The sequence below is a fragment of the Balaenoptera ricei genome, chromosome 2 (genome assembly GCF_028023285.1).
Source record: "Balaenoptera ricei isolate mBalRic1 chromosome 2, mBalRic1.hap2, whole genome shotgun sequence".
In the NCBI taxonomy this organism is placed as follows: Eukaryota; Metazoa; Chordata; class Mammalia; order Artiodactyla; family Balaenopteridae; genus Balaenoptera; species Balaenoptera ricei.
Genome location: NC_082640.1, coordinates 179,823,217 through 179,895,305, shown reverse-complemented (window position 1 = coordinate 179,895,305; position 72,089 = coordinate 179,823,217). Strand labels below are relative to the sequence as shown.

The 72,089-nt window shown below is 37.3% G+C and overlaps 1 protein-coding gene across 5 annotated transcripts; it reads right to left on the bottom strand.

The window, feature by feature from the left end:
• Positions 1–15,131: 15,131 nt before the first annotated feature.
• Positions 15,132–71,769, bottom strand: PAPOLA (poly(A) polymerase alpha). 5 transcript variants are annotated; one of them, XM_059914961.1, is made up of 22 exons: positions 71,545–71,769; positions 56,974–57,159; positions 56,379–56,445; positions 51,475–51,556; positions 49,738–49,847; positions 49,228–49,281; positions 45,485–45,596; positions 44,688–44,777; positions 44,459–44,597; positions 42,880–42,952; positions 41,434–41,554; positions 40,394–40,478; positions 35,751–35,804; positions 35,090–35,209; positions 33,698–33,807; positions 30,489–30,610; positions 25,673–25,815; positions 23,475–23,575; positions 23,045–23,265; positions 19,261–19,323; positions 17,344–17,418; positions 15,132–15,233 (listed from the first exon to the last, which is right to left on the bottom strand). In XM_059914961.1, the coding sequence occupies exons 1-22, from the start codon at positions 71,550–71,552 to the stop codon at positions 15,138–15,140; spliced, it is 2,232 nt and encodes a 743-aa protein (XP_059770944.1). In that variant the 5' UTR covers positions 71,553–71,769; the 3' UTR covers positions 15,132–15,137. The 5 variants fall into 5 exon arrangements, with proteins under 5 accessions (XP_059770944.1, XP_059770945.1, XP_059770946.1 ...); XM_059914962.1 differs by having other exon boundaries at positions 56,974–57,147; XM_059914963.1 differs by lacking the exon at positions 19,261–19,323.
• Between the last annotated feature and the right edge of the window lie 320 nt (positions 71,770–72,089).

Sequence of the window (72,089 nt, the reverse complement as noted above, 5' to 3'; positions counted from 1 at the left end):
ATGCAGGGGACACGGGTTCGAGCCCTGGTCTGGGAAGATCCCACATGCCGCGGAGCAGCTGGGCCCGTGAGCCAAAATTACTGAGCCTGCGTGTCTGGAGCCTGTGCTCCGCAACAAGAGAGGCCGTGATAGTGAGAGGCCCGCGCACAGCGATGAAGAGTGGCCCCCACTTGCCACAACTAGAGAAAGCCCTCGCACAGAAACAAAGACCCAACACAGCCATAAATTAAAATAAATAAATAAATAAAAATTAAAAAAAAAAAAAAAAAAGCCCAGCTCCTATGCAGAACACTTAGCAAACAAGAGAAAGCAAGCTGTAGTAAGAACTTAAAGTATGGGGCTGTCTGCGGCCCCGGAAAAAGTCGTACGAGGTACACGTAGGTACACATGAGGACGGTCTATGGACCACCCAGCCCGCTCGCAGGAGTCCCCTGGGTCGGCATCACATCAGAGGGTGCGGTTCGAACGTATCCTCCAACTTGTACGTTTTTTTCACTTCACTCTGAGCCCAGTCACTCTGACTCCCCTTCCCAAAACCCCTTCTTTAGGGTTTTCTGGGAGAAATGTAAAAACCTCACCAGTCTCTGTAGAGGGAGGGAGAGAATGCGTCTCAGTTTGGATTTCTTGATAAAATATTAATTCTCTGTGGTGTTAATCTTCAAAGTCAGATTCAAATTGCACACCTTCCAGGAATCCTTCCTTAACTCCACACCTCTCAGCATTTATATATGTATTTACAAGAAAGATTAAGTCAGGCACAGTCTCGTGACTTGACATTTTTCAGTGTATGTCGGGTTGATCCAGTAGAACTGAAATGTCTTCCAAGAGTAAAACCTTGTCTTTCATTGTCATACCTTCTTGATCTCAAGGAGTTGAATGGGAGAGGAATAAGGTAAGATAAACACTGAGAAAAGATGCAGCCCCAATGGTTCAAAGTGTGCATTTCTTAAAAAGTCAACTGAGGCTAAAAGGCAGGCTTCCTTCCCTCCCCCGGCACAATTAGCAAATCGATTAGCAAAACAGCTGTCTATGCCAGACTTAGGCATCTTACAAGCTGGACACCTCTTATCTGAACTAGTTTCCTAATCTGTAAAATGCAGTTAACAGGGCCTACTTCACCAGCTCTTTGTGAGGAGTACAGGGGATCAGGTAGGTGACATTTAACCAGGGATACATGAAGCCTGCTGAACTTAAAGGCATCTAGGATAATCTGGCTCGAGCTGTGAAAACAGATATACAAGCATATCCACGAATTCGCACCCACGAATGATCCGTGAGGTAGCCACGAAGAGCCTTGCTAGGCCCCTGAAGAGGCAGGGCGCAGCCTCGGTGATGGGTGTGTGACCTTCTTCCCAGAGCTCGGAAGCCTTTTCTGCTCACTGCTTGGTTCAGAGATTCAGGGCTGAGTTCCAGAGGAACAGAGTGTCAGCTAGCCAGACGACCAGATAAATAGGCTTTCACTTGTAGCCTAGATCGCCTGCCCTCCTTCCTGAGTCTTCCCTTTTTCATGCCAACTCCTTTTGTGATGATGGCAGGAATTCCTCTAAAATCAGCCCGTGCTCCTCGGAAGGACAGACAGTTAAGGCTGAATGTGAATCCGGCCTTGCTCTCTCTTGAATGCTCTTAGCATCCATTTAAAGCAATGGGAATTAGGGCAGTGATATCATATTCATTTTTTTATTACAATGACTCATAAGCCTAGATTGGGGTTTTTGGAAATCACTTAAGTTACAGCTTGGGTTCCTTTACCAGCACTGGTCCGAGCTATGCTACATTTTCTCTGGCCATCCTCAGGAATCTGCTTAGCCCCTGTCATTTTACTCTGCAAAATCTGCCCTAGCCAGGGAGGTGATGACCTGGAAGACTATGGGTAACCAGCAATTAGTCCTAATCCAAGGAAAGGGTTTGACAGTGACCCCTGAGATCTATAAGGACCTTCTAGTTCCAACCACATCCCCATTAGCTGGGCTCCCTGTCATGGTTTACTCAGTAAATGACAACAAGATTTGTCATGTCAGAGTCTCTTCCCAGTAAGGGGGAGAGACCCCAGGCAGAAACAGCTCCTGCCTTGAGGAACCCCCTTGGCCATCAGGGTCCTCTCTTCAGGGTCTGTCTGCTCAGGGCTGGACAGAGGGTTTGAATTTCCACATGACTGCTTTCTGGCTGGTGCCCTTGAACAAGTCACTGGACTTCTCTGAATTCTTAGGTCCCAGGCAACAACACTACTCCCACAGGGCTGTTTTGAGAACTGAGTGAGAGATGCCGAGAGCGCCAGACGGGACCTGGTACACAGTCAGGGGCCCCTGTCCTCCAATCCATCGCCCTAAACACTCCTGTCATAGCGATTGGCTCCATCATCTAGAAGCTGTGGGACCCTGGACAAGTAGGTAACTGCTCTGGGCCTCAGTTTCATCATCTATAAAATGGGAACCGTAACATTTCTCTGCTTAAAGGATCGTTGATTCAATGAGATAATCCATGTAGGGCATTTAGCATAGCATCTAGTACATCAAGTCTTAATAAATGTTAGCTGGTGTACGCTCCCTCACCCCACCCCCGGGACATCGGAGCTCCTCGGAGCAGGAATTGGTCAATCCTTCATTCCCTGAACTTATACTGGCAAGCATCTACCACACGTCGTGGGCTGTGGCTCTAGGCGTGTATCAAGACACGGCCCCAGCTTTCAAAGAGCTCGGTTCCCAGGTCGGGTGAAAAGGCAATAAGGCAGATGCTAAGAGATGCAGCCACAGAGTGCTTCAGGAGTGGAGGGGTCTAACCCAGCCTGAGGGATCCAAAGACTTCTCAGAGAAGACGGTATCTAAGCCACAACCTGCAGGAGTGAAAGCCAGCCAAGCCCAAAGGGGATGGAGAGTGGCCGGTCAGGAGGGGGCCTGCTCTACCGCCCTCACCTGACCCACCCAGAGCTCGCGCCAGCACCTGGGGCTTGGGAAGTGCTGACGGAGGGATGCCCCAGCCTGCTGCACAGGCGATGCCCTCCTCTCATGTGGCTCACGGCCTCTCTCCCCCCCGAGGAGGTGCTGCTCCAGGTCTCCAGGGAAGGGACGTCGCTCCCTCCCGCGCGGGAGCCAGCTGCAGAGCACCACCGCGTGAGGGAACGGCGGGGCGGCGCGAGGAGCAAGTGGTAGCTGTGGTCCCGCAACACTGGGTGTGCCAGGCCGGGCTGCTCCAGAAAAGCCCCCCAGACCCCTGGGGAGCTGCTCACACACCCAGGTCCTCAGGTCCCCAGTCAGACATGCGGGTCGGGGCCTCAAGCTGTGCTGCGGAGTGGCTTGGGTTTTGGAACCAAGGTTCAAGGGCGAGGCTGTCCAGGGGTCAAGGAGCAGGGGCCGTGAGGTGTGTGTCACGCCTCGGGCCACACGCCCCTGGCCTCTTTCTAGCAAAGGTTCCCAAAGATCTGTCCTCATTTCTCCTCTCCCTGCCTCCCCCTCAGCGCCCCCCACCCTCAGATCTCCCCTCCCAGCTGAGAGATGTTTATTGCTGGCTACGTACCCCCCCCTGCAGCCTTCAGTGGAGGCTGTAATTAGTAGCAGCAGACAACCAGCCACGTCAGGAGGACGGCACTGCCCCAAGTCCTGTTGGGCTGTCTTCTCCAGTGTCTCCCACTTGGGTCACAAGGTGCCTTGGGACTGGGGTGCCCTTTGGTCAAACTGTAGCATCTCCCGTCCGTGGTGAGAGCAATGCCTCCCACCTCCCCTCCACGACTTGGGGGCACTGACAGCGATCCAGCCTTGCCCTCTGACTGCTGGGCGGATGGGCGCTGGAGCCCTGAGGTCAGCCGGCAGCGCAGCAGGAAGAGGGAGGGAGCAGCGAGCCCGGGCCGCACGCCGCCGTGGGCTGTGGCCGGGAGGTGGCAGTGAGGCAAGTAGGGGTGGCTGCGTTATCAACGAACATACGCAGAGCTGTTTCTAGCCTTAATGAAGACTCACAGATATTCGGCTTAGCAGAGCTGAGCCCCCCCCCCAGTGACGGATGTCAGGGACTACAAGGCCTTCTGGGGGAGGACCCTGCAGAGACGTGGGCCCCTGTCTTACTAGGTCCCGTCACGGCACCCGCACAAGTGTCGGAAGGGAAAGGGCACACCGCTCACGGCCTCGGCTGGCCTCGGTGACGCACCTCAAGCCCCGTGAACTTGCTTCAGGGACCACAGCAGCCATGAGAGACGTGCTGGGTCACAGCACGACACAGACCTGGGTGTCGTAGCCAAGCGGCCAAGGCAAGGGGCAGGGTGGCCGCGCTGGAGGGGGTGACCCAGCGCACGGAACCGACCAGTGTCCAGCCGCAGGTGCCGTGCCTCCGTGCTGAGCCCCAGCGCACGGAACAAACCACGCTCTCAGTCAGGACCACGGGATTCGGAAGATCTCCTTCATGGGGTTGGGAGGATCGTATGAGGTGGGGTCCACATAGCACCTACTGCAAGCCTGGCACTCAGAAAGGTTGATGTCATTCCATCTTACAGGGCAGGGTGGTCTGTCCCCAAACCCCCAGATCAGGGAGGAAGAGAGGGCAGGGGAAACCTGAGAGTACTAAGTAGTTTTCACAGACTATGGGTGAACAAGAGCAAGATGAAGGGCTCCCACCTGGATCTGGAATGAAACGAGGAGCAAGGACAAGGGCACGGCAGTGAGAGGGTCCGAGACGCCCCAGTGTGGGCTGGGCACTGGCACAGGACGGCTTCTCCTGGCCTCCCGCTGACCCTAAGCGCAACGCGAGCACCGAGCGAGTGGTCTGGAAGCAGGGTCTGGGGCAAAGCTGAGGGGGACTGAACCCCCCGCCTTTTTCACTCGGTTTGTGCTCCACGCACCCCCCGCCCCACCCATCCCCGCTGTAACCCACGAAGAGCTTGGACCACGTCACGGTCCCGTTCACAATAGAGGTGCGACATCTCTTTCTGGTTACCCTACCACGACTGCTTCCCAGCCACGCCACACCCTAACCCTGCCGTGCCTTCCCCTCTGTGCCTCCGCCTGGAATGCTGTCCCCTGCCCCTGCCAACTCCTTCGGGTCCTGTTATCACACCGTGACACATCTGGGCACTTCTCTCTCTCCGCCCCAGCTCCTGTGCATCCAACTTCACAAACTCTGGCACCTTCCTGTTCCACTGACGTCACCAAACTCCTTGTTGCTTCAGGCAAGTGCTGCCCCCTCTCACTGTGCACCTGGCTGCTGCCGCCTCGCTGGAAGCCTGTCTGCTATAGAAGAGAGCTCCTGCCCTTTTGGAGGCACGGGGTTCTTTTTCTTCAGAGCCTTCTAGTGATCTGCAATTCATTTGTTTTGTGGGCCATCCTTACTCCCTGTGAACTATAAGCTTTCCTAAGGACAGCGGCTACTGCCAGTTGCATTGACCGTGGACACCCAGGGCCTCTACACAACTGCTGAATGAATGAGCCAGTGTCTCAAAACAGAAAGGGACTGGGCTTTGGAAACAGACAGGTTCAACCCATTACTGACTCCATTGCCTGTTAACTACCACACAGAGTTGTCACTGCGGCTGAGGGTGGTGACACCGAGTGCCCAGCACAATGCTAACACTCAGTCTCAGCTCCCGTGCCCTGCTTGCCTGATTCGCTCTCACTGCGACAGCACCTGGCCGGGAGGATCAGAGACCATTTGCGAAGTGAATGAACACTCTGAGGCAGAACTGTAACCGTGAGAATTACACTACTGCGCCATAAAAGCAAGAGCGGGGTGGGATCGGGGGAAAAGACCCGGCTAAATTAAGACTTTCTGAACTTGTTTGTTCTAACCATCTGATGGTGTGTTCATTTCAACATAAAGCCAATCATCACAGCGAACCACCAGAATTCTACCCTCTCCCTAAGAATTCCAGGGAGGACTTCCCTGGTGGCGCAGTGGTTAAGAATCCGCCTGCCAATGCAGGGGACATGGGTTCGAGCCCTGGTCTGCGAAGACCCCACATGCCGCGGAGCAACTAAGCCCGTGCGCCACAACTACCGAGCCTGCGCTCTAGAGCCGGCGAGCCACAACTACTGAGCCCGTGTGCCTACAGCCTGTGCTCCACAAGAGAAGCCACCGCAATGAGAAGCCCGCGCACCGCAACAAAGAGTAGCCCCCACTCGCTGCGACTAGAGAAAGCCTGCACGCAGCAACGAAGACCCAACGCAGCCAAACATACATACATACATAAATTTATTAAAAAAAAAAGAATTTCAGGAAGTCTTTGACCACCACAGAGCCTGTTCCCCTCTCATCTACCCCTCCTGGGTCCAGACACCACCACGTTTCTCCAAGGCCACACTCCAAAGGATGGTTCATTAGGACACAAGATATTCTTGGGTTCTTCACTACACCTACTCAACAGCCACGACAATTTGTAGGGAAAATGCTTACGATACAAAATTGTTTAGCTAGTATCGTGTTAAAAAAAAAAAAAAGGGCATGAGAGACAAAGAACATACATGAAGAGATCTTAAAAACTAACTTTAAGAGGCAGGATTATGGATAATTTTTATTTTCTTCTTTATAGTTTTGTGCATTTTTCAAGTACTACAGTGAATATGTATTCCTATTATAACCAGAAAAAAAATCAACAAATTCTAGATAGCATCAAATGTGCCTAAAATCAATTCACCTAATAACGAATTTGCCAAATGACATATTCACCCACAATCCACATTGTAAATAATACGTATGACAGTCATGGCATTTTATACACAATATAATGGACAAAGCCCTCCCTACAAAAAATGTTTTCAGATACCAATTTGTATTTTTACCTCTTTTTTTTAACATTAAGTATGGTTTTTATTTAATTCCTCTAGGGGCACGTCTGCCTTATTTTTATGTTTTTAATAACAACTTATCAAATGAGTATCTTCAGACATGATACAGTAGTTACAGTACCTCCTGAGCAAGCTCTAAGGTCACTGTTGATGTTTTTATTCTACTCTGGAGCAGTTTAAACATTGTTAGCACTTCTTCTAGGTACTACTCTGTCTTAATTGGCTAAAAAAGAAAAATATTTATAAGAAATCATCTTAATATGGAAAATTAACATTTTTTTTAAAAAAATCCTAATTTTAGACAAACCAATTGTTAAGAGAATTGGGTGTGAATGGATTAGTTCACCCAAACTAGCCAGAGCCTGAACCTCCCCAGCACTAATAAACACACATTCATTTCCTCTAGAGTCTTTGAAGTTCATCTCCCACTGCAGCCTGTCTTTACATCACCTGTCTTTGCAGACTTCCATCCCTCTCACCTTCAGTAGGCCAGCTGTAGGGGCATCCAAATAGCAGAAAATGCATTTGAGCTGTTCTGAAACTAGAAGCCTATGCAAAAAAAGAGCTAATAACCCTGGCCTTCCCCAATGATATCCAAAGAAATACACTAAAAAGCAACATTGTCGAGTGGGAAAACACGAGGTCATGTTTAATTCTAAGGATTTAATTAAGGATGACACGAGGTCATCCTTAATTCTAAGGATTAAGTCCTTAGAATAAAGCAGGTTCGAATCCCAACTGACTGACCGCAGGCAAGGTGTTTCACAAACTAAGCCTGTTCTCCTCATCTGTAAGTGGTGGCGCCATTTGCTATGTCAGGAACAACCTCATAGGTCTAACAATTAGACCTACTGCTTGACACCATTTACTGTCAGAAATTTTTCCCAGGTCCATTCACTGTGTTTGAACCCTCAGCCAGGAGCAGGCAGGCATGCTCTGTGTCCTCTGAAACTGTGCACTGCATTTCTCTTGGCACTAAGGCAGAGGAAAGTTTTCCGATGAAGAGGCCAATCTGCCCCCACCCCACATAAATCTAAAAAAAGAAAAAAAAAAAGAAAAAGGGCTTTACCTGACTCAACTTTTTTCTTCCTACTTTGGTCCTGCCCAAATTCACATCAGGAAAACAGCTTTGGGAATTAGGAGGGGTGGTTTTCCAGATATTCCTTTGCCGTCTACAATTGGCCTTTGTGCCTGCCCTCTAACAAATTCAAATTAGGTTTAACAAAGCACTTAAAAATCTGTGATTCTCTAAACATGTTATTTACGTGTTAATCCACATTGAATTCCAAAAAGAAATAAAAGACATAAAGAGTTATGTTTTACTCAGAAACTGAAAGGAAAGCTTTAAACAACTTGCGCAGGGTCACCAGGCTCTGGTGGACAGGATAGGATTAGTACTTCCTGAAGGCCTGGGCTTTTTGTTAACTGGTGACAGTATTTGGCTGAAATAATTACTTACAAACAAAATCCAGCATCACGTTGATCTGACACAAAGTTTAAACTTTAATAGAATCTCAAATATTCAACCTCTTTCCAATGTTAGATTCCCTAAATCCTACCTTGGATCAAAGCTCAAATTGCCAGAGACCATTTTGGCTAACCCAACGAAGAACTAAAATTGTCAAAACTTTAAGGCCAGTGAGTGTTCCAGGGTGAAAGTCTCATGTTAAAGAAAGCACAGATTGGTCAGAATCTGCTTCTAAAGGTAACGGTAAGATTACTGAAGATCAAGGAAATGACTATGAGCCCAATCTAAAATTTTAAATACTGCCCAGCAATGGAAATGATGAAATATGGACTCCTCCATCAACAGAAATGGATAAGCCTGTCACAGATACAATGAACTAGATGCCTCATTAGGTTCCTTCTAATTTTGAGATTTTATGAACATGTTTTTTAAAAATTTTAAGCCTTATGATAGATACACATACACATACTTCCAATCCAACCATGTTTGCAGAGGCAAAGACCATACTTGCAAAATTAACTTTTTCAAAAATTTTCATTGTCAAGAAACTAAAGTGTCCACATTTGGGTCATTTATTTAACAAGACAAAGGCCACAATAATACAGTAGTTTCCTTAAAAGAGAAAGCTGTCCAAGATAGTCTCATATTCAAGAAAAATAAAGTAGAAAACATGTAACCTAGAATGGTTTAAAAATATCATAGGCAGAATCTCTATCTTTAAAGCAGTGTTTATTAGAGAGTGCCAAAAATTCTTGTGGACTATCAGGGAGACCACACAAAACAGAGAACAGCTTAAACGAATGCCAGTCACCCAAGCTTACTAGCAGTGATAGATGTAAAATATATACAATGATAATCATTATGACCAAGATACGTAACACCCCATAACCAATACTTATTGCAGCCAATGCTTATTCTCGAGGCCGTCAGACTTGACTCCCCTAAGACTCTAAGGAGACTGCTCAACTCAGGCTTTCTAAAAGAAATTTTTTTATATGTAATATTTTCTAAATAAAACTTAACTTTACTAAACCAAATCAGAATGAATTATGAGTGCTTTTAAGAATCTGCAAAAATAATTATTTTACAGTTGGGAAATGTGTCATACTCGCAAATGTATTTGTCCTGAGCATTCCACAAACCAGATAGAAACGGAAATGGGAGACCAAGCTTAAACTACAGAGCCGCAGCGGCCTAGCAGTGCACTAGCGCTCCTCCTAACAGTCCTGGCACAGGGTCCAGGCACGGCCGGCTCTCTGCTGGGGGCGGCTTTCTCGGCTGTGAAGGCAGATCGTGCCCTCTGTCACTCACGGGGAGCAGTTCTGCCCAACTGTCTCCTTTCCACAACTTTATCATCAATCTCTTTATTAACAGCTCCGCTGCAGTCAGAAAACGCAAACAAGGAGCAATTTTCATGCCAGACTTCTGGAAAGCGCACAGCGCCAGGTCCCACACAGTGTGAAAGCGTGTAGGGGTTGTTCTGCTGAGGGAGAGACAGCCTCCACGAGGAACAAGCACAAGGCTGGGACATTTTACATTCTTATACTAAAACGCATCTACCCACTTTCTTACGCCTAAAATCTGAAAAGAACCCAAATATTCACACGTGTGTGGGCGTGGCGATTGAAGAGGGGCACAGCAGTGGCACAAGATCATTTTACTCTCCAGAGATGACTGTATTATTTTGCATTTCCATAAAATGTATCATAACCCCTGAAAATATCTTTAAGGACTATATGACATTAGAAAACATACAAGGCTGAGATAAATGTCTGCAATGACCTGAAACCCATAAAACTGAAATTTTTGAATTATTCAAAATACATATTTTCGGATTGATATCTGTTGGTCAAAAAATAGCATCTTACAAATTAATGAAAGGAAATGCTTCTAAAAAGCTTGCCAAGAATTTGTAAGAGGGCTTAAATATTTTTTTAATTGGGTCATAATCACATGACTAATATGAAATTTAAAACATCCAAGTGAAGTAAAAACTGAGTATACTGTCTAGATAGTTCCAAATACTGAGATGCATGGTACTTAGAGTGATACTTTATCATTGTAACTGTTAATTACATTACACTCAGCCCAAGACTTAAACCCACCATAGGGCAGAATTTACCTTTAATGGGTTTCCCTTTAATCTGTTTTGTATTTCAATCTATTGATGCGATTGTTTCAAAATTATTCCGTATCTATAAGTAAAACAAATTTTTATGTTTTTAAAGATTCTGATACTACACAACTGAATTTACACTGTTCTAAAGAATGCATTTTGCTGTAGTGTGTCTTAGGTAAGCTGTCTTAGAGCTGTGACGTCTGTGCTCAGATGGAAAAGGACCTGCTAAGACCGAAGTGGTAGTGTTAAGTTGAAGGCCAGGGTGAATCAGCTCTGGGGCTTCTAGACCTCAGTTTATTCTACAATGTGAAACAAAACCAACACACCCTTAGGCTTTCCCTGGTCAATGCTGGGACCCATAAGATGGACTGTGGAGGGTTGAGCATAAATCCATTCTCCCCACTAAAAAACAAAAACAACACATAAACAAAAACTCTAAGCTGGGTGGCAAGGAGGAGACTATTTTTGATTAAAGGCATTATCCTGTACCTTAGAAATATCATAGCAAAAAATATAAAGCTTTGATTGGAGCACACACACAGACTGTTCTGTACTTCATTTCACCTACTAGTGAAATTTAAAGATACCCAAAACAGGAAAAAAGTGTCTTATTTACATTATGTTAAAGTATGAATATTTTCAGCATTAACATTTTAAATATTAGGTGGTTAAACTCTATAAACTCTATAAACAACACTGTGCCCTTTGTAGATACGATTTTTAGCTATCTGAAAACGTGAAGTATTTAAAAAGATGGTAACTGGAGAATAAAGTACAATTACAGTCACAACCCTTCACGAAACGAATGTGAGCTTTCTGAAATGTGAACTTTAGCACAGCCTCAATTCTACCCTTTCAAGGAAAGTCCTGTGAATTGTGGGGGGGGGGGGGGGTGAGGAAAGGAACAATGCACTTAAAGTTCCATACCTTTCAACAAATATGTGTATGGTTTGATCAGCTGCAATGATGTTCCCAGAACATTAAGACAAAAGCATGTCTCTAAGGAAGAAAAGCAGAAGTTTAAATGACTTCCCAAGTATATGAAATCACTTCTAGATTTAAGTACATACAATCACTTCCAAAATACATGGCTCAGAAATATTGATGCCATCTTTCTTGGTGCCAATAAAGCTATATAAAATGTCACAAGAATTTTTAAACTGATGAGTACGGAGAAAGGATGAATAAACTGATTCTACAAATGAGAAACGGATATCACACAGAATTAAACAGACCACTTCTCTCTATATGACTGAAGGTCATGTTTATTATAGAACACGCTTAATATTTCACTTGCCAAGTTCAGTTCTGCATTGAGACAGCATCCATTTGTGATTTTGGTTTGAAGAAAAGCTAACAGAAGAGAAACAGAGTGGAGAATTAAAAAAAAAAAGCAAAACATACAATACAGGCTAAAAGGCAACTAATTTTCCTTGTACTATTCTTTTATTAGAATTAAAATAGGCAAAAGTATAACCAAAGGATTGTTCAATGCCTTTTTAGGTAAACAGTTTATCTTTTTGTTTAAATGCACTGAAGTGCACTAACAGTTAATATTTCCAGGGCTTGGTCTACAAGTTTGTGTGTATTAATGATTTATCTTTTCGTTTATCAATTACTACTCGGAGCTGCTGATCATTTATTGCCACCTTGAGTGCAGCCAGAATTAATACTACGCAGAGCTCTAAAACATTTTTCTGTGTGGAGAAAAAAAGAGGTGTTAATTAGAAAAATACAAACTTTATTCCAGAATATACCCAAAGCCACAAAACACAACTTTCAATTATCATTTTACTAATTCAGCAAGATCCATGAAATGCCAAGTCTATGTGGGTGATAAAACTCAGAAAGTTGTGATATTCATTCCCATGTTTAGGTGTCTGTCAAAGTAGAGGAAGTATGGCAAGCTCTATTCTGTAGGTGTTAACAATGGCGTCAAGGGTAATTTTTACAATATTTTCCCTTTTACTGAATAGTCCCAAAAGTTAAATGTTATTTTAATAAAAGGTTATTCTACATTGCAGTCATATATTTTTACATATAGTAAAGGTATTAGAATTTGGAATTTCAGGAATGAAAATATGCAGAATTGCACGTCCCTTGAAATAACCTAACATAAGGAGGTCCATCCCTGCATTCAAAGCATTTAAGATAACCATACTCAAAAGCTGGCCATCACATGCATACAGAGCAGTTCATTCCTAACCCATAGTTAAGTATGTTGACCATTTAAGGGTTTAAGAAATGTAGAATCTGATTTGCGTTTAGTAAAATGAGAAACATAGGATCCTAAATTCACTGAAAAACAACAGTGCCACCTGCTGACATTGGAGATACAGCACCAACTGCTTTGAAAACCACCAGCTCTGTAAAGGAAGCACATCAACAGTACACTGTCTCCATGCGTGGAATAAATACAAAGAAAAGATACACTGTCTATATAAACAGGATAAATATTTTGGAGGGTGGGTCAGTTAAAAGTTAATTATTAAGTACTACATTCATGTTTTCCTCCCTAATGATCAATTATATGAAAAACAAATACCTGATTATGTGAGATATCAATTAACACTAGGCTGTTGCTAACGGCACAATTAACCAGATATAGATCTCTTCTAAATGTAACCAAAGTAAACTCTTTCGCAAATCTTCACTTAGAGCTATAACTTACAAGTAGAAATAATATCACTGAAAAAAACAAAAACAGTCAAAAGAAACCAGCCAACTGTGGGATTGTGCTGTTTTTTTTTTTTTATTGTGTTTTCAATGGAGAAATACATCATCTGTTTACAAAATAGCTCTTGAAAAATACAAGGAGTACAGATACTATAAAACAAAGCAAACTCCAGTCATGAGACACTACGTACATCATGCGAAAGCAACAGTCTGATCTCCAAGTTATGAAAACTAGAATTAAAAAGTCACTACACAGAAAAGGTCCAAGTTCCCAGCTTGGCAAAACTTGGGTGCAGTTACATGAAACATTTAATAAACTGAATTCTTTTTCCCCAATGTGTAAACAAAATGACAAGACTAAATCTGTGCCTGGCAATTTCAATCTAACTCTGAAGCTACACAGAACACACAGACACCTTGTAGACTTCACCTGTTAGTCTGACCATCTTTTCTTCTTAGGTGGTAGGAGGAAGGGCAAGGTGACTGTGCAGAGCAAAGATGTGGGAAGTAGAAATACTGTATACTAGACATTACAAAGGATGGTGAAAAGAAAGCCTCAATTAATGCATAGCCTAAGGGGGAAAAGACTACACTCCAACTTCGGAAAATTAATTTAGAAGGATAGGGGAAGAGTTTAAGTAACTGCAGTTTAACATGAAAAATGCACGTGTGATAGAATGGAGCACAATGGAGGATTCATAAAACATGCTTATCAGAAAAATCTGTTAGGTTTGCTTTGTCCAGATTAAGAAAGAATAACTAAGCTTATCAACATCTGGCATCCCTCGTATTCTGTAAAGATGAATGCTCTGCTGCTTAATTATGTGGAATTATTTATTGATAGGATAAAACAAAACGAAAAAAGGAGTAGAGAGCTGACTAGATGTCAAGTGCTTGCTAGAAATGATTTTTAAATGTTTCTACATGTAAAATTTACTGACAAATTTTGGTCAACCATTTAAAAATAAAAATTCGTTTAAAATTCTTGGAGAAAATGCCTTTTTGCCCACATGTTTAAAATTGAAAATCAACTTTACTATAGACAGGAGTTCTGTGGAGTGTACAAAATTCCTCATATTTAGAGATCGAATGGCCGTCCAAGATAGATATCATGTTTCACAGGCATTATTTTTAGTCACCCTAAAATTTCAGCCATGGGACCAAAATTTAGTGTTCTGTGCCATGTGGCCACAGGGTCACTGGTTTCACACCATGGCTTAAGAAAATACTGGCATTTTGTTTTTTATGAAAGAAGTCCTACCTTATGCATACAAGCAAAAAGGGGAAAAGAAAAAGAACAGGGAGGGAGCGAAACCTTTGTTTCAAAGACAAGATATTGAAGGCAAAAGAATATGGAGCTTTAACAAGCTCAAAGAAAAATATTCGTTGGCTGATCACTGATTTGTATGCACTCTAAACAATTCTATAAATAAAACCAATATAGCATTTCTTAATCATGACCCCATCAAAATGAAGTATCTCCTAATTATTCTTTCAATGTCAAATATATACCCTAGAGTTGACATTTCATTTTCAAAGGTTACAGCTACCTCATAAGGACTGAACTAGATGTACTCTTATCCTTTCTCTGAAGTATAACAGTACACCACTGCACAATGGCATCCAATTTGAAGACTAATGGTAAAGGAAATTCTTCAGGAAAAAATGAAAATCCATCAAGCTGAAAATCTAAAATTAGTTCTACTTTCTAATTTAAAAAAAAATACATAAAAGTGCATCATCAGAATAAGGAATTCTTATGCCAGTTTGTATTGCAAATTTTCCAAACAATGCAGCAAACATAAACCCAGTCCAGATGTCAATTATGAATACAAATATAGCTTGAGGTTTGTTTTTTTTTTTTTTTAAAGGCAGTAATTTTTTGAAATAGTTAATGCAACTGTTGCTAACACAATAATAATAGTACTCCTGGCTTCACATACTAACCTGGACTTCCGATCAAGTGCTGATTAGCCCAGTAAGGGAGGTCACAAAAAAAACCTAAATCCATTTTCAGTCATGTCTAGTCTTGTACCCTCCATTCTCCTTTTTTAGCATTTGAAGACAACAGGTTGAGTTGGCAGATATTGTTTATGGACCCCTGAGGTTGTTTTTACCGATTCAATCTCAGTTTTATTGAATTCTTGATAACAGGAATAGGATTTGCAGGGAGAGCAGGGATATCAGAAAGGTCTGTACTGGATGTTTTCTGAGAATAAAAGCAAAGAACACAACATTGTTCAAAGTACTGTAACTTGACAATGAGATTTACTTGCCACTGCTTTACTTCCTAAGAAATGGATAAGACCTTATCATAACTATTAAAAATTTAAAGAAAAACACTCTAAAATGTTTTCAAAATGGAGTGTAAATAAACATGCCTATTACTATGAAATTGTTTGTTCTAACACTCGTAGAAATTTTCAAATAAGCAGCAATACTTTAGTAATATTTTAGCAAATATACAAGAACGAATTTCAAATACAGCTTTAATAAACACACTCCCCCAACAACCACCTATAACAGACTTATTAAGTTCATGCTAAGTTATGTTCACTTGTAATAACACAACAGCTGCAATATTAAGTGGCACTGGAGCACCCCCATGTGGGAGAATACTTAAAGTTCACCTTACACGCAGGAGCAGCAGTAGCAGTTAACAGTAGTGAATGTATTATTTTCTGACCCTGTCAATTAAAAATTAAATCTACACAACTGAGCAATAATTTGATTATTCAAAGTTTAGGGAGGTTTTATTATGTTAAAAACAATTAAATCACAAAGCTTTCTTTAACATCCAAAACCATAGAGATGGCATTTTTAAGTGTTTTATTATGGAAAATTCCAAACATACACAAAAATAGAGCATTATATAACAAATGCCTATGTATTCGTTATCCAACTTCATCAACTGTCAAATCAAAGCCAATCCACAGTCCTCCCACCTTCACTCCCAGATTATTCTGAAGCAAATCCCAGAGATCCTATCATTTCATCTGTAAATATTTCAAGTTTATCTCAAAACAAGGATTCATTGTTAGACATAGTCACAATATTATAATCACCTCCCCAGAAATAAATATGCCCCTTATATCACCAAATATAGGGATGTATTTTTTAAAAACTTTTTAAATCAATATAATCATTCCTTTTATATTATATAACTGGGTGATTTTTCTCTCAATGGCTCTAGGGATCTTTTCATTAGAAAGAAAATTCTAATTCCTTATAAAAATATCTAAAAGGCAAACACCCACGGGTACAAATCATGATAGCAATGAAGTCAATAAGACAAACTATGAAAATAGTTCCCTAGAGATTAATGTGGCAAACCAAAAGGCATGCAATTACAACCCCAGAACTTCAGTTTGACAAACAAATTTGTCCATGTATCAGTATCAAGCACAACACTTCCTAATGTTGTTGGGAGTTACTCCGCCCCACAAAATTTTTATTAGATAAAGGCTATGAAAATAAAAGACATTTCAGAAAGTAGTCATAATATTTATATCACTAGGGACTATGAATGTTAACAGCCAGCAAAAACACGTTGTAAAACGATCACATTAAAATAACTCTGAACCACAAAGCAGCACAGTACCACTGTATCATCAGTTCAGCAGCATCGCTGGGCAGCAGCTGTCATCTCAGTTATTTTGTAGAGGTTAACCAGTTTAATGTCTACTTAAAGAAAATATTTACTTTATGTCAGAGTTTGACCAGACTCTGGAGTATATTCAATTTGAAAGGATTCAAGAAGAAAACAATCATTTCACAAACAAAATGAAGGTTCACAAATCAATGAAAAGAGTCCAGGTGCCTACTGTATGCAAGGGACTGTCACAAGGAGAATTTCTAGGACAAATGAAAAAATAATTTTAAAGAACTATGGATTACACTAAATTAATAACTGAAAATCGGACGTGAAAAGTGAGGCAGAAGAAGCACATTTTGAAAATTAAAGGTATTTTTAAAAAAATCCATGAAGAATGGTTTTAAGTTCTAATTTAAATTTCACTCTCTGACCTATAAACAAAACCTCTACGTGAAGACTACACATTGTGCAGTGAGGATTTAAGTGATTTGCGATATCAAATAACATGTAAGGGGATGAGTTATTAGCATCTTGACAGTGCAAAAGAACGGCTCCATCATATCCAGTGCTCCGCCTTAGAATACAATAAACACATTTGCAGGCTAGCAATTAACTTTCACAAAGATAACTTTATTAAACTTCTGTATATGCTCATTTTCATTCATTATACAACACTAATCTTAACAACATTTATAAAATTCTCCTTGCTTTTTGCACTTAGTACCTGAGAGGCCAACAGAGAAGCCGCTGTCTGAATGGTTTCTGATTGAGTTGTACTTGTCTCTGTATCAAGTTGTTCCTGTGAGACAAAGAGGACGGGGGAGGAAAGAGACTTAAAAAAGGATAAAAGAACATAACTGGGTTTGGTGGCTAATAAAAAGGACAAATTGGAAGACAGGAGGGATCAAGAGAAAGACGTGACTACATTACAAAATCATCTATCATCATCAAAGGGTTAATCATCAAAAAAAGCCTCGTAGGTTACTTAACCATTTCAGATACACATAAATTTCTATTTGCCTGCTTAAACCTTATAAGGCATGGTCAAAATATCTCATGACTTTCCAACCAACTCCAACTTGGACGTTGTAAACAAGCACTAATTAAAGACACGTACATGCATATTATAAAACGTTGCCCAGACAATAATTAGCAGAATATAAACCCAAGCTCAGCTTTAGCTATGTGAAAAAAATAAAACCCATTCAGTATTATTAAATAAAATTACCCAGAAGCACAAAAACTGCTCCCAGGGCTTTAATTAAAAGTAGAAAATGTCTCTAAAACATTTCTCCTTCCTTTTGGTTTCTCTTCCCCTTCTCAATAACCAGTGCACTGATTCTACTATAAGAATCATCAGAAAATACAGGGTAAACTGTTGTCATTCCACTGCTCTAACCTTCTTTAAAGCAGTGCCCAAAAATAATACATATACACACACACAAATAAAAATAAACATACAAAAATTTGAATTTCTATAAAACTATATAATAATAAAACAATGAAATACCAAATTTCTCCTATGAAATTGAAAAGGGTAAACAGTGTACTAGAAATGGAAGACTGCAGTCTCTCTGAAGCACAACTTAGCAATACATATTAAGTTTTAAAAGCATCTATTTGTACCAGTAATTCCTCTTTCATTAATTTATCCTAATAAAATAAACATAAACGGATGGCAGGTATTTAGCTACAGCCAACATTACAGTAGAAAAGGGCAACTTCCTTTTTTAACAGAAACAATTGCTAACAATAGGGAACTGGTTGAATAAAATATGGTAACAGCCTAAAGACAGCATTCTATGCAGCTATTAGTAATATTGGTCGATTATGCAATGGCATGAACAATTTTTCTTGGTTTACAGAGTGAATAAAGATTTGAAAGCAAAACGCACTGGTATATAGGCACACACAAAATCTATAAAGACACCAGAAGAATACTTGCTAAAATATCTATCATGGAAATCAGGATAATTTGGGGAAAGGAGGAAGATTTCCAATTTTTCTACAACAAGGAGAAAAAAGTTAAAAGTCTTCAGTACATTTCAGTTTCTGAAAAAATGATGTTCAAAGTCTAATACTTTGGCTAAACCAGTCTTTCCCATCCCATTTACCTTGATTCAAGCCCCTTGCGCCACAGCTTCTAGCCAGAACTGTGTGCCAAAAACTGGTTCTCTAAACATACCACACTCTCACCCTAATAGTGAGATAAACTTCTCATCTTGTCCTACCCCAAATCCTATGTCTTCCTTCTATGAAGCCTTTGCTAATTCTGCAGTCTTGCCTCTCGCCACCCCCACCATCTTCAATTACTTCTTCTCTGAAAACGTAATTAGCCACGTCCACCTCTTATCTTCTCTACTTAAATGTAAGTTCCATTAAAAACAGGAGCATCTCACTCATCACTCTACTCCATTTAGTATCCACCAGATAACCCCGCATCTAGTAGGACCTCATACACTTGAGGAATTAAATTTCAGTGCTATAAATTAACATTAAAAAGAGACAAACACTTCTCTAAAAACAGTACTGAAAACCTAAAACCTGTAAGAACGAAATACAGTGCAACATTATAAAGACATTTCTATCACATCTTCTGTACTCTTAATTGCGTACGTATTCCGAGGCTAAATTAGTATACCTTTGTTTCTGTTTTATCATGTCCACTCAAAGCAAGACAGTTAGCATCTTCACTTGTTTCATCCTGTTTTTAAAAAAAAAAGCTTTATTCTCTAAAATGAAAATTTAGATTATTTGCCAATCAATGCTTTAATTTATAAAAATTTTTAAAGTATAAAAATAATTAACCTGTAAGATCGATCAAGTATGTCCTTAAAATAGGTTACTGGTTCACTTAAAATTTTTTTTTCATGTTAACCAATTTGGCTTCAGTTTCTACCAAAATTTTAAAAAGGAACACGAGGAAAACTGTTATGGTTGATCATCACCACCTGAAGTATATTCCCCAAACCACTAAGTTCCTAAAATATTTTTTGGAAAGAAGAGAAAAAAAAAGAGTTCCTTGATCAAACAACTTAGGAACTTGGAATAGTATCACCCCCTTTCTGGGAGATGCACACACATCAGCACATAAAAGGTTCTGAGAAGTTCTAGAAAGAATCTTCTCTGTAACTTTCCTGAACTTGACCACAGAATCCCCCTGGCTTAGTAAGTCTTATTAACATCCTGAAGGAGGTCTGAAAAATGTTCTCCTCAGGTCTTATTTTTTTGATTTATTATAATGCTATTTAAAACAAACAACATATTTTTTTGGTAAAGAGGGGAAATGGGAAACCAAAAATGGTTATACTTTCCCATTCCTGCAGTGATTTGCAATAAACATCACTTTCTTAAGAAAAACAATTTTGGCACTAACTTCTCTGCTCTCTTTACTAGGCAGAACTAAAATTTAATTTTAAATGTGGCTTTAAAACAAGACATAGAAACCACGGCTAACCTACAGAGTAGAAAAGATTTAACACCAATATCAACCAATTCCCGTAAGAACTTTATTTGTATCCTGCAAACATACAAACTTAAAAAATAGTAACGTAAGTTACAACTGGGCAAATTTCAATACCGACTGGATATGTGACACTATGGAATCATTATTAATATCGGTGCATATACTGATCGGTGTATATATACACCGATCAGTATATGTACCGATATATATATCACACACAAATATATATGGTGATAATATACTGTAGATGTGTTTTTGAAATATTTATGGTTGAAATGACATGCCTGGGATTTGCTTCATAACAATTGGAAAGGGAGTAGATTTATAGATGAAAGAAGACTGGCCTTGAGTTGTTAACCATTAAAGCTAAGTGATGTAAATGTAACTTGTTCATTACAATTTTGTACATGTTTGAAATATGCCATAATTTTAAATATATATATACATATAGCATCATTTAGCCATATAATTCAGGTGACAAGGCAAACTTTTTTTCTATTTTTATTTTACATTTCTACCATCTATATGTATTTGAAAAGCTTTAGTATGTGATAAAAATTAAGTAGAACTAAAGTACTTGACAATACCTGAAACTCTCCTATCTATATACATGTTAGTATATTATTGAGTAGGACCAGTGTTTCTTTCTGGTTTACTAACATTTCTAATACCAAGTACTCATTAACAGAGAATGAATGACCCAGTTGGAGACCTTCAAAATCAGAATATTTGTAATAATCTTCAACTTTAGCACCATGAGATTTAGGCCTGGGTTCTAATCCTGGCTCTGACTTTAATTAGCTTTATAAACAGGAAAGCTATTGAACCTCAAGTTCTTCTGGGAAAGGAGGAGATTAGTCTATGAGATAACCTAAAATCCTAAGATCCCTTCCATATCTTAAAATTCTATTTTTGTTAGTCAACTCCATGGAGCTGCCATAAGCAGGACTCAAACTGTGAGAAAATACATAGCACAGAAAATTACTGGGGGCAGGGGGCGGGGAGTGATGAACCTATATTTTTAAAGATACTTAAGAAACATGAATCAAGGATCTTAATTTACTTACAGATTTGAACAAATAAAAACTATTTAAAAAAAAAATCAATGACATAATCAGGGACATTTGAGCCCTGACTAGATATTTGATATTAATGAATTGTTCATTTTTTTAGGTGGGTTTACTCTGTTTATACTTTTCTCTTTGTAATTATTATCTTTTAGATACATGATTTTAAAAATACTAAGGAAATGATGTGACTGAAGTCTCGATTTTGCATCTAAATAATGCAAGTACAGGGGAAATGGAAAGGAAAAATAATTAAGGGTATAGTGGCTGAATTCACTATACCTGAAATTGCATGATGGGTACATGGGTACATGAAATGATTCTCTTGTGCATATTTAAATTTTTCTGTACTAAGTTAAAAAATCCTATATTCCTATTGCCTCTCTAAACTAGACATGAAACATGAGTGTTTTCTACCAAGGTAAGTGCAAACGAAATTACAAGCATTGTACTGATATACATTTTGGAACTCTCACAGGGTAAGGAATGAAGCCATTAACATTAAGGAAACAGAATGACAGGTAGCTAGAGTTATGCTTACATATACCTTACTAAGGCAAAAAGAAATGTGAATTCTGAAATGCTCTGACAACTCCCAAAAAATATCAATAAACAGAAAGTGGCGTTAGACCAAAACTACATTCTTAGGTTGCTGTACAACACAATCATGTAGAACGGGGGCTTTTAATAAAAGATTACTAGGCATGGAGAGTCTGATTCAGTGTATCTGGAGGAGGCCCTAAAATCTGTATTTTAAAAAAACAAAACAAAACAACAAACCCTGAAAAACTAATTCTGATGTACAACTGAGGTTGAAAATCACTGCCTTAAGAGATAATTACAGAGACAAATGTATTTCAGAATACATGGTGTAAGATATGATATACTATGCCCATTTTTCATTCTCACTTAGCAACATCAGAGTGACAAAATTCATTAAATTATTCATGTTTAGTTAACAGTGACTGTTTCCAAAAAAATCTAAAACAAAAGGATTCAGAATAAGCTAGGAGTAATACTTATAAAGACAATAATCTTTCACTATTAAAAATCAAAACACTGCATAAGATACCTAGTTTTTTCCACCATTCTAAAGAAACTTTCATGTAATGTGTAAGTTCCTAAATAAAAAATTATCAACCAAAAATCACAACAAAATTGGTGTTTTTTGGGTTAACATCTCTTGGACAATGGTGAAAGTTTAATTAATAGAAAAACACAATGAGAGTGACTCCAGGGAACAATGAAAGTGTGTTATAAGGCTACTTCTATTTTAAGACAAACATCAAAATCAGTGTACACTTTTAATGGTTTTCCTAAAACTATCTGAGACTTAGACAAGGTAAACCAGCCACTATAAAAAGTGGAAGTATTGTTAGAAAATTTCCTGAAGGGTTGGAGGATATAATCATTCAAGGTACCAAAACTAATCTGACTTCGCAGCTTATGGTCAGTCATTCAATAAGAATTCCCTGAGAACCTCTCATATTCAGTGACCCCGTAATACCAAGTACAGTGTAGAAGCTCCAAAACTCCACCTGGATCAAAGAAGCAAAAAACTGTGTCCAAAGGGGCCACCAAAGAATTGGTACACATGAAAGATACAGTTATGAGAGAATAATAAATTAAGATGAGATGTAAATCCATGCTAAGTTGTGTTACAGCCTAGACATGCTATAGAAATTTAAACAAGAAACACAGCTTTATGAAAGAGTTAGACACTGAAAAGAGTAGGAAAGGGTGAAAAGAACTATGGTACTAAATCACTACCTAAAAATAATCTAAAAGCTTTCCTCCATGCTGCCTCTCAACTTGGGCTCACAAAGGTTTTCTTCCACTGGATTTTAAATCAGTTAAGGTGGTATTCCCATGGCTAACTAATATATAGATACCTCTTCTGTTTTGGTTTTCTTGGGACTCTCCTCTTTATGAGGTGAGGATGTCCTCTTGACTCCTACTATAGGATTAGGTGTCTTTGTTGCTGCATTTCCTGAAGGTCTTGGTGGTGGGTTTACCAGACGTGTTGAAGAAACAACTCTGGAGACCGTAGGCTTTGGTGGTGATGAAATGGCTGGTTGTGTGGCAGTTTGAGGAATGCTTTCACTCGATGTACCTAAGTAGTAAGTACATAAATACATAAAAGTTAAATCATATCAACATCAAGTTACAAGTAAAGCTTTTTTATTTTATTCATAAGTTTACAGGTAAATCATAACATGGTATTAAAAAACTGAATTCAAGCTACTTAACAAAGCCATTTTTCAAAATGAAGGCTACAACCAAACATAATGCAAGCATTTTCAAATCTGTCAATCTCCTTACCCCCTGAGCTTTCACTGGAATTTACTTGTGGCACAGAAACTTCAGTAGCCTGTATGTTGGTCACAGATGCTGCTGTTACAGCTGGAGCAGGACTGTTTCTGCTAAAAATGGGGAAAAAATTAAAAAGTGAAAAAAGCAAAGAGATGTATAAAATTCAATAATAAAATGTAGTATGTGCAGAAGTTATTCTCTAAAGTAAAAGATTCTTTAGTTTTACTTCTCATACGTATATATACATCAGTAACTAACTTTATTTCATAAAATATAATCAACAATCAAAAGCACAGAAACATTCTAAAGCAGTGCTAGTCAACAGAACTTCCTATAACTAAGACCTATATCTACGCTACCCAATATGGTGGCCACTATACAGATGTAGCTACTCTACACTTGAAATAGAACTAGTGGGAAATGGAATGTTTAATTTCATTTAATATTAATTAAGTTTAAACTGCCGCATGTGGCTAATGACTAACATATTTGACAGAACAGCTAAAAAAAATCTGTTCTTATTTGACTTGAGGTAACTGACCTAAATGATTTGGGATATAAGAAAATATGATCAAAAGCTGTAAAGAAGAAAATGGTCTGAGAATTAGAAATAAGTTTCTGCATACAAAACGTAAAGGTTCATGAAACCCTAAAAGCCCATCCAGTGGCCCAGATAAACAACAAAGGATCTCAAAACCCAAGCCCTCCTTCAATGTTCTGGATCCCACTCACTCCTGCCATCTCAGGAAACTCAAATCACCCCTCCTTCACTGTCCTATCTATTCAACTTTTCTGTCGCAAATAAATCCTATACATTAGCGTTTAAATAATCTCATTTTTATTATCTCCTGAAAGAAAACAGCGAAAAGTCCTCTGTGGTTATTCAGTCTCCTTCAACTACAGCTTATTCAACTCCAACTGTTGAATGATGATGCCATGAAAAGGTGGGCAAAACTAGAGGGAGGACTTAGATTTTTGGTGCATACATGACATTCACAAAGCTCCACAGAGCTTTGGAGCTCACTGGTATATGGAAGTAAATGAGGTCATGAGAGTGGGTGATACCACACCCCCAAGAATACAAAGAAGGCATAAAGGACTGACGAGAGAGCCCTGAAAGGCACAAACATCTAACGATTAAACAGAAAAGATGAACTGGTCAGAGAACAACCACAGATTCAGGAGAAAACCTGAAATAGCAAAGCAGCTGGTACATAATAAATACTCAGTATTTGTTGAGCAAATACACATCTATTTTACATTCATGTGCACAAATTCAAAAGTACAGAAAGGCTTTTATACAACTCCCAAAATTCTTATTAAAATTTTTGCTTCTTCACTCAAAAAAAGATGATGAAACCATTAAAAATAAAAATCTGGAAGTTAATGCTGTACAAATGAAGAATTGTTTTAAAACTACAAGATTTAGGGGCCACGTTGATGCCTAAAGTCTTCAGGTTATGTATGACTGGTCTAAAAACACATCACACATTCAAAGCCCAAGAGAAGAAAACTAAATCCATCATCTACTGCACCTCGGCACGTTCTATTTCATACGAATCCAAAGATTCATCCCAACCTTCATCTTTGCCATTGGTTACACTTTAACAATCTAATTTTTAAAACTGCTTTTTTCAAAACATTAAAATATAACATGCATTCATAAAAGTGTTCATGGTTTAAGTATCAACCCATTGAACAAAGGGATGGGCATAATCCTCACAATTTAAAATAATAGCAGTACCCCCAGAATCTATAATAAACAGCTCCCTTTGAAAATACAGTAGTATATCCATTAAAAAATAAATCTGCAATGATAACACTATAAAGATTTATGGAAGTTAAAGATAAACATGGCTTTTTGTGTTTTAATTTTTGCCAACATAGCCATGTTTTTCTTTCTAAAAAAAGATGTTTAGCTGCTTTAAATGTTCCTAAAAAGACACTTAATTCTTCAAAAGAAATTTCCCCTAAAACCAGCCCACATAAATCTCACCTTCTTTAGAAGATCCCTACTATTTTTCATAGATATTTTTCCCCTGCTACACAGGTAATAAGCATCTCCAGGACAGAAAGGTGATCTTGTCCCTCTTGTCTGGTTCTCCTTAGCACACCCTACAGATCACCACAGGCAGTAGGTATTTGAGCATAGTGAACTGGAGGGGTTACTGACACAGCCACTCGGCTTCCGTCCCCTTGCTCCTTACCCCTGAGAGCTGCCGGAACTGTGCAGCGGGCTGGTCTTCGCAGCACCGGTCGGCGAAGGCACAGACATGCTGTTATCACTGTCCATAGACAGGTCGAGGCTGCTGTCATTCAGAGGGGTCAACCGGACACCTTCTGTTGAATGCTGCAAGTAATAACATGTTTAATCAAATATACCTTTATTTTATCTAGACCTTTTAAACATAAACATCTTTTACCTAACTGATAAATGATTTCTACTAAAAAGCACAAATCAATATGTTTATGATAATCAGAAGTGTCATGCTGACTATAAGAGGTAAAGAGTTGGGACACACATACTTCCTGCCTTCTAAGGATGCTCAACTTAACTACAGTTCTTCAGCGGGAGAAAAAGCGAGAAAAAAATGCTATAATAAACCTACACACTGAATGTAAGATACACTGCAAATTAAAAAGCACTTTAATATGAAAACACATGTATCTTAAATCAGAGGACTATTAATACATACACACACTCACATATATATTAGAAAAAAAGTCAATGGTAAAACACGATAGTAACAATGGTATCTCTGGCCAGTCGGATTAGAAGTAATTTTTTGTTTATAGATTTCAAATTGTTTTACAATGAAGATAAAAATGTATAATTTCTAAAAAAAATTATCATGTAGGTACGATTTAGTGCCACTCCTAGCTATTTGTATGAGTCTCTCAAAAGCAAGCGATTTCCAGTGCTGTATCTGCAACTTAGGATTTTAACATGGTACATTTAATAGTGTTAACTATCCTGTTAGAATAAAAGCAAAAATAATTTTCTGAAAACTAAACTTAATGACCACATATAAATCCTAATGTTGGTCCTGCTTCTTAAAAACCAAAGCACTCAAAAACAGCTATACAGTGCAGGAAAAACCAAAAGCTAAAAAACTATAAATGGTGCTGTGGGATAAAAGTTGATTTCTAAATTGACCAAAGTTTCCGTTTTTGCAATCAATGCTATTATAACATCAAATTGATTTCTTCAGCGTTTTTTTTTCAGAACACTTTTAGTTTCAAGTGTTTGCTTACCTACAAAACATTTTAATGGAAATAATTTGCATTATTAATAAAATCCCATACCCCGTATGTGTGTGTGTGTGTGTGCGTGCATGTGTACACCCACACTCCAATTCCCCAAATGACAAGATAATCTAAATCTCTGAGTTAGCACTACAGAGGCACCACCTGTGTACATAAATCAATATTAATCAAATGGGGAAGATGAGATTTGGGAGAAGGGAGAGGAGAGAAAGGAATGCCTTTTGCCTACGAAGTCAGCTGTAAAACCAGTTTTCTTAATATTGTAAAATAAGCATCTTTCCTATGCAAAAATGCTACCAATCTCACTCTCCACCAGACAAAAATTTGTTCAGTAAGTAAATTATACTCCATTTCACACAGTTACCTGCCTGACCAGGTGATCAAAACATAACCTGTGAAGTAACAGGCCACTGTTGGGGATGATCAGTGAACATGAAGGTTTTAACTGGTTGGTCTGAACACATAACCATCAAGCTGCTTTGCTTTGCCTCTGTGTCTATATCAAGTTTGGCACAAGAGACTTCAATGCCACAAAATCATATTCTATCAAAACTTTCTAATAAAAAACAAATAAAGACAGAACATACTACAGAGAAATAAACACACATTCTTTGCATGCAGACTTAGGTCCAATTCACATCTCAGAGTACATGACCCTGGGCAAGTGTTTGAATCACACTGTTTCTTCTATAACAGAGACAATACCTACAGGTTGCTGTATCATTAAATATAGAATACACATCTTCTATACTGGTACAGTGCTTTGCAAATAGCAGTTAATAAAAGGAAACTATTAATAAGAGTGCAAAGAAAAGATCCATGGATCTAGATTCCTAGACACTTGTTTTCTTGTAAAAACAAGAAAGTGCTACTTTACTAGGGGAAACTTGGAAATAATCTAAATGACAGCAAATAGAGGACAGATGTAATCATACTGTAGCCATACAAAGAAATACTAAGCAGCCATTTAGTATCTGTAATATAATATAACTTGGATAAATGGTCACAATATCGAAAGCACCCAAAAAAGCAGGTCACAAAATGGTAGGTATCATTAAAAACCTCTTAAAAATACACATCTGTGGTTACATCTATGCACTGAAAAGTCTGTATAGAAATAAACTAAAATGTTAAGAGTAGCAATTACTGGGTAGTGAGATTATAGTTAAACTCTATTTGATACACAGAATTTTCAGACTAATCAATAATTTCTGATCACTAATGATACTTTTTATAATCTAGAAGATTATATCTAGATAGATACTACCTTAAGTAATAGAATAAAAATTAAATTTACTTGAACTATACACTAGTTGTTCCAAATATCAATACTGCCATGTAAACAGGAGTTTTAAAAGGTAATCTGAATCAAAGGTTCAGGAAAACCTAATTACTTCATTTATAAATATTTCTATTTCACTAAAATGGCTAAGTTAAAGAACATAATCTAATTATGCACATTCACTTCTAAAAACACATAAAATGTTTACGTATTTTTGTATGTAGTAAATATATATGTAAATACAGTTGTTTAAACCCATTAATAATGCAACACCAAGGGACAATCAGAAGACAAATATTTGACCTGACATTTTATTTTAAAAATAAAATTACTGGGACTTCCCTGGTGGCGCAGTGGTTAAGAATCCACCTGCCAATGCGGGAGACACGGGTTCAAGCCCTGGTCCGGGAAGATCCCACATGCCGTGAAGCAACTAAGCCCGTGCGCCACAACTACTGAGCCTGCGTTCTAGAGTCTGTGAGTCACAACTTCTGAGCCCACGTGCCACAACTACTGAAGCCCACGAGCCTAGAGCCCATGCTCCACAACAAAGAGAAGCCACCACAATAAGAAGCCTGCGCACTGCAATGAAAAGTAGCCCCTGCTTGCTGCAACTAGAGAAAGCCCGTGCGCAGCAACGAAGACCCAGCACTGCCAATAAATAAATAAATAAATAGATAGATTTATTTATTTATTTAAAAAATAAAATAAAAAATAAAAACTTAAAAAAAATAAATAAAATTACTTAACAAAAGTTTATGTTAAGTTTATGACAAAAAATAGATTGCTCAATAAAAGTGTCACATTTTTGTCATTTTCTAGATTATGTGATAACTCATGAAACCATTAGGTTGAGAAGAGAATAACAAGTTAATCTGTATAAAGGCTTTAATGTAATATGTTACTTTAAAAAATGAAATATGCTTTTAAAAATTGGATTTTACACATTAAAAACAAGTACCTCTACCCCCATGTTATGAATAATGATGATGGTGATAATAACAAAAACAAATCTGAGCATTTAGTTTGTGCCAGGCACCCGTCTAAACTACCTCTTACTGGCACTGGCTCATTTTATCCTCACAAAATACATAACGAGGTAGGTAAAATTAGAGTTGTGATTTTAAGGCAAATCAAGAACATGATATTTGTAATACAACTTGCCCAAGTCTCACAGCTAGGATGCAATGGAACCTGAACCTGAACCAGGTAGTCTACTGCAAAATCCTTGCCCTTGATTTAGCTACTTTTGAATCATAATATATTCTATGTTTTAAGAAACAAAACATTATGAAGTTGTATTAACTTCATTCCTATCTTTCCAATCCCAGCCCCAGATAATGAACCATCATCACAGAATGCAGCAGTTCTCATGCTCTCATGCATACTTGTATTTCATATTCTATCTTAAAAAATATATTGTAAACTTTATATAAAAGTATCAAATGATATATATTTATCTGTACTTTTTAACCCAATACATTCATATATGTATCTCTAACTCATGTATTTTCACTGCTCTAAGTATTCCATTTTAAGAATAAGCCACTTTTTCGGGTTCAAGCCCTGGTCCGGGAAGATCCCACATGCCACGGAGCGACTAAGCCCATGTGCCACAACTACCGAGCCTGCGCTCTAGAGCCCGTGAGCCACAACTCCTGAAGCCCGGGCACCTAGAGCCCGTGCTCTGCAACAAGAGAAGCCACAGCAATGAGAAGCCCGTGCACCGCAACAAAGAGTAGCCCCTGCTCACCACAACTAGAGAAAGCCCGCGCAGAGCAACAAAGACCCAATGCAGCCAAAAATAAATAAATAAAATAAATAATTTTTTTAAAGTTATAAAAAATAAAGAATAAGCCACTTTTGAAACCACTTAAAGTAAAAATATAATGGTTATTTCTGTACTAAAATTTCAATAAAGTTTCAAATTTACAAGTCCAAATAAGAAAATCATGGCTAATAAGTTATACAACAGGAAGCATCAACACCAGAACAACATACTTCAGGTTACCACTGTCAGTGATCTTATATCCAATAACTTTTAATTTTTAAATAATATACGTGTATAATCCTTATGAAAATAAAATGATTTTCATTTAAAAAGTCACACAACTTACTTGATCCACATATTACCTAATTTAACTTTCTTTACCTTTAAAAGGAAAGGAAATTACATACTGATGTGGGCTATTAAATGGATACCAATAAGAAATATTGAAAAGAGAATATAAATAGATATAAAATAAGGATATGAAGCATCGCCACTAATCTGAAGTCTGAAGGAAGTGTGTGCAAGAAACCTGATTAGAAGCAAGGTTTCACATAATGGAATTTCTCCATGTAATAGGTTTTCAAAATGCTGTGATCTATTTCAAATATGACTTATTAACTCAGCCTAAATTCTGAAATATTGATAGGTTGGATACATAAAACATTATGTTAGTAATGCTTTTTTAAGTACTTTCTAAATTTACCTTTTTCTTTTTCTGAAGCACATGATTAGGCAGTAGTTGATGGAGTTGCTTTCTTCTTACATGCATTGCAGCAATTTTCATGTCCACCTCAAACATCTTGCTGTTTATTGCTTGCCTATAAACTATACAATTAGGAAATTGTTACAAGAAATAGAAACATTTTCATAAAGGCAGTTAAACTCACCCAGGAGAAGCTATTCTAAAATAGGGATCCGTTTTCCATCAGTATTGCCTATCTATAAAATTATCAGGTCAAAACCTATCTCACAAGTGCCTTTTACCACACGGTGTACATAACGAATAAAAACACATAGTATATTAATTCTTCCAGTGTAAAAGCTCTTAAAGTAATAAAAGAGTTAACTCCTTAAGAAATGACAGAACTGGAGAAAAGGGGTTTCTTAATTCATACTTATTTATGCTACCAGTATAATTTAAAATTCTAGCCCAGGTATCTAACAACCACAGCAAAACAACAAAGTGGAAAATTTCATTCACTCAGTCATACAACTATTTGCTGGGCACCCATACTGTATATCACATGTTCTAGACATGGGGGATATAGTGGGAACTATATATAACCAAGAACTTCAGAGTCCACATTCTAGTGGTGAAACACAACAGAAAAAAAGGTAAAATCTATTTCATACCAGATCGGGGATAAGAGCTATGGAGAAAAACTTGAGTAGGGAAGATGACAGGAAGCTCAGCCTGGAAACTGAGATTACGTTTGAGTGAAGACTCAAGTTTGAGTGAAGACTCAAATGGACGTGAGTAAATAAACTGCGAGTACCTGGTGGAATCTACTCTAGGAAGAGCAAACATCAAGGACAAAAGGCCCTGAGCATGCCTGGGATGTTTGAGGAGTAACAAAAAGGCCATGGGGAGAAGGGAAGGTAGAGGATCCATAATCCCTTATCTGCAACTGTAAAATCCCAAAAGCTCCCCAAAATAGAAGTTTTTCCTAAGACAGGCACCAAACCTCAACTGGCAACAAACCCTGATTTGAACTATTTGTAGCTATTTAATCTCTCTACCTATACCTTATAGAAATATCTTACAGAAATGTTACTGCCTTTGACTACCAAATGTCACTCCAGACCCCACTGGGAATATTATTTACTAACTTTGTTACCTTACTGGCCTCAAGACATATGGATAAAGGATTCCGAACTTATTAGTTTTATATATGTCTACATATTTCTTATTATCAATATAAGAAATGAGGTCAGAGACATAATAAGAAGACTAGATCACATAAAGGCTTGCAAACCACGGTAAAGATCTGGACTGATTCAGGGTGAGATGGGTAGCCATTATAGGTTTTAAGCAGGTGAGACATGATTTGGCTTAATGTCGTTTTGGATGCTGACTAAGAACAGCTGAAGGCAGAACAAGAAAACTACAGAAATGGCAGTAATCCAAAAGACCAGTGATAAGTGGCTTGGACTACGGGTAATAGCAGTATAAACAGCAATTAGTAGCAGAAATCTCAACATACTCTGAAAGTAGGGACAGGAGGATTTTTTAATAGATTAATACCAAGTATGGGGATTCAAGGAAGATTGCAAGATTTCTAGCTTGAGCAACTACAAGGACACAGCTGCCACTGCCTGAGATCAAAAAGATTTGAAGAGAAGCTAGAGGAGACTGGGAGTAAGAATTTTGAGTTTTCAACATGTTAAATATGTTTTATTAGAAAATCCCACAAAGTATTCCATTAAAATGTTTCAAGATACAGGACAACTAAATATTTCCTTCCCAAAATACCTGAAAGTTGCTTTAAAATCTTGATGGTTCATTAGTACAATCTTTGATAAGCAGTTCAATTAGGTATAATGTCCAAAACAAATTTTCTAGTCCAAGTATCTCTACATGATTTGTTAGTTCATAAATAGTTTAAGTTGACATGAGAATTTTTACTTTGGAAAAAACCACTACTCTGGTGTTCAGCAAGTGGAGTTTCCACACTCCAAATCACATCCTAAAACATCTGTTTAAGTGCTTTTGTTGTCCTAATGATTAAAGGCTACTACTTGATAGGGACACTAAATATCCTTCAACGTGGACAGTTCTCCCCAATGCACTGTACCACGTCCTCCTTACATTCCTAAAGATGAAAAACCTACTTTATCAATTATTTGAATAAGAACTCAACTCAATTTTACATAAAAACAAAGTATTTTTAAGCTGAATTTTCTAGGAAACTTCATGTCACCAATGGCAATGCTGCTGATGGTCTCTGAATCACAACAGGTAACCCCTGTATCACAGGAATGCAGATACCACACTGCTAGTGATTCTACATAGAGCTGCAATTACCTACTTAGGTATGTCTTCTAGTCACTGTACCTAAGCATTTACATACTGAAATGCATATTCTTTTCCTTTTATTTCTCCTTTATATTTAGTGTATGATACTGACATTTTAAAAAAAATGTACCGATTTTTGTCTCTCCTTCTCCAAGGAGGTAAAAAACTTTTACTGTTACATCTGAACGTCCTTAGGTGAAGAATCCTTATTGTGGACAGGTGAGAAAGACACACACTAAAATTTTTTTAAATGGAAAGGAGAGATGTATGAAAGAAAAAAGAATTAGTCCCTAAAGAAGATGCACATTCATCATTGTCGCTAAGTACACTCACCATTCCCTTGAAACTCTGCGTATCTACGTAGAGTCTTAGCTTCTGTCAACTATATCCACCATCTGGTCTTTAGTTAAACCATACTACCTTGTATCTCAGGGTACAGGTCAATCCAAAATGAAGCTCTCATCATTGTATTTCCCACCCATGAATTAACATTTGAGTCTATAAATGACATAGAGGAAAAATTTCCTCATGTCACCAAAAGTTTAGCTTCATAAATTTCTAAAGTTCAAGATTATTAAGGCAATCAGACACAGATTCAGTCTTTTAAGACAATCAAATATTCAGGTGGTTTCTAATTTCATAAGTAATCGTGGGCAAATTAAATTTAAAGTGGTTCAACCATTTAACTTTAGGTCTACCATAAGAGAAAAAAAATCATTTATATATTAGACATGACTGAAACTAATAACTAATCCAAAAATATTAAGGTTATTTTGATGATCATTGTAAAATATTCCCAAGTAATTTTAACAGTTATTGCAAATTCCACTATGGTACACATGAAGACAAATTCAAATATGCAAGTACATGTTTTGATTATCTAAGTTGAGATATACCTGTATCTGTGAAAGACTGAATATCGTAGGTGAGATCAACACTGAGATTTTCAGAGTTTTCTGTTTTTTTAAACACTAACCCAATCACCCACATCGTGCGAAATTCTTCCCTGTAAAATAAGAAGCATATTACTATAGTTTATCAGGATTTCATGAAAACAGTTATCAATGTGGTTGACAACCTGAGATACATGGAAATACTCAGAATACAAATATATAAGCAAACTAGGTAAAGTTCTAAACCAAATTGCATCAAAACTCAAATTCCTCCTCCATACCTGTCCTCTATATTCCTATTGCTATATAAAAAACCGGAGTCCTAGGACAAATATACTCTTCATTATCTATGTACTGACAGCCAATGTTCTTAATGATAATCCTAAGTACCAAAGGCACTGCAAACAAAGAAAAATTATGTTGATACTTATGAATGACGTGTTTTAGAAAACTTTGAAAGAAAAATAGTGTAGATATAAAAATTTAACTAGACCTTAATATACATTCCTTAAACTTTTAAACTCAAATGAAAAGGCCACATGAACAGAAATATGACCGCAGCATAATAATAATGGGTGATTCAGCTGCTTTTCAACATTTAATGATATACCTACTGAATGGATCAGTCTTTAAATAATTAAGATCGCAGCAACAAAAAAATTTATAAAAAGCTCAAATGCCAACTCTTTTACATGAATGCAAAAGGAAATAATCTGTAGAATTAGAGTAACAGCTATTCTATTACAGCACAATCTTATATGATCCATTCACTAATATTTTTCAATCTTTAATGCTACTGCATTTTTTGAAAAAGCTCACTATTAAAACTCCCCTCACCCTCTAAATACAACAAAGTGGTTACAGGCAAAGTAGAATTTCATATAGGTAATAACACAGCAACAATCAAACCAGAAATTGACCTACAAAAAGATCCTTAAAAGAATAAGGCAAGGCAGCTTTTAATAACATATCTTCTCAATGTTCCAGAACCTATCACAAATAAAATTTTTGCAAGGTCATATCAAAGCATGTTTTCTTTTTCAGAAAATTAAGATAAAAAGCAAAGATTTGATACAGCATCCTGAAAACCACTCTACAAAAAAGGGGAGGTGTGTTAAGAAATGCTGAAGTGCAGACCTACAGAATCTGAACTCAAATTAGTTAATAGGCACCTCATCATTACAACTTATTTCAGGGGTGATTTTTTGCAAAAAAACAGTGTTCCTCTTCAGTGTTTCTGATCAGGAAACCCTAAACCATAAATTTCAAATTGGTCTGACCCATATGTAATCAACAGAATAGTAACTTGAGTTATTAAAAATTGCCTATAAAACTTCCATGAGCAAAAGTTGAAAAGGGGATGGGGAAACTGGATTAAATTAGAGGACTGCTTACTTGTCAGGATTTTCTTTGGGTGCTGGAAATGACTGGGGATTCACATGAGCCAGTGTAATAAATTCATTCTTCTCCAAACTTCCAACCAGGATTCGGATTTTTGATTCCACCAAGCCCACCCTGAACAAATGTCACTCATTATTAATGAAAATTCTGGTTAATTTTAAAAATAAAATAAAATGCACAAAATCAAGTATGTTTGTGTAAAGCTGTAATATGAAGATCATAAAACACACATATGAGGGCAGTTCAACTGTCTAAACTCCCATAGATAAAACTAAAGCCTTATGTTCTACCCCAAAAATGAAGTGAAAACTGCAGGAAGAAGAGAATCAAGCCACATTTCAAACCAGGAAGGTTACAAAAGACAGCCCCCACAAATATTTAAAGAAAAAAAATCAGTAAACTAAAACAAAGCACTTTAAATATACAGTTAAGAAATAATACATGATCTCTATCAGGCAAATAAAAAAAATTGTACATATGGATCTCCAAATTCCTATACTTCCATTACAAGTAGTAAAGCTCCATTTATGAACAAAACCAAACTTGATGTTTTAAGGACTTCCACCTCCTACTGTGTTCTGTGGCTATCTGATTCATTTTGAAGTTTTGTTTTTGTTGTTGTTTTTTGTTTTGTAAAATCTAATCTTATACTCACCATTCTAGGCGTTGTTTTTCAGTTGGTGCACTTGCTAGAAGTACAATATAATGCCTTTGAAGATAAAGACAACATGCTATTTATTTCATTTAAGTGCTTTGTGCTGGATATTAACACCATAATGTAATAAGCTTTTTGACAGTTACAGATCAATTTAGCAAGAGAGAAATGCAATCTCAGTTTGCACATAAAATCATAAATGCTAAATTCCACAAGTTTCTAACTACTGGCAAGTTTAATTCTTCTGAAAAAGATAGTTATTTTATGAATAATTACCCAAAAAGCAGCTTAATTCAAAAACGATGACTAAATATCAACTGATAATTTGGTTCAATGATTCTGGTGGAGTGCTTTTTCTATGAAGAGCTACCTCACTAAAATATAACCTATTAAAGCAAAATTGCTTTGATGGAAATAAAGCACCAAGGCTTTAGCCACAAAAACAGGACCACTAAATATACATACATCAGTAACTTCAAAAATAGTATCAATTAAAAAAAAAATAGTATCAAGTACATCATGCTTTTTAATTCAAAGGTAGCAAAAATTAAACTGAATACTTAAGTTAGGCCTCATGATTTTTTTCAAGCAACAGTATGAATTTCTATAACAAAGATGCAGACATCATTAATGTGAGAGCAACGAAGAGATGTGATTTCTATACGGAATCCAATTCCATTCAAATTAGAGCAAAAGCAAGTTTTCATTTCAGAAAAACACCATCATGACCGACTATCTATTTTAAATCTTTTTAAAACAAACTATTTACAACTAAAGAATAATTTCGTAAGACTAAAAAAAGTCCAATCCAACATACTTTTCTACAAAATCCATTTTAGAGGTGACAGAAATCAAACTTCTCACCAGAAACTTTACCTCAAAAAGCAAACTGATAGTAGGTGGAAAAGTCAGAATTATGACTAAGAATTTTAAATTAACTTCAAGTATTTATAAACTTAAGATAACAGAGGTAATATACATAAATATGAAAACACGTAGACAGAAAAGTAAATGTGCAGTCCAAATCCATACAGACCAATACTTCGTTTCCTTTACATTTAATTTGTTCAGCAATTATTTAGAGCAAACCAAATATACAGAACAAACACAGCCCAAATAAATAAAAGTTAATAAAAGCACTAAAAGCTCATGCATTTTACATATACAGAAAACCATCCTGGGGCCCTAAACTCTCTTATAAATCAAACAAAATCCTAATAAGCTCAGTAACCTGATTTCCAATTCCCTGGGAGTTTGAAAATGGACAACAGATTTTAAAAGAGGGGGGGCCGGAGAGGGGATGGAGAAAAAACTCTGACTAAAGTATAACAACTTATAACAGGATAAGACAAAGTATAAAAAGCAGGCATGCACACAAAAACTCAAAACAGCAAAGCTGTCTGGGTTCACCTAATATAAGGACAAAACTCAAGTCTCTAAACCACGCTTTTACCACACTACTGAAATGGATACTCTTAATGACCACCTGAGTCTTGAACAAAAACTTAAATGATTATATAATGTTCTCTATTTATGCAAAATATAAAATCCATTTGAACATAATCTTGTTGGTAATTCAAAGTTTAAAGTTTTAAAGCTTAGAGAGTTCAACTTTGGTTCTTACTGAAATCCAGTGGAAAGGGGGGGTCTACTCTGCACATCATTTATGATAAAGGCGCCTGTTTAAATAAAGCTCAAAGTTTTAAACAGCTTAGCAAGTATGTATGCGAAGTCAAATGTCCTTCACTCAGCCAAATTTAAGCAAATGTGAAATGAGAGAGACAAAATACAGTAATCATGTTTAATAGGAATAACCTGTCATTAATTCTTAAGTTACCTATCAGAGCACAGAGACCAAGCAGAAATAGGTCTAAATTTAGACTATTTTGTTGCTGCTCCAAAAAACACCATCCCCTACTTTACAGTGCCACTATCATGCTTCAGGTACTCAAATGCCTTCATGAAACACTGAAGCCAATGCAATAATGATTAACTTTACCCCAAATTTAAAGATTATCAGTTTCCAATAAAAAAAATTTAACTATAAAAATGTACCACAGTTGAATTAAAACCTCTTTAAAAGCTTCCAAAAACACTTTAGTTGCTATTATTACCTCACAACTATTTACTCCAAAAAAGTATTTTGTAAGTAGGTTTCCTGGCCATTTCATCACATTAATATTTTTCCCTGGGTAGGTAACAGCTCAGATATGTGCACCGAAAATCTAATTATCTCTTAGACAAAAATCCTTGCAATTCCATCTTCAAGTAACTCAGGTCCAAGAATTACAGTTCACTATTTTTAAAGTCTTTAAAACATTATGAGGCTAAATTATTCTATACATACATACTCCTTGAAATTATAAATTATTAATCCTATTCCTGAGAACATTTGGCTTTTTTCCCTAATACCTTTGCTTCCTCGTTTCTTAAGGAAATGGAACATCTGAAATAAGTATTCGCATTTCCTATGTCAATAGTGATTTATTTTACTGCTGGTTACTTATGTGAGCTTGAATATATTAAAGGTAAAACATGAAAAATATTTTCTTAGAACTATAAAATTTCACCAGGCAGTGTTCTCCCTTTTTCACAAGAACACTGATATCTTCTGAAACATGGTCTGCTTTCTAAGACAACTGAAATTTCCTTCATGGTTTCTTCCCTTCCAAGAAAGGCAGGCAGGTATACTATATGACTTAAAATTTTTCACATAACAAACACAATACTTTCAGGATATACTTGAAATAAGCTTAACCAACTTTGACTCAAGGCAAAACTAAGGATTTCAGTTCAGTTGTACAGCTAATCTTTGGGGTAAAAGAAAAATTCAAATCTGGGAATACCTCAGAGTCTAATGATAGCAATTACTAATTCTTTAACAGGAAAAATTTTTGAAAAAAGTTAAAAACATAAGTAGAATTTGGTATAGGTAAAATTAGCTCACTGTTGTCATGTTTTCAAATCTTTTTTCGCAGGAGTCACAGCCGAAATTTAAATTTTCCTGATATAATTTCCTCTATTTGTTGCTACATCCTCATATCTAATTATGTTTAAAGTTGTTCTTAATAACCTAAAATAATTTGATTGTTTCAAGAGAATTCAGTAAAGACAGTAATCTATAAATCTTTTAATCAGTCAACTGAAGACCTTATATGTACTATTTGGCATAGACTGAAGGACAGCCTAAAAGTTTTAAAAGAAAGATTTAAGCAACCTTTAAAAAAAAAAAAAAAAAAAAACCTGCAAAGTTCTAGTAATACAAATTTATTCAAATAGATGACATTATCAAGGTTTCTTCAATTTCAACACTAATCTTTCTTAAAGTGAAAGAAACCACTTAAGTGGGTACTTAGAAGAACTTCATTCTACCCACCTCTTACTCCTACAAGAAAGTGAGACAGGAAAAATTATCTAGCTTCATCTTGGATTCTCAGGGATTTAGAGATGCTGGCACTTTTCTACGAGACCAATTTCTTTATTCTCCTTACAAGTAATCATGTACTCTTTCATGATGTAGTTTTTAAAGCATCAGAATATATATTTATTAGTTTAAATGTTCAAAGGTACTTCCTCAACAGTGGTTAAAATAAAAAACAATGGAAAATTATCTGCCAAATGGAAAAGCACAACTTATGGGGAATAAGTAATAAACAAGAACATTCAATGTTATGCTATTTAAATTTTTACTGACAATGCAGTGCTCCCAGAACACAACAATTAAGCTGGCTCCATTATTGCTTTTTCATGCAAAAGATACAGAAACAAAACACAGAGACATCATGAAGGTCATCATTCTTGTTTTTAATTGGGGAAATAGCATAGAGCAATCTTGCTTAGATTATTACAAAACACAATCCAACACAAGATCAAATGGTCAGGAAAATTTCAAGCATTAAAGAAAAAAAATTTTTTTAAGTGGGACTTTGGCAAGTTTTCAGCTCAGGGCAAATAAAAGTGCAAGTCCATTTTTTTAAAAGTAAGATTTATTATAACTTACAGTTTTCATCAAAACCAACACAATCAGGCTATTAACCTGTACTACGGTATTAAACCATTATATTAAAACCATTAGTAAAAAATATTACACCCACTGAGATTCCATGAAAATTATCTGTAGAAATATTTGAAGGGGTTTTATTAACATTAGGGGGAAATGGTAGGCCAATCATGTGCTATTAACTACTGAAAACATTTTACTGACTACATACACTGACATTTTATTAGCTTTGCCTATGTTATAGAGAATCTTAATGATAAATAAGTTTCCAGAACTGGCTGAAAATAGTTACTTAATAGAGACTATTAACTACAGATTTTAACAGTTCACTCCTTTGCCAAGGTATACAGATTTAGAGTTTTGGTGATGACTAACAAGCCTTCAGAACTGATGTTGCTACAAGTGCAGAAATTCGGTTACATTAGGCAGCAAAACTGTATGGACTACACTTTACCTTGATAAAGAAATAATAAGGGGTTTACTAAAAACAGTACGCCCTTTGTGACAGGAAGAAAACTTGTATAGAAGATGTTTAAAGGAAAATTCAAGACTACATTAGTCTAGCAAAAAGAGATGTCACGTATGCTACCATTAAACCATTACTTAAGAGAGCAACATGTCCGACATGCCTTAAAATACATACTTGTACTTTTGAAAGAAGTTTGGAGCTTCAAAAAGTTTGGACCACTCTGCCTTACTCAGCAAAATTTCATCTGTGATAGCAAGACCTAAATTAAAAACATATTAAAATGTTTGCATGCTTCAGTCTAAGAATCTAGAATTTTAAAGATCTTAAATATACCACATGCATTCACTATAATCCTAAAATCATAATTTTAACATAGCAAGTTTAGTCTATGACTCTAGAGCATACAGATTCTTACATACACTCTTTTCAAAAAAGCTGGAGGGTTCCTTTCAGATCCAGGTTTCTGGCAAATTGCCATTACTCTAAAATGCCATGCTCATAGAATGACTCTCTCCTAAAACTGAAGCACTGAAGTTACCCGAGAAAGAAAAATTTCCCATAAGCTTTGCTTCCTGCCTTTTTAAAAACAAGTTTCCCATAAAAGGATAGCGACATCTTCCCATGAAGAGCCCCTTTAGACTACAGAAAAGAACTTTACACTTCTGAGTTTGACGCTGGCAGTCATACAGCTGATTCTATTTCCTTGACTTGTGTCAAATTAAACAATCCAGTTCTAGCTACTTCCCTTAAAGACCATTTAGCAATAGCTACTCCTTCAAATTAGCAGTACTACTGGGATTCAGAAGCTTAGAGGTTATTCCAAAACAGTGGGCAGTTTGGCAAACTCCTGCTCAAAGCTCTTTCCAAGTATACTGCCTGCTAAAAGCCTCTCATGTCACCCAGTAGAGAGAAACTATGATATCATTTAAAATTTCACATGGCAATAGTATGGAACTAAACCATAAAGGCCCAGCTAAAGATACAATTTTAAATTTTGGTTAATCTTCCAATATACAATCAAAACTAAATTGCTTAAAAGAAATTAAACTGAGTTTTTCAAGTTAATTCTCAAATATAATCTGTAATCAATAAATAAACACCAAAATCCACTTCGGTGAATGCTTTCTCCAATTTAATTGAATACCCGACTACGGGGTGTACAATGGTATGTAAATCCTTCGTGTATAAAGGAGAGCATAAGGATGAACACTTACCTTGTTTAAACTCCTCAACCATGACCATCCGTGTTGAAACGGACACATTGTACGTGGAGTTCTGTTGTGGGTATGCTGGTGTAATTATAGGCATAAGATGGTACCTATCACTGGGGTTTACCTACATACAACAACAGCCAATCAGTTTCTTCAAGTACATATGCAACAGATACTTGGACTTTTTACCCCTTGTTAAACTGAACCAATGATTAAATTTTATTTCATTTCATAGCTGGAGTTGAGAAAGAAAAACCATGTAAAGAGACACTGTTTTAAAGGAATTCTTTACAGAATCTGCGATTTGGTCTAATGTTTTGTTTCAATCATTTGGGCATGACTGTTTTGGCGATCTTACTAGAAATGGTGTGCCTGTCAAGCAGAAAAAGGTTCTAGTTGGGCATCTACTGATGTTTAGTTTTTCTTTTTTCTACAACAAAAATAGGGATGTACACACAATTACACTTTTGAGAAATGTCATAGTATGGTCTATGTAAAATGAATTTTAAACTTAGTTTTTAATATACCCTTAATTTATCAGGAGTAGAAGCTTATTAACACATGGTAAAACTACTTTATCCATGTTGGTATCATTTTAAGAGATAATGAAATGATTTAATAACTATTAATTTTAATCTGTATACTAATGATAAAAGTGGCATATTTCCACAGAGGAAATTGTAAATTCACATTCCTCCAAAATTAAATGTCTTGAGGTTCGGAAAACTTAAAAATTCACAGCTTGATGTCATTAACAAAGCTTAAAACTGACAATATTTTTGATGTTGTAATAAAATAGCAAATTAATGTAGAAAAACAGAATTTTATAAACCTAGAAAGCCTTATTCAAACCTAAATTTCTTTTATCAATTAATAAAGTGCATGTTAAACATTTAAACTGAGTAAGCAGTAAAGGTCGTAACTTCCAAAGAAGCAGAATGGAAGCTCCTCTTCAGCCCAACCATGCTTTTGTAATCTGAATTATCCAAACCAATTTTTACAATTACATCATAGTAATTAAAGTGATATTGCTCAGAAGTTATCTGCCACGGTTAAACATTAAGCAACAGTTTTCCTACAATAACCCAATTTTAACAGAATATTTAGATCAAACAAAAAAAAATACAGGGATTTTTAGTATCCTTTTATTTTTTCTTTTAAGCACAAATGCCCACACAACTTTGACTTACAAGGTAGTTCTATATAGAATAAATTAAAATGTTAGTGTTCTTGATATTATAAACTATGTACAATTAAATGTAGTTTACAGGGTACATAATTATGCTTCTCACATCAGAGGAAAATTATAGTTGAGATTAAAAAGAAAGTGTAATACGAACATGTCCACTCATACGTAACAGGATGGGAAGTCTCCCTGAAGTTTATGCAGATGATTTTTACTTGTTATTGCACAGTGTGAATTTGTAGGGGAAAAAATAATACACTAACCCTTGGGTCCCATACAGGCAAATTAAGATTGCATTCTTCAGGCTGTTTCAATAGGACTGGATTTGGCCATTCCCTGTTTAAAAAGATTGTAGCACTTGATAAGACTATTGGATATTACCATCTACACGTATTTTGTTAAACATACAGCATTTGTGAATGTGATCCTTCTTCATTCATTTTGCACTCTTGGTATATATAATCTTTTATTCCTTTATTCCTTTCTGTCGACGTTAGACTACTTGAATTACATTTCCTCTATGAAAGTAACTTAAACCATTTGATAGCTTTCTCAGACTGAAGTCATATATCTTCTCTGCCTCGCAGAGAAGAACTGATATATCACGCTATTCAAATTTAAAAGTACTATTCCGAGACATCTGATGTGTTCACCTCAAACTTGAACAGGATAAAATCTCCCTTGAAAAGACAAAGATCCTGTCTTTAATTCATTATAGGCAAATGAGTATGAATAATTATAAAAATTGATTAGGAAAATTTTTCTCTATCTCATGACAAAGGTTATTAACGTGAATATGTGTAATGATGTGAACACACTGTTTTCAAGATATGTTTTGTGAGTTAGCTACTTCAGTCCTTTATAGAAGAGATTAAAAACTGGAAAACATTTGCCATCTTTAGTATCAAGGTTAGCTTCTTAAAAATATTATTTGCCATGTATGTGTAGCATTAAGAGAAATTCTGACATTTTTCTCATCAAACCTGGTTATATATAACTAAGTGCTATCAGATCCATAATTACAGAATGTGTATTGAAAAGTGTGGCACAGTTCTAAATTATAAATTGTCTCCAAGAACTCTAATTTTTATAAAATAACTAAAACTCTTTTTTCAGAGGGAGGAGGTACAGAGGTTGGCACACATAGGGAAGACAAATCTTTCAGATCAAGCTGATTAAAAACCAAGAACTCTAACCTTTTGGGCCAAAGCAACTAATGTGAAATAGCAATCTTTTATCTTACTTAAAAGAAATAATGGTTGACAAATGTGACCAGGCTGAAATGAAGGAGAGCATTAAAAAAAAAATCTCTCCTGGGTTAATGACTAATCTCAAAGGGATGCTCAATTGCTTTTCAAGCACTTACAGTTATCCTTAAAAGCTTTATATACATTTACATCCGTAACATTCTACCAAAGATAAATGGGCAGCTAAAAGCAAAAAACAACCACAGGAAACTAATGGCCTATAGATCTAGAAGAATTCAAAGAGTAAATTAAAAGAGGTGGTATATATAAGTTTTATCCGAAGTAACTGATATCCACACCTATCAACTCATTGGATTTTAGCAGACATTATAGCTAAAATTCAGTTTATTTAGAGAGTAAGTTTACGCATGGAAGTACAAACAGCACCTGCCTTGCTATCCTGGGAAAGCTAGGGAAAAAGGAATGGAATTTAGGTTTGCCATTTTATACACAACATGATCTCCCCAAGGCTACCTATACTGCTACATCATGAACTAAAATTCGAATCTGAGACCAGCTGCAGAAATGCCATAGAAATAAGACTAAACTTCAGTGTCTACAATCAATTTTATTTTAATATAATCTAAACACATACCATTTAGAAAATACCAAGAAAAATTTATGTACAAGAGTTGATGCTATTGCATTTGGATAAAGCTGGCAAGTTCTTGCTACTAGCATAGCCCAGGAAACACCACCGAGGAAACCTAATATATTGGAATAGATGTTGTGGCCTGTTGATAAGGGAAAAGCAAAAAGAAAAGTTAGTGTTGAACAAAAGCTTAAACATTTTTAATAAGCTAGCCAACAAATTCTGAACTCACGTTTGGCCCACAGTTTGATAGCTCTCAGGGTTAACCTGAAGTTGTCAATGTTTGGTACTAGATGTAAAATTTCATCGGTCACCCTGCAACCTGATTAATAGGAGTAAAAAAAAAAAACAAAACAAAAAAAACAGAACATTAAATCATCAAAAGTTTAATGATAATATTTCTTTTAAATTTTGAGACTAACATCAAATTAAATAAAAATTTACTTTGTAAAATCAGTAATGTTAATAAACAGGCAAATAAAAAATATAAAACTTTTATCTCCTATCACAAACACTACCCTAAAACCAAATAATCTGAACTGTAATCTGCTTTATTTCAAACTTTCAACCCATAATTAAAATGTCTTCCAGTTCAGAGATAGTGAATAGGGCTTGATCCATTTAAGTTTCCAAGAACTGTTCTTCAAGAGCATATTAACAAAACAATGCTAAAATAAGTGCTCTAATGTAACCCTTTTAAAAGCACAATAGTTGAAAATGTTACAAAGGTTATCAGGATCAAAATTAATAAGAGTTACAAGGTGAAACCTGAACCACTAGCAATAGAGTACAAACATCAGACAGTATTTAAACATCCCAGGAAGAAATAATAATGCAAGATGCCAATGCTGTAACAAATTACTAAACGCTCCACTGCAGTCTAACTATTAAGTAAAAAGTTCATTTTATTTGACTCACTATGGATAAACAATACGGCCATTAAAAGCTTCATTATGAAGCTTGAGTTAAAAACTATTTCAAATTTGACCAAAACTGCTACTATGCAAAAGGAAGTAAGTTTTTACATACCGTTAAGACTTCTTATGCATCTTATATCTAAATTTTTAAGCAGACTGTCATCTCTTAAGTCCAAGTCTTCTGGAATAGTCTGCAGTGCTAATCTTGCAAACAAAATATCAATCTAAAACAAAAACAAAACAAAACATTCCATGTCTGCCTATTTTTAAGGCATTTCTTTAAAAAAGAAAGCACTTAATACTCCTTAAAACCAGGATCTTCTCATCAACTGTTAACATGACAACCCCTCCAAAAGTTCAAACAAAATTCTTACCACAGGTATTTTAACCAGATGTTAAAACATGGTAATACTAAACAGAACTTGTATAAATAGCTACTTGTCATTTTAATCATACTAAGTTTAATTTACTAAGTTTGCTAAATGCAGATATACTGGATTACTTAAAACTGTTTAGTTCTCCACCTATATGAACTGTGAATTAATTATATCCTAAAAGGTGCCCAAATATAAGGCCAATATGGTTATATGTAGCCCAAATACACCTGTCAGTAAAAAGGGAACTTCTTATATTTAAGAACTTATGTATCTATAATATTCCAGTCTCTTTCTCCAACTTAGCTTTGACTAAATAAAAACAAAACAAAAACTGGTTAATTTTGAAGACTCATAGAATGCAACTGACAAAATTGTTTTCTTCCTTTTTTTCAAGGAAAGGTTGGGGGCAAAAGAAATTTGGCACAGATTTGGTAATTATTCCTCAGGGTATGATTTCATGGTTCCAAACTTTGAATGCTGCTAGAGAAACAAGCCTTTTATAAGATCACTTTAAAGATCAGTATTTTATATTTGCAAATGAAGCAACGGACAAAGGATTAATAAAATATAAATAAAATATACAAGCAGCTCATGCAGCTCAATACCAAAAAAACTGTACAGCTACATGTAAAACAATGAAATTAGAACACTCCCTAACACCATACACAAAAATAAACTCAAAGTGGATTAAAGACCTAAATGTAAGGCCAGAAACTATCAAACTCTTAGAGGAAAACATAGGCAGAACACTCTATGACATAAATCACAGCAAGATCCTTTTTGACCCACCTCCTAGAGAAATGGAAATAAAAACGAAAATAAACAAATGGGACCTAATGAGACATAAAAGCTTTTGCACAGCAAAGGAAACCATAAATAAGACGAAAAGACAACCCTCAGAATGGGAGAAAATATTTGCAAATGAAGCAACTGACAAAGGATTAATCTCCAGAATATACAAGCAGCTCATGCAGCTCAATATCAAAAAAACAAACAACCCAATCCAAAAATGGGCAGAAGACCTAAACAGACATTTCTCCAAAGAAGATATACAGATCACTAATCATTAGAGAAATGCAAATCAAAACTACATTGAGGTATCACCTCACACCGGTCAGAATGGCCATCAACAAAAAATCTACAAACAATAAATACTGGAGAGGGTGTGGAGGAAAGGGAACACTCTTGCACTGTTGGTGGGAATGTAAATTGATACAGCCACTATGGAGAACAGTATGGAGGTTCCTTCAAAAACTAAAAATAGAACTACCATACGACCCAGCAATCCCACTACTGGGCATATACCCTGAGAAAACCATACTTCAAAAAGAGTCATGTACCACAATGTTCACTGCAGCACTATTTACAATAGCCAGGACATGGAAGCAACCTAAGTGTCCATCAACGGATGAATGGATAAAGAAGATATGGCACATATGTACAATGGAATATTACTCAGCCATAAAAAGAAATGAAATTGAGTTATCTGTAGCAAGGTGGATGGACCTAGAGTCTGTCATACAGAGTGAAGTAAGTCAGAAAAAGAAAAACACCATATGCTAACACATATATATGGAAAAAAACAAAAAGGTTCTGAAGAACCTAGGGGCAGGACAGGAACAAAGACACAGACGTAGAGAATGGACTTGAGGACACCTGGAGAGAGAAGGGTAAGCTGAGACGAAGTGAAAGAGTGGCATGGACATATATACACTACCAAATGTAAAACAGGTATCTAGTGGGAAGGAGCCGCATAGCACAGGGAGATCAGCTGGGTGCTTTGTGACCACCTAGAGGGGTGGGGTAGGGAGGGTGAGAGGGAGACACAAGAGGGAGGAGATACCGGGATATATGTATATGTATAGCTGATTCACTGTGTTATACAGCAGAAACTAACACACCATTGTAAAGCAATTATACTCCAATAAAGATGTTAAAAAAAAAATCAGTATTTTAAGAGCTTGCTGTGAAAAATCATTTAAACATGCACCTACGAGATAGGAAAAAACTGTACATTTACACAAATAAGTACCTGTGGTATAGCCTAAATTTTCCAATGATACACATTCCAAAATCCAGTATCTCCCCTAATTTAGACAGAAATAAAGACTATATGCTCACAGAAAAAAAAAAAAAAGTAACTCAAAAAGCAACTCAGTAATAACAAGCACATTAAATATTTCTAGTAACCATTTGACTTTTATCTCCATCTTGAAAAGTTTACACAATTGAGTTGGTTCTCCACCCCAAAAAATCTCCCCTTTGTTGGTAATGTTCTTTTTGGGAAAACAAGGCATCACCTACATTATGGTTGTTTTATATGTATTTACACACTGAGTAAATCAAAGCTGCCTGAACTTGATAATAATCCTTTACTGAATCTAACATCTTATGTCTACTTATTAAGATTAGTCATATTTCATAGAAGATAGAGTTGGGCACCTTATGCAGCAATTATAGAAACCACTTTTTTTTACAGAACAATGAAGTATTATTCTTCCATTTCTGAAATTTTATAACCGCCATTATTACTATGAGTGACTTTCCAGTACCAGTATGTATGGCAGAAGTAACATAAATAACTAAAGTTGCTTCAGGGTCAGCTTTGTTGCAACTACTTTCATTACACACATTGAAAACATCAAAGAGAACTGCACATCATCTCAAGAATCTGAGCTCAGAGCTTCCCTGGTGGCACAGTGGTTAAGAATCCGCCTGCCAAAAAAAAAAAAAAAAAAGAATCCGCCTGCCAATGCAGGGGACACGGGTTCAAGCCCTCGTCCGGGAAGATCCCACACGCTGTGGAGCAACTAAGCCCATGCGCCACAACTACTGAGCTCGCGTGCTGCAACTACTGAGCCCGTATGCCACAACTACTGAAGCCTGCATGCCTGGAGCCCGTGCTCCGCAACAAGAGAAGCCACCGCACCGCAACGAAGAGTAGCCCCTGCTCGCCGCAACGAGAGAAAGCCCGCGCGCAGCAACAAAGACCCAATGCAGCCAAAAATAAAAACAAATAAATAAATAAATAAATTTATTAAAAAAAAGAATCTGAGCTCATATATCCTTCCCTATCAGAAAATATTTCAGCATACATGACATCAGGTCACAATTTTCTCTCAACTCTTAAATATTTAATTTAAATGAAGCCAAAGTTCTACTTGCAAAAATATAGTTATATTACCTTAATGAGACTAAAAGCATATAAAATCTGCATATGGAAAAACTATCAATTAAACTGTTCTGTAGCAGCCATTTCACAGTCAGTACATTTCTGTCTATATTTTAACTCCTGGTTTCACTAGGCTCTTTTTTAAAAGAGACTACAAAGAGTAGGCTGTCACTTCCATTTCAAAAGAAACTTAATTCGTATTAATATCATACCAACTCACCAATTATAAACCTTTGAAATAAATCAAGTTTTTAACCTACACCTATCAAAATAACACACAGTAAGAACTGTTTATTTGAACCTTACCTCTATCCCATCAAAACACAGTTTGATAACTGGTACAAATGCCTCTTCAACAGCCTGTGGGAAAATTTAAAAATCAGTGTCTCTGAAAGTATACATTAGGGCTACACTAGCTTTAGTGCTCTTAAATGAATGCGGTACTGACATTGTTTAAACATAATTTACCACAATGCCTGACAGAGACTAGGTTCTCAGTAAACAGCTTTAAGACTCGAGAATCCTAAGTCGCACAAGCCTAGGTTCAAATTCTTGATCTCTGCCACTCGGATATGTGATGGTGGCCAAGTTGCTTAATATTTATTTTGTTTGCCTCATTTCCTACTCTGTACATGAGATTACAGATTTATGATTTTACACTACTGTAAAGAATAAAACGCAAGCATACACATTAAGCTTAAAAGGGTCTGGCAAATTGCAAGAGTTCAATAAATTAATGGCTATACCATAAAACTCACTCAATTGACTAAACTGATTTTTATAACTCCTCCCCTTTCACTCTGAACATTTACGCACTCTTAAATCTTTTACTTCTTCCTGTAATTTCAACTTATCATAGAACGAGGTGAAAAAGTCACTTCGATCAACATGTCTTGGTGCAACACACAACGCATCAATATCGGCACCTAAAAAAAAAATTAAGCCCATCAACCACTGGTTACTATTACAAGAAAATTATTTTGCATCTTACCATGGCAGTATTTGATGTTGAAAACCTGTTAACGTTACACTGATGAGCCTCTAAAAATGCACCCCTCTCCTTAAAAAAAAAATTACCAGTCAGTATAAGAAAAACATGACCCTAATTGATGGGAAATATTTTTTCCTGCAGCATTTTCTATTTGTAGTGGCCCAGGTGAACTGGGAGTCAAAGAAAGGTGACTCAGATAGGAACTCTTATGGTAAGAGAGGCAATTATGCAAGAATACACCCAACATCTTGGTGTCGTTAGTCATAGCCATGTTCATTAGTGAAACAAAAAAATACAGTTATCATCTATACATTGTGACTGGTGTTTCCAGGCTCCTACCTGCACCTAAATGGGACCTATGCACTTCAAGAAGGACCAATGGCAAGGATCCAGAGGCAGACCATGGTAAGAACAGTTGTTATTAATTTAGTGCTTGATAGGAGGCCAGCACTGAGTACATAGGGAGAGCACAAAAAAGATGATTAAAATCAATAACTGGGATCATAAAAGGAAGAGATCAATACGGAATCTGGTCAACATAATCATTTTCCTAAAAGACTCAATACCTGAGGCACTAACTCTGAAGGCTACTTATCTGGCATATTCATGAAGGGGGAGAAGGGCATACAGTTCACAGGACACATCAAAAGCAAATGTACTACTTCCGGCACAGAGTAGTGGGAGATGTGGAGAAGGAATAATGCCACAACAGAGAGAACCCGAGACTGGCAGATACTTTTAACAGAGGCTAGTGGCTAATGGTTGAAGAGTACAGCCTCGGACTGCCAGAGTTAGAATCCTAGCTCTGCCAGGAGACGGCTGGGAGCAACTATTCAAGCTGTATTGCGTTTTCAAGTCTCAGACTCCTATTTGTTACATAAGAATAAATAAGATTATGAAGACCAAAAGCTTACTAACTATGCTCAGTAAAAAAGAAAGAGTTCGATAATGTTCTCTGCCATGATAACATTCTTATTGTATATTTATTTACACAGGGGAAAAAAAACTACAAATGTAACTAAGAAAGTATTATTAGTGATTGTTACTGTGTTGCAGATACACATTTTTTTTGGTTTGTTTTTTCCTTAACTATTTCACGACTATAATACAGATTTTTTTCAAGCTTTAATTCATTTTTCTTCTGATTTCCAGAAGAAGATATCATTATTTTAATATCATTTTCTTCTGATATTCTTCAGGTAGAGGAAATGATATACAGAGCAGCACTGTCCAAAGTAACTCCCCAATGGGAAAAGTGTACTTCATGCGCACTTTCCAGTATGGTAGCCACTAACCATATGTGATTATTTAACAATGAAAATGTGGCTACTACTACTGAGAAACTGAATTTTTTATTTTCCTTAATACTGCATTGGAGGGTACAGGTATGAAAGGTATCATTTTACATCTTTCTTCTTACCAAATTTAGGCTCCCTGAAGTACTCTCTTCCATGCAAACCTAAGCTGTATAATACACTGCAAGTAACTGAGATGGATGTGTCATTATAATTTTTAAAAAATTAAAAAGTATTCCTTCTCAAGATAATTAAAACAATATTTACCTTTTGTATGTACTCCTAATCTATAAGATCCAAATGTAAATATTTTTCCACCAACATTTTCAATTACAGATTGTGGAAGATTCTGTTGAAGCAAACAAAAAATAGTTATTTTGCCAGTGGAGCACAAAGGTAACTATTTCAAATAACACTGTACATTTAAACAAAAAAAAACCAAACCCAAGTAAGATTTCTATGCAAATTTATATAGAGGGTAAACAAACTATAAGCTCTACAAAATACCAGGCCTTCACAGATCAACCTAACTTGAAATTTAAGCAATTTTCAACTTTCAATTAGTGTTAGAATTTTGCCACATTTTTGGAAACTGCTATAAAGACTGTGGTAAAGGAGATCATGTGATTCCACAGAAGCAATGTTAGAATCAGGAATTTTATTCATGATAAGGTGCTGCATAAATCATGAATGTTAGAATATAACAAAAACACATTCTGATTGCTTAAAAGATCATATTCAATGATTATACCAAACATGCCACAGTACATCAGACTATAATTTTACTGCATCAAAAGTGACTTTAAGGCCAATAAGGCTACGTTTAATAGTTTAGTAGGCTTTATAGTGGGATGATTTTGAGCAGAACTAAACTTATTGATGATTTCTTAGAGTAGAAACACCAGGAATGAGGAGAAAGGAAAGCACTTAAAAATCATCTTCCTGGGGGCTTCCCTGGTGGCGCAGTGGTTGAGAATCTGCCTGCCAATCCAGGGGACACGGGTTCGAGCCCTGGTCTGGGAAGATCCCACATGCCGCGGAGCAGCTGGGCCCGTGAGCCACAACTACTGAGCCTGTGCGTCCGGAGCCTGTGCCCCGCAACAAGAGAGGCCGTGATAGTGAGAGGCCCGCGCACCGCAATGAAGAGTGGCCCCCGCTCGCCGCAACTGGAGAAAGCCCTCCCACAGAAACGGAGACCCAACACAGCCAAAAGTAAACAAATAAGTAAATAAAATTAAAAAAAAAAAATCATCTTCCTGACCCTGGTACGACTATAAAGTACTATGGAGAATACTTAACCGCCCTTGGTGTTAAGGATAATGTCTGTCCACAAAAAAAAAAAAAAAAACAACCAAATCTTAATGTGTGCTAGATCAATGTTTCTCTTTACTTTCTAATTCCTCAGTAAAGTCTTACTCAGTAGGAGAACATAAAAGAGACCACTCTTCCCCACCACCCTCCCAAAGTGACATAAATTGTTACTTCATACTCCAACAACCCTAAAAATAAATTGTAAAAGGCTCAGGGGATTCCCTTGTTTTTTAAGGGCACACTTAATCATCACTTATAGAAAACAGGCAATCTAAATGTGTAGTATTACATTTTTTAAAAGTAGACACCACCATCTCTTCCTATGTTTAGATATTTTAAAAACCACTTGTACAGTTGGCTTGGTTATTTAAATTAAGCCAGCAAGATGTGTGCAGAAATATGCCTACAAAGGAAGGTAGAAAGAAACTACCTGAGAACAACGTCCTGTGGACACCTCTAGTAAAACACAAACCTCTCGGATAGGCACCCTCCAGGAGAAGTGTCCAATGCAGTAGGCACTAGCTATGTTTCACTTTCACCTGAAATGCAGCTAGGGTGGCTGAGGAGTAGAATGTTTAATTCTAGTTAATTTAAACTGAAATAGCCAAGTGTGGCTGGTGGCTACTGTATTAGACATTAGTATGTTTATAGCTATTACAGTTGTAACCCAGAAATTAAGATTTCTTAATTAACATCACAGAAGAACTTTTCAATTGCAAATCTTTTTTAAGTCTCAGGATATTAGATGGCAAACAAATCAAACAACTTAAGTAAAATTCATATTTTATATAAATTTTCCCCAAAATATTATAAATTAATTGTAACTATACATCAAAAACCAGTGGTTCTCGGGACTTCCCTGGTGGTCCAGTGGTTAAGATTCCATGCTTCCACTGTAGGGGGCGCAGGTTCAATCCCTGGTCAGGGAACTAAGATTCCACATGCCACCAAAAAAAAAAATCAGTGGTTTGCTACTGATTTAACTGGAGATATTTTTGGTTGTCACAATCTGGGGAGAGCAGACAGGCAGCATCTAGTTGGAAGGGTGCTGCTTAACATCTTCCAGGACAGTCCCTAAAAAAGAAATATGTGAGGAATTCCCTGGTGGTCCAGTGGTTAGGACTCCACACTTTCACTGCCGAGGACGTGGGTTCAATTCCCTGGTCGGGGAACTTAAGATCCCACAAGCCGCGCAGTGTGGCCAGAAATGAAAGAACTACGTGGTCCCAAAATATCAATAGTGTCAACATCAAGACATCCTGTATCAGGTCTTAAAACCAAGCAGCTGAGGAAGAAATTCTCCCTAGAAAAACAGATACAAAAGATCAAACTTGTAAAGCCTAACCCCTAAAGTCCCATTCTCTAACCAATTTACTACCTACAGAGTTAGGCTACAGAGAAAAGGACACAGGCAAATTTGATTAGGAATGAGCATTAATTTCATTAATCCAAACAATTTTTCTTACCCTCAAGAAAACCAGCAGGAAGAAGTGTATCAAGAGTTACCAGTTAGGGCTTCCCTGGTGGCGCAGAGGTTAAGAATCCTCTTGACAACGCAGGGGACACGGGTTCAAGTCCTGGTCCGGGAAGATTCCACGTGCCGCGGAGCAACTAAGCCCGTGCGCCACAACTACTGAGCCTGCACTCTAGAGTCCGCAAGCCACGACTGCTGAAGCCTGCACGTCTAGAGCCCGTGTTCCACAACAAGAGAAGCCACCGCAATGAGAAGCCCACACACCGCAACGAAGAGTAGCCCCCGCTCGCCGCAACTACAGAAAACCCACACACAGCAACGAAGACCCAACACAGCCAATTAATTAATTAATTAATTTTTAAAAATAGAATTACCGGTTAAAGAAACTAACTAGGCACTCAATTACTGAAACAAAACTATCAATGAGATAGTACTCTTGTTTCACATTAAATAAATCTAAGTTCTGGCCTTACAACAGTTTTCAACTTAAATGTCTAAGAAAAAGCCATTAAAAACAAAGCTGTGTTTCCTATACAAGATTAAAGAATCACTAAGTTCAATAAATGAGTAAAAATACTTAAACCTGGACATCCTTTGCTCAGCTCAAAAAGAAATTCTTTTCAAAACATCATTTTTATCAAAACTCTATCAATGACAAACATGTAGTATACATGGAGTCCCCAGTTTAGAATATTCTGGTTGCTAAAGTTTTAATCAGTTGCTTTGAAATATATATACACTGCTTTAAGAAAACAATATTATAAATTTGACTAAAGCCAGAAGACTTTAACTTACTTTTCTTCTACCTTGATATCTTCTCTCAGGTTTTCTTCTACCTTTGGTTCTCTTACCATCAATTTTTCAGCTGTACTACAGACTAAATACGCATTTTATACTACCCTGGAAAAATGACCACTATTTACAGAGTTTTTTAAAACTGGCTTCTAAACACAACTTTACGAATACATTTCCAGAGAACAAACATATGGACACCAAGGGGAGAAAGTGGCTGGGGCGGTTGGGGGGGCGGGGGGCGGGGCGGTGAATGGGGAAATTGGGATTGACATACATACACTAATAAGTATAAAATACATAACTAATAAGAACCTCCTGTATAAAAAAATAAATAAAATAAAATTTTTAAAAAAACACAAAAACTACATTTCCTTTACCAGAAGCCTATTCATGGATTCAACAGTTGTATGATTTTCTTTTAAAAAGTTATTAGAGGGCTTCCCTGGTGGTGCAGCAGTTGAGAATCCGCCTGCCAATGCAGGGGACATGGGTTCGAGCCCTGGTCTGGGAAGATCCCACGTGCCGCAGAGCAACTAGGCCCGTGAGCCACAATTACTGAGCCTGCGCGTCTGGAGCCTGTGCTCCACAACAAGAGAGGCCGCGACAGTGAAAGGCCCGCGCACAGCGATGAAGAGTGGCCCCCGCTTGCCGCAACTAGAGGAAGCCCTCGTACAGAAACGAAGACCCAACACAGCCAAAAATAAATAAATTAATTTTTAAAAAAAAGTTATTAGAAACTCAAAGAATGTTATTATAAAAAACTAAATAGATAATTCAGTTTGAGTCTAACATCTGAAGGCCTAAAAAATGCTCATTGTTGCAGAATTCCTTAAAAGGTAATGAGATTCTCAAATACTTAATAAACATGTTTAATACATTTTTTTTCCCTAAGTGAAGCAAATGTTTTACTGAAATCAGTTGTCAAACCACAATCTATCCAAATGACAATGTTACATTGTTCTTAAAAGAGTGGGCACAAATATGGCACAGACACAATCCAGCATCTATCAAAACACCATCTGTAAAGAACCTGACTTATTTCGTGCTGTGTGTGAATGTGGTCCAGCATATAAGGTAGACTCAAAACCAGTCAACTTTTTTCTTGATAACATGAAAAACATTTCACTACTTTGCCTCAAAATTAAGCACACTCATCTGTCTGTAACAACCGTGTTTAATACATTTTTAAAGCACCTTTTGCGGGAAACATTATTTCTATGAAGCGTGTAAGTAATTACTGAGCTTTGAAGTGTTACAACCAAAAGTATTTATAAAATCACTGAATTCAGTTCAGTTTTTCCTGCTTTCAAAATAGCTAGGTACCGGGAGTTTCCTGGTGGTCCAGTGGTTAAGACTCTGCCCAATGCAGAGGACTCGAGTTTGATCCCTGGCTGGGGGACTAAGATCCCACATGCTGCGCGGCGTGGCCAAAAAACCCCCCAAAAAAACCCAAAAAAAGCTAGATACCAAATACAAATTCTGCTGTCAACAGTCTAAAACACATTTCCACATTCAAGACTCTAAATAGCTATATAAGACAATTGCTGCGTTCAGCTGGCAAATTACTTCCTATACAATTAAGTCACCTTACCTTGATTTCACTGATTTCTCGTATCCACTCTTTTACCAGGTTATTTAATTTTCCCAAAATTAAAATCCTGTTGATAGAGCAAATATCAATCAAGTATCAAGTTGTTTGTTATTCTAGATCACTACTAATTAAAATGAAAAAGCTTTCAATAGATGGCTTCCTAAATTTTAACCAGTTTTTAAGTTATCAGAAAGAAAGTTTATAGTAGTTAGCTATATGTAGGCACTGTTACACTGGGTGAGGCATTCCTCTAGCTGAGCAAGGCATTCCCCTTTCTCCTGACAATGCTATAGTACTATACTAACCAAAAGTATCACAAATCAAAATTAAGGGAACAGAACTTTATATAGACGAAAAGTTTTTTCTACTTATCACTTGTTTGAAACAGACATATATTGGGGAGAATAATTCTAACTTGCTGAGTTCCTCAAAATTAGTTTATTATGTTAATAAAAAATTATAACTTAAAAAAAGATATACATATACACTAATATGTATAAAATGAATAACTAATAAGAACCTGCTGTATAAAAAAATAAATAAAATTCAAAAAAAAAAAAAGATATACACACACACACCCCCCACACACACTGACCTGCGCTGCAGTTCCTCTTCCTCTTCAAAAACGCCAAAAGGCTTCAGAGTCTCAATTAGTTTCTGGGTAAGCAGGCAGTCAGTCTCCTTGGGGGCTGCTAAGCTGATGGGAGAGGTAATGCCATAGTGCTTCTGTGGCGGCTGTGTTTGCTGTGATCCCTGCGTTGTAACTGGACTGCAAACAGAACTGGATAAAATTACTGTCAAAAAATTTCTACAATTTAAAACTAATCAGCATGACTAGAAAAAAATGCTTTAGTAAAATGCATTTCTAAACATAGTTGGTTCCCTGCCATACCCCAAAAAACTTTCAATACATTTTGTTTGCTTTAAAACAAAAAGTAACACAAAAATTAAGTGATGAAAACATTAGTTCTCCTCCCACTCCAAGGATTTTAATTGTGTCACTATCTAAATATCTAAATAAACTATAAATAAGAATCCAGATCAGGGACTTCCCTGGTGGCGAGGTGGTTAAGAATCCGCCTACCAATGCAGGGGACACAGGTTCGAGCCCTGGTCCGGGAAGATTCCACATGCTGAGAAGCAATTAAGGCCGTGCGCCACAACTACTGAAGCCCACGTGCCTAGAGCCCGTGCTCTGCAACAAGGGAAGCCACGGCAATGAGAAGCCCGTGCACCGCAACGAAGAGTAGCCCCCACTCGCCACAACGAGAGAAAACCCACGTGCAGCAACAAAGACCCAATGCAGACCAAAAAAAAAAATCCAGATCAAAAAAGAATCCAGATAAAATAAATTGCTAGAGAAAATGCAATCTAGGACATAGTGGACTTCTGAGAAATTTTACTTACTCCTTACTTCTTGAAAAGGAGCCAAAATCTATCAAATTGTTACTTCTAAAGAGATGAGGATAGATATAAAAACACTATTCTACCAATACAACAGACTCCCCAAATGGAATTTCACATCTGACTTGCAATGAATAAAACTCATAGATAATGAGGCAAATAACATAAACATAACTTGGAGGGGAAGAACTATATTCACACTAAGCTTGTTACAGAATTTTTGGTAAGAGATTTACACTTCAACAATGACTAGTCAAGTTTTTCCGTTTTAAGAGCAATTCCAGATTTTTACAACCAATAGGGTTTTAATATAACTGGTGAAAAGGTATGGCACGCTCTAAAGAAAGGCTTTAGGAAATTAATCGGACTCAATTATTTTTTGGTGAAACCAATTCTTGTTTTTTTCCTCCCTTTTTAAATCGATGGACAGGGACTCTAAAGATAAGCAGCACAATCATTAACTAGAAACTAGCTGGTCAACTAACATGCAGAACCAGGTAAGGACTAAGGAAGACGCTAACATCTGAATCAGTTATCTGCCCCAAATTCTGTTCCTTAAGAAATAATTTATACACACACACACCTACTTTTTTTCAAGTTCTAAATATATATATATACTTTTAATTAAACTGCAATAATCTACTAAAGCAATAAGATGCCAGAATCCTACGGCAGGTAAGTCCCATTATGAATTTACTACCTATCCCTGGGTTCTGGTTTATACTATGACTGCAGGACTATGTTTTATATTTTGTCTTCTGATATCAACAGAAAACCTAAGAATGCCAGGAAGCCCATAGTGTTTGTTACTAATTAGTCACTAGGCTGTATAGCATTTAATCAATGCTTCCTAAACTAGTTATACATTGTCTCAATTTTAATTCAGATTTTATAGTAACATTTGCTGAATAAATATGAGTCAGATTTATTATCTTACAGCAATTAACTTACGTCTCATCACTTCCTCCTACTACTTTAAATTGCACAGCTATACACAGCTATGATGTTAATTCAGAGCTGCGGATCCACGTGAGCACCAAGCAACCTCAAAAGACTAAATATCTTAATGTTCTATTTTTCAAATTTATGTAGCATCTCCCATGATGAGAATACACAAATTAACATTAAGTGTAAATGCATTCATAACATCTTGGTTAATACATATTTTCATCAATCAGCAAATAGTTATCATCAGGTTCCACAAAGCTGACACCAAAAAGGTGGCCCTCAAAACTGCCTAACCATTTCTTCACATCATGCTCTAATAGACTCCAGATTCCAGATAAATTATGTATTAAGTTTAAAAAAATACACTTAACACATATCTTAGTATAATTATATTTTCTTGCATTGTTCATTGCTTCATATGAGTTTCTCCAAGTAAACTATAGCCCTTCATGACCACCCCAGGATTATGAATACTTTTTATAAATGATTTTAACATAAGTAGAGCCAGATATGAAAACAAGTGTAAAATCCTTTCTAGCTAGACTTGGTTCATGCAAGGAGAGCTTTCAAGTGTAAATTGAATTCATATTTTCCTACCTTAAAATAATAAACCTCTATTGGATTGTTTTGTTTTGAGCAAACATCTGCATTCTTTTCCTTTCTGAAGGGGCTAAATTCATTACCAGTTGAGTTTGGATGATCACCAAAATGAGTGCCCATTCTCTGTGGGGTTAAGCTTTCCTGCAGATTCCCATTTTTTCTTTCTCAAATATTCAGGTTCTTCACTGTCATACAAAAATCAATGCTTGGAAAGACCCTTGTCTACTTCAACTGTATTACCAGAATACTGGATATAGACTCAGATTTCTTTTTTTTTTTTTTAATCAATTTATTTATTTATTTTTGGCTGCACTGGGTCTTTGTTGCTGTGCGTGGGCTTTCTCCAGCTGCGGTAAGCAGGGTCTATTCTTCGTTGTGGTGCACGGGCTTCTCATTGTGGTGGTTTCTCTTGTTGCAGAGCACGGGCTCTAGGCGCACGGGCTTCAGTAGTTGTGGCACAAGGGCTCAGTAGTTGTGGCTCACGGGTTCTAGAGCACAGGCTCAGTAGTTGTGGCGCACGGGCTTAGTTGCTCCACGGCATGTGGGATCTTCCCAGACCAGGGCTCAAACCCGTGTCCCCCGCCCTGGCAGGCGGATTCTTAACCACTGTGCCACCAGGGAAGTCCTAGACTCAGATTTCTAAATTCACACCAAGTTTGTCTACTTCAATTTGAAAAAAAAAAAAAAAAAAAAAATTGATGTCTACATTAGTTTCCACATGAACATTTTGATGGGGAAACAAATCATACTCTGGTTGTAAATGTTTATTTATTCAAAATGTAGTCATATCATATAAAACCACATTTACTTGTCCCATCTAATTCAAAAAAGAACATTATAGGGGGACATTCCTGGTGGTCCAGTGGTTGAGAATCTGTCTTGCAATGCAGGGGACGCCAGTTCGATCCCTGGTGGGGGAACTAAAATCCCACATGCCTCAGGGCAACTAAGCCTGCACACCGCAACTACTGAGCCCACGTGCCACAACTAATAAGCCCACATGCCACAAATACAGAGAAGCCCGTGAGCTGCAAGGAACGATCCCGCCTGCCGCAACTAAAAAAAAAAAAAAAAGAGAGAGAGAGAGAACATATGTATCACATATCTCTGTATGTATACATATCTAAAACAAGTTACATACAGAACATATACTAATTCAAAAACACATATGAAAAGAAATATTAAGTAAATCACAACCAAATAAAAGAAACAAATACATGTTTTGAAAGGTACAAGATACCTGTGTCTCCAATAGAAATGGCTTACTCTTACGCTAAGTGGCTAGACTAGGAATTCTAGGCTGCCAGATGCTCTGAATGTCCAAAATGTAGAAATATTAGCTATGATTGAGCTTTAAATGGAAGAAGTCAAAATTTTCCATTTAATTTTTAATATTAGAAATTAAGTAGAGTGATAAAACAAGTTAAGGATCTTTTTGCTGCTGTTCTGTTTCTAACAAAACAAATATACACACTCCAATATTGGGTAATGTGAAGGATTCTGCTTTACAGACTTTCTCCTGGAACTATACACCAGACAGCTAGCTATCAATCCCAAGAATGCAAAGCTCTCCCTCAAATTCTTGAACACATGAGACACCTGCCCATGCCCATCACTTTCTAGAGACATTTTTACCAGTATTTAGTTTTCTTCAGACATTATTTTAAAAATAACTTCTACAATTATATAAAACAATGAAAAAAAAAAAAAACTAGATACGGAGCCACAGTATTTGTGATCCACTGAAATTTCTTCCTGGTTTTCAATTTAAATATCAAGAACAGTTGTGCTTTTCCTGAGTAACTGGCTCATTTTCATCTCATGAACATAGCTGTACTTACCTTTAGGCTACTGCCTGAATTCTTAGAGCAAAACTGGTGGCCATCCAGCAAGTTCTCTACAAAAATCCAAAAATCACTGTACTTCTGTAAGAACTGTTTTAGTACCCTAATTTCTTGCTGTTTTATATCTCTATCCTTATTCTCCCTTGTCATCCACCTTTAATGCAAATACCGTGCTACTTTTAAAATGTGACTAAAGCATTCTTAAAAGTCTCAATCCTTTCTGGGTCAGAGCAAGATATAAATACCTATACATACAGTACATATACGAATCTTGCCCCCCTCCAAAATTATAAAAGACAGCCAAACACTCCTCCCCCCACCCCACTTTTTTGGGAGTCAGGAGGGAGAAACGAAGAGGGCACAATACTAAATATTTTCAGAATTCTTCTCTCTCTTAGAACATAGGGCATTTTCTTTATAATATTTAAAATAATTTTCATCAAGGCAAAGCTTACCCAGGACATATACCCACCTTCCCTTTTTTATTATTATTATTTTTAATTTCAACAACATTCTATATAACAATTCCATTCCAACTACACTTGTTCTGCCTCTTGGCATCTTGGTCCCACTCTTTCTACTCCCCTGCTATGCCAGACTACCATTCACAGTGCTACCAAGTGTTACCTTCCTAACACACAGCTTCCTTAAAAACCCACATGACTTCTGGTAATGGCATTCAAAACTCTGTCCACAAAAACTGCTCTCAACCCGGAAGCAATCTGAAAAGAGACAAAGCAGGCCTGATTTCATTTCTACTAGTTATACCACTCTGGTTTCACTTCTGCCACTAGTTATGTGATTCTTGTTAAGTTGTAACTCTATGGATTTACCTTAGAATTTATTATATCTCTTCTCTACTTTGGATGGCAAACTAGAAATTTAAATACTATAACATGTTTATGACATGAAAGTCCAGTTTCCAAACACGGAAAGTTTTTAAACCAATACTCAAAAGAAAGGTCGGTCCATCCTTTCCTCATGCTAGGCTGTCTAAGACCTAACTCTACTTAGGATAAATATTTAGGTACTTAGAAATGGCAACATTTTTGTGAAATTGGCATATGACTGTAGGCTGCTTATTTCGGCCAGATACTTGTTTCAAAAGTTTAGGCATCCAATTTAACCAATACATGTGGCTCTGAAATATCAAGAACCACTTTGATTACAGTAACTATAAAGCTAACTCAAATAGTGCAAGTTCCTATGATTTGTAAACTATAGTTTAGTAGCCATACCTTCAAATAGTCAAAGTATGATCAATCTTTGGGTATATCATATTGACGACCACTTCAAGTCAGTGAGGAAAGTTAAGGAATACTCAAATGAAAGACCTATATTAGTACCTGTTTTCACTAAGTGAATGAAATCCAAAGAGGATTTTCACTTTTACAAAAAAAAGGCAAAAAGCAAAAACACTCTTCGTTTGTTTTGCAAGCGGTTTCAGAGGCAGCGTGCGGCCCGAGTAGCAAGAGCGACACTAACAAGCTTCCTCCCCAGGACATACGTATACTCAGCATCAAGCTACCATAGCCTGGAACTGTGTCTGTGAGCAGCAATGCTTTATCTCAATTTATTCTATGCATCTGTTAGCAAGATGTGTATAAGGTAGTTGCTTCTTCATTTCATGCTGTTTTGGCTTACAAAAGCTTTCACAGGACCTCTCTACTTTTGGATAGGGAGGGAAACCTGTATTCTTAATATGTTCTTAAATCAACTTTTAAAAGTTTCACTGCAAATCAAGGAAGCACATTAAGACGATCACTTTTTCTGTCAGACTGGAGAAAAACAAAGCTGATGTACATCTGGTAAAAAATGAAAGACTTATTATAAACCTCCAACGTTGGCAATGGTGTAAGAAAATGAGCACTCTTATCCATCACAAAGGATGTGAACATGGTATGTCATTTTAAAAAGCAATCTGGCAATATTCATCAAATTTTTTTTAAAGCTTATGTCTAGCAACTTCACCTCTAGCAATCTATCTTACAGAAACACTAGGACACAAGGACTCAAACTGAAGGCCCTGATGTTGGAAGACATATCCTCTTTAATTTTTAGACACATTTTTAGTATATTAAATGTGTACTTTAAAGCACAAATTTCTACTGCTCCTGGGGTACGAATACAATGGCTTAGAAGACAGGCCAAATACGGGCCCAAAATCCTGTACAGCAACAGTAAGCTTGAAATGAGCAATGTCTACCCCAGCATTATCCTTTATAGAGGGAGCATGCTTGGTATTTGTAAATAAATACCTCTCTTGACCCTACAGATTCTGGAAATTTGACCCTTCTTATAGGAATAATACAAAAGATACCCAAGGTTGTTCACTGGAGCACTGTATACAATGCACCAACAAACCGGAAACCACCTAAATATCCATTAATATAATATAGGACTGGCGAATTACAGTACATTCTTACAACTTAATACTATGCTATATAAAAAGAATGAGGTGGTTATCACATGTAGTAGCATGGAAACATGCCCACAATATGTCAGGTGAAAAAAGTTGAAGAATATAATTATGATAATAGCTAGTATTTATTGAAACCTCAACATATTCCAGTTAGTGTGGCAAGCACTTTACATTATTCCCGACTATTCCAACGACTCTATTCACTGGGTCAGGATATGATCTCAGGCATCTGACTATAATCATAAGCCTCTATACATCTTTCACAACATACAGTCTTGTACCTTTAAAAATTATTTGTGTATTATGTCTATACATGCATAGAAACACACCAAGCAGAACTGACTGGTGGAAGAATTTCATCTTCTAGGATTTTGTTTCCATTAAAGTACTTTTGTTAAAGTACTTTTAAAGATAAATATTAATGAAGTCATACAAAAGTTGAAAATCATCTAATTCTACTATTCACCATTAAGTTTGTGATAGTAAAGAGGCTAAAACCACCCCCTAAAATCATTCTCCAACAGCAAGGGACAGCAAACAAATGTTCAATTTAAATCAATAATTACCTTTTTGATTATTAGCTTTGTAGTTTATGCTAATCAAAATGTTATTTTAAAGAACTGAAATAAAAACCTTAAAATGGATTTTTCAGTGTAACACTTTGTGATTAGAAAATTAAATACAAAGTGAATCATGACTTACAGCTCTAGAAAACTAGTAAAGCACCAAAGCTATCTATCAAACTTCATCAATCCAATTTTCCTAAAAGCACCTCTTCCTCATTTAAGTTATTTTTCCCAGAAAGTATATTATTAGGCTGAAATTTACTGAACTAGGATCCTAAGTATGTATGAAAGACAATGTTAAAATCAGACTACAAAGATAGTCTCTATCCTCAGTGACAATCTCAAATTTGGTCTGGGATTCAGATCTTTAAACAACAGATGAGTGCAAAGTAAAAGCTTAAAATAAACATTACAGAAACAAAGAATCAAGGATATACCAAAGGAAAAGGTTAAGGAGGTATGCACCCTATATGACTTGGAGAAGGGGAAAAGAGCAGTCTCGGCAGATGACTAACACACAAAGGAAAGGACAACAAATCACCAATGGTGTTTTCTGAAACAGTTAATATTTAACGACTTTCATCCCAATTTAAACAAAGCTCATGCTACTGATGAATCTCTGACTCCTCACATTGCGCATATGGAATTGGTGGCACGTAGGACTAAAAGGGTCAACTGCCTCAAAATGTATAGATCCTAGCCAACAGAAAACACTGTCATTTCTTGCTAGTTTTAGTCAGTGAAGTTAAAACTGAAAGCTTAACTTACTTGATATTCTTCTTTAGAAGTAATCAGATAAATCACAGTTACACTTAATGGGTACATCCCAGGTGGTCCAGTAGTTAAGAATCCGTCTTGCAACGCAGGGGATGCCGCAGGGGATGCCGGTTCAATCCCTGGTCGGGGAACTAAGAACCCACATGCCACAGAGCAGCTAAGCCCGCGCGCCGCAACTACTGAGCCCGCGCACCGCAACTACTGAGCCCGCATGCCACAACTACAGAGCCCACGTGCCACAACTAGAGAGAAGCCTGTGCACCGCAACAAAGAGACGGCGCACAGCAACAAAAGATCCCACATGCCACAACTAAGACCCAACAAATAAATAAATAGCCAAAAAATAAATAAATAAGTATTTTTTTAAAAACCAGTTAATGTATAACCACAGTATGCAATTTGCTGTTTAAAGGCCTTGACCTTAAACGTAATGTGCCCATTCAAATTAAGCAGGAAAAAAGGACATTGAACAGAATAGGAATATGGGATCTCTCTAAAGTATCTGAATACACATTAAATATTAATTCTTAGCAGAAATAATACAATCTCCTCTTTCACAAGAAGTTTAACACATATTTAAATTTTACCTGTAGCTTAAAAGTCAAGCATATAGTCAAGACAACGTATTTGCTCACTAAGACATTATTCTAAGGATGGCTAATTCACCTGCCACCCTATGTACTAAACATAGTTAGAACCTAACTATAGTCTTAAAATATGTATTCCAGGTGGATCATCCAGCTAATATTTAGCAAGCAGCAGCAGAGGCTAAAATATAGATGAAGCAATAGTTTACGCTCAAGGGGAATAAATTATGATGAATCCCAACGCCAAACTTTGGAAATAAAAGGTTGATTATACAGAGAAAGGGTACTTGTTACTGAATTGTTAACAATGGCCAGGTTATTTTTCCTTCTTTCCTAAGGGCACTTCCAACTGTCCCTCTGCCCTCTCTCCAAGAGGGGCTAGAAGTAAAAAAAAAAAACAAAAACAAAAAACAGCCAAACCACAGCATTCCTGCATCAGTATTTGTCAAGCACAATTTGAAAATGAAAGAAATGTAACTAGAGAATCTAAAAAGTATAAAAATGTATCAGAAAATAGTCAAAAATATATTAAATCATAGTATTATACACAGGAAATGCAATTTAGATGTTTCTGATAGCCAAAATGACAGGAACACTATTCTTAAGTAAAAACTTATTTAAGACTATAAAGACTACTGTAAATTGCAAGAAGCTGGTTTCTGAACGAAATATAGAGGGAACAGAAATGTGAGACAATTCTGTGACAGAAGAGGAATAAAAATATCAAATTTAAACTCCTACATTTTTTTCTTCTGCAAATCCTTAAATTTTCAAATGAGAATGCTATAAAATTCTGCAGACCTGCAATCCAACGACTAAAAAACTATCTTCCACACAACTTGATCTTGAAAATTAAGTATACTTAAGACATACAGACTCCCACTGAGCTGATGAAACAAAGTTCCCAACAAGATACACAGAAAATGGTACAGTACTAGAATGAGAATGAAACATGGAACCAGAGTTGAATTTGGCTGCAGTCTACAACTTAGCACCCTTAAGACCCTAGAGGAGTGACGACTTTGAGCCTCACTTTACAAGAACTAATATCTCCTGCAATGGTGCTGTTTTATAAATCATAAACTAAGATTGTACAATTATTTAAAAGCTGCTGAATAATCAGAACGATGAACATACCAAGTAAAAGACATGCCTCTTCCACCAACCAAAAATGAAAAATAGCTGGGACTCCAACTGGCCTCATTTTGCCTGAGAGTAGCTTTCATAAACCTGCCTAGATGCAACTCAAGGTGAAATTTAATTGTAATGTTAACTTGAAGTAGCTTAGTTACCAAGGAATGGAATATTCTGACAAATCAAAACATTTTAAAAGTTATATGTTTTCAAGCCAGAAGGCTTTGGGGGGTTGAGGGAGGGGGTGTCAGGGAGTGGGAACTGACTTACAAATTTACTCAAATCCAATTATCTTCCCTCCCAACTTCTCCATCAAAAAGCATGAACCGACAACATGCTTAAAGTTAAATACCACATTTCACAACCATAACTAACATTTATTAAGCAGCAAGCAATTCATTACAAAATCTCTACATCTTAAAATCTGAGACTCAAAATCTCTCAGAAGTTACCTTTCAAAGGTTATCTAATACACTGTTTTTCATTGACAACAAAAAATGTCTTTAAATCATGTGCGTGTCCATTCCTCCAGACCATTCAAAAACCACCAGAGATGCCGCAAAGACACCACCACTGGAAACAGCGCAGCTTGGGACAGCTGTCAGCTGTTTCTATACATCAGTTTCTCGAACTTTTGGGTCTTAGGACCCTTTCACAACTCTTAAAATTTATTGAGGACTCCAATTACCTTTTGTTTATATGGATTATGTCTGCCATTATTTACTACATTAGAAATTACAACAGGGAAATTTTTGTATAGTAACAAGAAATCTATTACATGTTAACATAAATGACTTTTTAAAAAATAACTGTTTTCCAAAACAAAAAACTTAGTGAGAAGAACAGCACTATTTTACATTTTTGCAAATCTCTAACTCTGGCTTAATCAAAAATAGCTGGTTCCCATATCTGCTTCTGCATGCAATCCCTTTTGATAAGTTGTTTTGGTAGATGCACAGGAATAAAACCTGGCATTACACCATTATAACTAGAAAAGAGTATTTTAATAGCCTTTTCAAATAACTGTGGATATTCTTCTTTGATATTACACCAAAATGCCACAAGTGGTAATTTCTTAGAGATTAGTTACAGTATGAAAGCAGAAACCACAGCAATAAACCCTTTGTACTCTTGCATTAAAATCGACTGGTCCACCTTGCACTTTAAATGTACCTTTACCCATGCATGATTTTATTACATCATGATTGGTGGTTTGGAAGATGTGGGTTCACTTAAGATATGCCTATCTTCCAAATGTTGGCACATTATTATACAATATCAAAAAAAAAAGTTCACTAATATCACCATCAATCACATCAGAAACATTTTTAATTATTGGGAGGCTGTCAAGCTCACAATGACAGAAACAAGCATTCTAAAATTCTAATTTTTGCTTGAAAGCTCAAATTTTATCACTGGCCACAAACACTGTCAGTTGTTCTCCTTAAAGAGACAGGCTCCATTTTTCAAGTAAATGCTAAGTAGTCAAGTATGAACATCATAATTCATCAATTGTTCTTTCAGGTAAAAACAGAGCTCAATGAGAAAAGCACTAGCTTAGCTCACAAATCAATCATACATGTGCTCTTCGCAAAACAACCATCCTACTTTTTAGCATACAGCTTTATGTGTACTTCCCATTTTATCACAACATATTCAAAAAACTCAAGGGTGAAGACTTAATAAAATTAACATTTTTTTACTGCTTCATCAAGGACTTTTTTTTCAAACTGTGTGTGTTTGTGTGCATGTGTGTAGTGAAGTAATACAATGATAACTAGTAGAATACAGTGCCTCTGCCTTGATTCTTCCTAAAGCATCATTACCCACCACTGCTTTTGCACCACTGGTGCAAATGTCAACAGACTAAAAAAGACATAACACCTCAATATTATGAAAAGTTTGGATTTTATGTACTCCCTAAAAGGATCTCAAGGACCCCCAACATCGAGGCTTCTACAAATCACTCTGAGAACCACTGCTACACGATATTGCTACCCACCAAAAGGTCCCAGTTCTACCTCTTATCACTACATGAAACTACTCCAATTCCCTCTTTTTTTGTGACAACCCCAAAAATATGGAAGAAAAGCTATTGTCTCCCCCAAGTCTTGCTAAATACCTCTTCCAATAACATTCGACAAATGTGGCACGAATGCTAAGTCACTGATAATGTCTACTCCCCTTAAGTCTTTTTACTACCAGTGTGATAGCTAGAACTGAGCTGATGCAAATAATGATCTGACCAGCACAGAGAAAGGCAGAAATTGGAATATGGTTCTCGTACAGGTATTATACGCTGTATTAATGCAGTGGTTCTCAACAAGATTTTGGCCCCCAAGGTACATCTGGCAATATCTGGACACATTTTTGGTTGTCATTACCAGGACATAGGGGGTGGGACTCCCGCAATCTAGTAGATAGAAGTCAGGCATGCTGTTAAACACCCTGCAATACACAGGACAGAATTATCAGCCTAAAATGTGAATAGTACCACCATGAGAAATCTGGTATTAATGGATCCTAAGACTATCAAAAATTTTGGAAGCTTAATCACCATGGCTCTTAAACCATACCAGCTTTTCAAAATTATATATGCAATTACATATGCTTTTGGACAATATATGGAGACCTGCTCACAATGTTTTCTAACGACGTAACTTCAGTAATCTGTTTTGATTTCATCCATTCTGACAATTTACCTATACCTTAACCCCCCCACCCACACACAAAGACTTAACAGACACACCAAACAGGAAAGTGGAAGTCAAACACAATACAGTCTGGAAATCACAATTCAAAACATCAAAGAAATAAAATTAATGACACCAGAACATGAAAAACAAAGAAAGCAAACTAATGAGAAAAAAGGCCTACTTAACTAGGCAGTCTATGGTCTTTTAGTTTACTTTAAAAGTACTATAGTACACATAGGGTTAACAATAAGAGAAAAGCTAATGAAAAACTGGCCATACTGTTCACATTTCAAGAAACACACTAGAAAGGCAATATCCATGTGTGAGAATCTGCTGCCTTCACTTTGTCTTCCATTTTAAACATCTGCACTAACTTCCAAAGAATTTGAAGCACTTAGGTCTTTAAAGGAAAGATATACCTCCTTTCCTCAAAGCATGTTGGGAAAAAGCAGGTATAAAAGAACTTTTAATTTCTAAAAAGACACAAATTAAGTTATTTCTTAATTAAAGCCCTTTAAGGCATACATTTCCTGTTACTGATCAATTTTTAATACTGACATGATTATCAGAAAGAGAAGTCCTTTTTCCAAAACAGCAATAAAATGCGAGCTAACACAAATAAGTCACATGACATTACTGCAAACATTTAGGTTTACTTTAATTGCTGCTGAATTGAAAAATGCCACAAAAATCTTGCTTAGACTCGGTTCTCCTAGTAACCCTTTTTATTGTTCCATAAAAGGATGATTCAATTAACAGGGACCTTGCACCTTATAAGATTTTAGGTCTGCTATATTTAATTAAAATTAACAAATATCCTCATTACAGAAATAATATGTTGATAGGCCTCTTAACAAAATGACTAGAGTGGGTGAGAAGGAAGGAGCATGAAATTCCTTTTTAATATATCGTGTGAAATGGGACAGATATCTTTAAAGCCTGTTTCAAAGTTAGAGCCTCACCTGTAAAGAGAGACATACACACACATATACACATACATAAATAAAACTGTAAAACTATAATCAGTGATATTTGCAGAAAAGAAGTTGTTTTTACTTAAAAAAAATAAAATAAGCGTGAGGTGCTACGTTAGGTGTCTAGAAACCCCAACATCTTTATTCTGCGTTTAAGTAAAACTTCAAGGGTCAATTACATGCTTCGGGGCTACAAAGAGAACTCGGCCCCCCATCTCTTACCCTTGAATCTTCAAAAATGGAAGAAATGCAGTCTCACGATTTAGGCCTCTACTCTGCTGTATATACGCAGAAAAAAAGGCTGTAATCTTTCGATCAACAATGAGTTCTCAAATTACATCCCATTCTTTGACAGACAGAGAAAAGAAAAAGAAAACTTCTTTAAAAATCCCAACATGGGAAAGAAAGTATAAGATGTAGGTCTAGGGAGATTAGAAGGCATAGATGGACTGCAGTAAAAAAAGTCTACCATCAGAAGAACTGAAAGTATCACTGCAGATGGAGAGACGGAAGCAAGGTGAAATCCGGCGACCCTATCGAAACAAAACCGGGAGAGCGACACGTAACGCAACGCCTTTCGACGGGGGGCACCCGGGAAAGTGCCCCTCTCCTGGCAGCCGAAAGGCTGGAGGGAACGGAGGCGGGGGGAGGGGATGTTCGAACAGCTGGGCTCGACGCTCAAAACTGGGCTTTTAACTCGTGCTCAGGCAAGCTGGGACGCGGAAGTGGGTTAACACTGGCGCACGAAGTGGGCATCTCGGAAACGGGAGGGAGAGCTAGGCCGGGAACACAAGCAGCGAAACGAGCCCGAGAGGCGCCGGGGGGCGACCCCGAACCCCGTGTGCAGACCCCGCGAGAAGCAGGGCCTTCCTCCCCGGCAGCTGAGCACCGGGGTTTCCCCCCCACCCCCACCCCTTTCTCTTATCGGACGAGGCGGAGGAGCGGGAGCAGTAGAGTTAGAGGATCCTCCGGCCATTCCGGAAGGGAAAGGCCCCCGGCCCGCCAGCGGCCGAAGCCAGGAAGGGGTGGGAGGAAGCGGGAACCGAACACAAGGGGAAGTGCGGCGGCGAGTGGGAGAGGAAACAGGAAGAGCCCCAGTCCCGCCCGCCTCCCCCTCGGGGCGAGGGCCCGGCTCGCGCGCCCCCCTCCCCCCTCCCCCGACGCCCCCAAAGCCCCGCCGGCGTGCGAGAGAAAACAGAATACAAATCACTTACAACGGCATCGTCTCCTGCGCCGGCACCGCCCAGTCACTTCCCCCCCGCAACCGCCGCCGCTGCCGCCCTGGGCATGATCCACTGAGGCGGGAGGGAGGGGGGGGGCCTGCCTCAGCCCTGGGTCCAACCCCACTCCCGCACCCGCTCCCGCCGCTTTAAGCGCTTCTCCTCCTTCTCCTTCGTCCTAACATGGCGCCCGAGCGCTACCACAGCAACGTTCTAGAACCGCTGACGCCGCTACACACGCTGTGCGTGCGCCTGCGCAGCAGCCGCGCGGCCCGCCGCGAAGCCTCACGGGAAGGGTAGTTCGTGCTTCGGATTGCGCTCCGGCGGCTTCCGCCCCAGTTGTGTCCAGCTTCCGCGGCACGTGTCGGGCGTATGGGTGGGAGCCGTTTGGGAGGCTCTGGGCTCGGGGGTGTCCCTCCTGCCGGGCTGCTCTCGTCGCCGATGCGGGCGATGCAGCCTGGACGGCGCGAGGAAGGCCCCGGAGAGGCGCCGCTTCCGGTGCATTGTGAGGTCCCGCCGTTCTCTCCGCCCGAGGTCGC

Coding starts and splice junctions, on each gene's coding strand:
- PAPOLA (XM_059914961.1), bottom strand. Junction 44,778..45,484: donor ATGCATAAGAAGTCTTAACG/GTATGTAAAAAC, acceptor CCTATTAATCAG/GTTGCAGGGTGACCGATGAA. Junction 15,234..17,343: donor CTTCTCTGTTGGCCTCTCAG/GTACTAAGTGCA, acceptor TTTTATTCTCAG/AAAACATCCAGTACAGACCT.